Raw genomic sequence first — 72,089 nt, forward strand, 5'->3', positions numbered from 1 at the left:
CTCCCTTGCTATGTCCTTCTTGGCTTCGTCAAGATGGGATACACTACCCATAGTCATATGACTTAGGGCATCCGCAACTACAATAGCCTTGCCAGGGTAATAAACGACACTCATATCATAATCGTTCAACAACTCCAGCAACCTTATTTGTCGGAGATTCAACTCCTTTTGGGTAAACACATATTGGAGACTCTTATGATTGGTAAAGACGTCAACATGAACCCCATACATGTAACGCCTCACAAATTTTCAAAGCAAACACCATGGCAGCTAACTCAAGGTCATGAGTGGGACACTCATGTACCTTAAGTTGCCTAGAGGCATAGGCTATCACTTTCCTGTGTTGCATAAACACATAACCCAAACCCACTCGGGATGCGTCACAATACACAAGAAAACCCTTTGTACCATCCGATAAAGTCAACCTCGGAGCGGAAGGGAGCCTATCTTTCAACAATTGAAAACTTTTCTCACATGCCTCTGACCACTCAAACTTTTTACTCTTTGGGGTCAAAGTAGTCAAAGGAGATGCAATAGACGCAAAACCATCTATAATCCTCCGATAATAACCTGCTAGACCAAAGAAACTCCTAATGTCGGTCGGAGACCATGGTCTAGGCCAATTTTTCACCGCTTTCATTTTACTTGGGTCTACCTCAACTACCTCACTAGAGATGATATGCCCAAGAAATTTCACCGACCTCAACCAAAACTCACACTTACTATATTTGGCATACAATTGAAGTTCTTTAAGGGTTTAAAATGCCACCCTTAAATTAGCCATATGATCACCCTCATACTTCGAATATACCAAGATATCATCAATGAACACAATAACAAATGAATCTATGAAATCTCAAAACACTATATTCATTAGGTCCATAAACGCCGCCGTAGAATTAGAGAGACCGAAAGACATGCCAAGAACTCATATTTCCAAAACCTAGTCCAAAAGGCTGTCTTTGGCATGTCCTCACCTCTCACCCTATCTTCGTGATACCCCGACCTCAAGTCTATTTATGAAAAGTAGCTCACCCTTGGAGTTGATCAAACAAGACGTCAATCCGAGGAAGAGGGTACTTATTCTTAATAGTTACCTTGTTGAGTTTGCGGTAATCAATACACATTCTCAAGGACCCATCTTTCTTCTTCACATACAAAACCGGAGCACCCCAAGGAGATATATTAGGCCTCATAAAAAGATTATCTAGTAAATCCTTGAGGTGAGCCTTCAACTCCTTTAACTCGGTCGGAGCCATCCGATAAGGAGAGATTGATATGGGATTTGTATCTTGTAGTTAATTAATGCCAAAGTCAATTTCCCGTTCGGGAGGAATACTGGGAAGGTCATTAAGAAAGACCTCCGGAAATTAACTCACAATGGGTACCGACTCAATGGGAGGTACTTCGGAGTCTAGATCTTGGAATCTTACTATATGATATAGACAACCTTTTGAGATCATTTTGCATGTTTAAGATAAAAAATAATAAGACCTCTAAGAATTGAATATCCCCCCTTCCACTCAACAAAGGGTTCATTTTGAAAGTTAAACCTCACAACTCTTGTCCTACAATTAATGGAGGCAAAACATGCATGCAAAAAATTCATGCCCAATATAATCTAAAAATCAATCATATACACACTTTTTGCAACAACCGACTTACCTACCAGAGTAGACAATTTCTATACACACTTTTTGCAACAACCGACTCACCCACCAGAGTAGACACTATAAAAGGTTCATGCAAAGTATCGGGAAAAATATCAAACCTTTTCGCTACTAGAGATGTCACAAATGATAAAGTAGCACCGAGATCAAGTAATGCATATACATCAATAAAGAAGACTTTCAACATACCGGTCACCACGTTGGGAGAAGTCTCTTGTTCACCCCTAGAATAGAGAGCATAAAAGCGGTTCTTTTTTTGGAACATCACTAGAACCACTTGCTTGGGCTTGACCGCTACCCTTGTCTTGACTATTCAACTTTGGACAATCTCTCATCTTGTGAACACTCTTGCCACAACTAAAGCAATTATCCGTCCCCTTAAGACAATCACCTTAGTGCTTTTTACCACACTTTCCATAAGTTGGCTTCCCATTTGGTGAATTAGTACCTTTTCCCTTCTTTAATTTAGGGTTAGACACCCTATCACCACTAGCTTTTGGGAATTTGGAAGGGACTTGATTAGAAACCCGCTTATTAAATCTATGCTTGTCTTGTATTTAAAGCCTATTCTTTGAAGATCCTCAATCATATGACCTTTCTCTCTTAGCATCTCTACTCTTTCACTTAGCCCTTGCCTCCTCAACCTTTCATGCATGCACCATAAGACGGAAAATGTTCATGTTGTCGTGTAGAATTGCCGAATGACACTCCTCTTATAAGACCTCCGACACCCCCATCAAAAAACGACTCATTTGGTCTATAGGAGCAGAGACCAAAAAAGGATCATATTTGGATAACTTAATGAATTTCAAAGAGTACTCATGGACACTCCTTCCTCCTTGGCAAAGATTAATGAACTCCGCCACTTTTTCCTCTGTCATGTCCCTAGGGAAGAAACGGTCTAGCAAAGCCGCCATAAAGATCTCCCAAATCACCGGACCACCCCTAAATTGCCTATTATCCCTGCATTGCACATACCATGCTTGCACCACGTTCTTGAGTTGATAAGTGACAAACTCGAACTGCTCAGTTGTGGAAAACCCCATAGACAAAAGATAATTAGTGATCTCATCGATGAATTCTTGGGGGTCTTCATCAACCTTAGACCCATAGAAAGTAGGAGGGTTCATTTGAGTGAAGTCCCTTAGACTGGAGGCTATAGTAGTGACTTGTTGATGAGGACGGGGCATACCCTCCCGATTTGCTTGAGCCATCATAGTTTTGGCCATTTAAAGAAGAGCGGTCTTTATGTACTCATCTTTCAAAGGAGGAGGATTGGCTGATGCTTGCTCCATATAAGCCTCTTCTTCATGTGGAGGAACTTGCTCACCACGGGGTGGAGCTCATGCATTGGCAATTTTTTCTTCAAGTCTTCGCGCTGCATTTCTTCGAGTGTTCATTCTTCCTATAAGCACAACAATAGGATTAGATATAAAAGAACACCGTAACTATACTTTATTGGCACGATATAAGATTTCCTAGAAAGAGAGTGATTCATAAGCATCATATAGATTCCTACTCATAATTGTGGCGCACTTCATGATTATGAATACAAACCTACATAGACGTGGTAGAGAGAGAGACATAACTCAACGGTGTTTAACCTCATGCTCTGATACCAAATTTGTCAAATCTGGGTTTACCCTTTGGACGTAATCGACGTCGTCGTCCTTTTTAAGGACTAAGACTAGCTTCTTAGTCTAATGTCATTACATTCATAGGTTAAAAAATGCGGGAAAAAATTTGAACTTTCATTATCACTACTTGTAGGTTTACATAGACCTCTACATACACATAATATGTATTCATATCGAGTATGCATAGACTCTTAATATAGGAAGGTTACATAGCCTTCTACTTTTATTGCACATACATATATATAAAACATAGAAATAGTCTCAACGATTGTATCATCTCATACAATCTAAATGATTATCACAATATGGGCATAGACTTTAAATCTATCAAACAAGACCACATATAGGTCATACAAAATTATAGTACTCAATTGAAAAGGAAAGGAATGAAAGAGTCATTAAGCTCATAACTGGTTCGTAAGCTAGATGATGGAATTGCCTTCGGAAGTTGAGGACCTACCCCACTTGTATGAAAGGAAGATCCAAGCCTTCATCAATGTCGCCTTCCAAACTCTTCATCGACCGGAACGTAAAATGTTTGGGAAAAGGGAAGAAAATGGGGTTAGTACTCCACATGTACTAAGAATAAGACCTTATACACACAAACAAGCAAAACATGCTCAAAAGGGACTTTTGTAAAAACATGGCATTTTAACCTTTAAGGGACCCAGTGCAAAGTCAAGCCAATCATATCAACAATCCTAACATGTTTACAATCTCAACAAGTAATACTTTTCTCAACATACTTGAAACAAGGATTTATTACAACCCTATCATAATGGAATAATATCATAATAATAAATAATAGTCGATCATATCATAATAAGCAAGACAACTACTCATGAGTCCTTATCAAGTCAACAAGTTAAATGACCAAGCAAAGCCCCATAACCTTCCTAAATCAAGTATCCCCAACAAGAAACCATGACCAATGTCCAACTTTACATAACATAACAATTAGGTATACATTTCATCATATATGTGCCATAGTCATCATATATACATCATATATAATCGTAGCATAAGCATATATAAGAAACTCCTCCTAAAAATCCCCTTAAGGATAACTAGTGGAATGTTTAGGTAGAGTCGCATACCCCTTACTAGACCAAGATAGACCTCTTAAGTTATCTAAGTTAGAGTTCAAGTCTTTTAATTCGTTTTACCTTTTGGGAACATCATGATCTACACCGAAAGAAGGTGGACTACTTTCAAAGGTAGTACAAAACATGAAACATAGCAACTACGTGGATCCACTTGCTAGTATTTTTATAGGGGAAACATAGTTCAAGAAAATAAGAGATTTTGTTGGGACCCTTTTTATGCGCCTTGCATTATAGTCTCCACTCTCAAAAGTAATATAGTGTTCCTACCTTCCCTACGTGGGAAAGGACACTCCTCAATCTACTTCACTCAGTGATATGATAGAGTCCCTTTTTGAAATGTCTTTAAGCCTTTAATTATCAATTATAGCTAAGTTTAGGTTATAGGGTCTATGCTTCGTATAATCACCATTATCAATAGCTCAATAAGAATTGTGTGAGTATAATTCCTTTCATCTTAATCTATATACGTAAATGTTAACACATTAGCATTTCATAGCATATCAAGGCACGTTAATAATTTTCACCATCCTTATATCACATACACCTTAATCAACCTCACAACATAGTCAATTCATAGCAATTCAACATCATACCACCCTATAATCATAATATAAAACATACTCAAATTTAATATCATGGCTTAACAACAATTAATCACAGTTGGAATTAAACATAGAGCTTATAAGACTTACCAAGTCTTCCTCATAGTCTATCATCAAGGTCTTACCATTAACTCATAACTCAACCCAAATTTTGGGGAGTAACATCATCACACAATGATTACCAATAATATAACAAGGCCAATTGCATCTCTATAACACAATTGAACACTAGATCACAACATAAGACAAGTATATAGGCTAATTTCACATTACAATTCATAACCTACATCACATCTCAAGAACTAGCATGATAGGCCAATAATTTATTTTAATTTAATCATAATAACACCATAGGATAGTAATCTAATCAATAACCATGTCAATTGAATGATCACAATACAATATAGGTCAAGATCACAACCTAGGGTTAGAGATTGAGTATCATGTTCTTCAATTTAGAAAAAACCATCAAAAATTAATAGAAACCAGTTAAAATTCGTGTTAATCTATTCAACAACTCAATTCATAACTTCTATTTCGTAATTGGATGAAACCCATAAGAAAACTCAAATATTTAAATATATTTTGAAGGAACCCTTTGAGGAAAGAGTCCCAAAGGTAAATTAGAACCATACCTTAACGTTTGACAAAAATTTGATGGTGAATTTGTCCCTTTCCACCCCCCAAATCCTAATCCTTGGTAGTCTTCAACGGTGAGTTCAAGTAGAGAGAGAAAGAAGATAAAAGGAAGAGAGTTTATTTGTGAGTTGTCTTTTGATTAATGGGGGTTGAGGGAATTTTTATTAGGACTTAATAGACTTACTTAGACTCCATTAGTCCCCCAATTATTCACCTAACCCCCCAACTAATTAAATGAAACTAACTTACATAAATCAGAAACTCGACTCTCATAGACACGACCTCGATAGATGGGTCGTTTGTGAGTCGACGTTCCCTCACCCCTCCATCATGCACTCCATCGATGAGTTCAGAGACTGTGCAGGCGGAGACCTTCTTCAACTTGTCTAAGTATGGGACGACGGTGGCCTTGACGTCCCGCCAGTCCACACACGAACCGTAGGTGGTCACGTTGATGCCCACTATCCAGGCCCTGTTTCTTCAAACACAAGGGTCCTCCTTAAGGGCCCTTGGTTGGTCTTTGGTGAGTCGTACTCGGATGTTTCAACCATGAAACAACTCAACACCTGTTAGATACCCTTTCACCTATTTTAATACATTTCCGACTCCTAAAAGTTAGTCAAATAGGCTAAGGCACACAAATACCCCTTTGAACCAACTATCCGGACGTCATGGATGTTCTTGACCTTTTTGGTTGTTAAACATCCTAAATGACCTATATTCATTAAGATGGACTTAAAAAAAGTACTTAAACCTTATGACACCTACTTTAGGCTTTATGACATGTCTTGGATTTTCAAGGTGTTACAACAAGATGCTAAACATGTCGGTTCAACAGTCAAATAACCAATCTCTTAGGGCAAAAGAACACAGGCAAGAAAACCCCAATAGAGGATCGTGAGTAGGGCTACTAAGACTTCACCCTAGCACTCTTTTTACATTTACCCCACCCCCAACAAGAGGCATGCAATTGTCCCCAATGCATAAGAAATATAAAAATAATACCCTCGACGCATAGTGCCGAAGATCAATAAGTCGTCCGGTCCGATTTCTCGGAACCCACTCCATCAATAGTAGAGAAACCGTCAGTAGTGTCCACATCAATGTTAGTACCCTTAGTGGTGCTCCTCTCAATATCAACAAACTTGGAACTATATGACCCAACAGCTAACTCATAAGCCCTCATCTGTCGGGCCTCCTCATTGACCAGTGATGCTCCCTTCGCGGCCTGCATCTCAGTGCGCTCCTTCTTCCTAGCCCGAGCCTCCTCATTCTTTCTAAACCATTGCATCATGGAACGCTCACATTGTGGGGGCGGTGGTGCAGTAGAGGTAGTGAACAGTGCAACGAGCACCGTATCCTCAATAAGCTCCTCAGGTGCGGCCTAAGGCTCGGGCACCCTCATGTCTAAGATGGCATCAACATCCGCCCTCAGACATGCCACATCTTGCTGGAGAGATGCCATATAAATAGAGGGGGCTGGGCGTGTGAGGACTCTCAACTCAAAAGCATTGAGGCGCTGGTGGACCTCCTGAATCATCCTCTCCGTCTGCTGATCTACCTTCTTCTCAATCCGGTCGTCACCCTAAGCAAAGGATCTTTGCATCCAAGGATGGATATAGTGCAGCAACATAGACATTTGGGCCTCTAACTTCTCGACCCTAGCAAGCGGGACTAGTGTTGCTGATGGAGGTGTAGACCGGGAGGAACTCGGTATCCTCCCATGGACTCGACTGGGGTGGTATCAGTAGGATCTGAAGTAGCATGATCAACCCCTTTTGCTTGCTCTATCGTATCTGCAGAGTTTTCACAAAGCGGCTGCACCTCTGATCTGGGACCTCTCTGTGGTACCGCCTCATTGGCGTCATCCCTAATGAGACCAATATACAATGACTGGTAGGAGTGCAGATGACATTTATATGAAAAATGGGAACTCCAGCAGTCCTGCACAACTGAAAGATCATGCAGGAAGATGGGTAAATGGTAGAGGCTTTGAAATCCCTCTCATGAATAACATAGATCAAATATTTGGCAATGTCAATCTCTAACACGGCCACCATCGCTACTACCAAGACCGCTCCATCCCATGTAAGTATGTTATCTGCAGCTGTGGGGGATACGTGGTGGCGGACGAAAAGCCAGATGAACTTGGCTGCAAATTGGAGGTTGGCTTTATTAATAAGGCCTCTGTGATCGGTCACCCAGTCTGCGCCCTCACCATATATAGATATATGCTGGGCAATCCACCTCTTGGTGGACTCTGTCAAATCTCTATACCGCTTAAAATGTTCACACTTTACCACGTTCCACCTGTAGTCAAACTCAGCTGTGAGGGGGGCCCTCCCTGCATCAGTGGCGTCACCGTAAAGGAAGCGGCGAATGGCGGGAGACGAAATATCCACCCGGCGGCCTCAAACCTGGACAAATGTAAGTGATTCTTGTTTGGATGAGTTTTCTCGCCTGTCTAAAGGCCCTCAGAGAGCTACTATGTAAGAGGCATAGAACTCTTTAACCATGTACTCACTGTAGGGTCCAATGCTCCTGGCCATCCACTCGAGCTCGTGGTAGTGAATAAGGTGTGTATCGTAGGGACTGCGTGTACACTTCGTAAGATTGCGCCTCTCAACTAGCAGATTCATAGTCATCACCCCCTTATAATTGAGTAGCTCGGCGTCCCTGTATATCCGGTACTGCCCCTCTATGCACCACCAGTCAAGCTGGTCAGCAACCCGTGCAGGGTCCTCATGTCGGGGTGCCGGAATGGAGTCCGATCTCTGGGCCTCATCAGACGAGGCGTGTTGTGCAGGGGCATTTGGGACAGTGTCTCCCTGTGAACTTAAACCTGATGCAGTGGCCTCATTCGACCCTGTAGAGTGGGCCGAATCAGCATCGGAAGACTCATTGGAGCCAGAAGCTCCTTAAGAAACTGAGGCAGACGTAGACGGTGTGCTGATCAGTGTGCGCTCCTTATCAGACTAGGAGGCAGTGACTACGCCAGACGCCATCTTTTTGGGCGTACTTCGAGTTGTCCTAGCAGCAGGTGTCATGTTTGGGTGCCTGGTGGCACGTATTTTGGATCATGCTCATTGTCCGACGAGCCAATCAAACCGTCCTTTAGAATAGACAAGATGAGGTTTGGGGGACACTGGTACCTGCAAAGGAGAGTTATTAGATTTGTTATATTGATCCTACACACACAAAAGAAGCAAAATTTTTTTGAATAAAAGACATAGTAGAAGTGCAGAATTGGTCGACGTGCTTTATCGACTGTCCGTCAATGAAACAACGGTCTGTCGATAGGGTACATCTGTGGACACTTAGCACACTTCAGATGTTACAGGTTACAGAAGTTGCAGTTAGAAATGAAGGACGTATAGAACGGACCGTCGATGAATCGACGGACCGTTGTCCACTTCCGTCGTCCCAGAGTTAAGCAAATACCTGGTGCAGCTATTTGGCGGACCCCATCGACAATCTGTCAATTAACAAATGGTCCGTAGATGCGGTCTCGTACTGTCATCAGAGATAGATTTTTAAAACATCCATTGTACCCCACAAATAGACAATTTCAAGCACATCAAGACACACAATTTTAAATGGCAATCATCAAACAACTTTGATCCTAGTTTCCAAGAGATTATTAATCCCTAAGTTGGAAAACCACAAATCAAACAACATCCAGAGTTCACTTAGACATTTAGCACCATGAACCCATTCACTTTCCATCATTCTAAGGGACAAGGAACCAAATTTTAACAAGTTAATCATTAAAATTTGTCCCTAAGTCAAGACCCACATTCAATCTAATCATTGTCTCTTACAAATGAACGAGAATTCATTGAGTAGATGAGAATGACATACCTGTAAGCTGTAGTGGAGTGAATATGAGGGTAAACTTTGTAAAAACCACCACTGAGCATGACTTCTAACACTGACTGGAAAATGGAAGAGATGGATGGCGAATTTGGGAGATTAGGGTTTTGGGAATTTGGGGAAGGTCAGATAGTGAGAAATTAGAGAGAAGTTTAGAGTGAATGAATGTAGGAGTTAGTGGGGGGATAAGGGAATAAGGGGAGGGAAAATGAAAGGATGATTTTAATATATAGCTGGTTGGGTATGGTCGCGTCATGGGTTCTAGGGAACTAACAATTCCACATTGGTGGACCGTAAGTCAATCGACAGTCAGTCGAATGCTCCATCAATTGTGACCTAACTAAGACTACATTGAAAATCATACCTGAGATCCATGGACACCATCGACGGTCCGTCAATGGGACGACAGTCCATCGGTTGGTGCGTAGATCAGTGCACCAGATCAATTTCTGCAGATTTTGTTTTGTTGGTCCCTGCACATTGAGCACCCAATAAGCCATTCTTTTTGTGTTTTCTGGAAACTTTTTAGACACGAAACCTACTCTCTAGACAACAGTCTAAATGGAGTAAAGGAAAATGCACACTTGATATTGAGTAAAAACCGAAAGAACGCAACTATTCCTACAAAGACACAAAAAAATATATTGCTGGCTAGAGGAAACATATTGGGTTGCCTCCCAATCAACGCTTTATTTAACATCGTGGCACGATGCAAGCCTCTTGATTACTCAAACTTCATCAAGTTGGTATGCCTCAACCAGTTCATTCATATTTTCCGCATGCCCCAGGTAGATTTTTATTCTTTGCCCGTTTACCGTGAACCTTGGACCCTCCTTGTTCTCCAATTCAACCGCACCATGAGGGAACACTTTAGTGATCAAGAATGGCACAGTCCATTTGGACTTGAGTTTGCCCAAAACAAGTGCAATCTAGAGTTGAATAAAAGAACCAAGTCCCCAACCGCAAATTTGCGCTTCTCAATATTTTGGGCATGGTACTTCTCTATCTTTTCTTTGTAGAGGGATGAACTTTCATATGCCTTCAAGAGAAACTCATCAAGCTCATTTAGTCCATTTAATCTCAGTTCTGCTTCTTCGTTCAAATCCATCTTCAGTTTCTTCATCGCCCACATGGCCTTATGCTCTTACTCAAACGGCAAGTGACAAGCCTTTCCATATATAATTTTTTATGGAGACATACATATAGAAGTCATATATGCGGTCCGGTAGGCCCAAAGAGCATCATCAAGCCTCCTTGACCAATACGTTCTACTAGCATCCACCATTTTCTTGAGAATTTGGTTGATTTCTCTATTTGACAACTCAACTTGACCACAAGTCTGTGGATGGTAAGGAGTGTATACATTGTGGTGAACCCCATATTTATCCAGTAACCCTTTGAAAAACTTGTCGCAAAAGTTGGTTCCCCATCAATATTAACGGCCCTAGGGATGCCAAATCTTGAAAATGTGTTCTTTTTAAAGAACGCGGTGGCACTCTTCCCTTCATTATTTGCATGTTCTATGGCTTCCACCCATTTTGACACATAATCAATCACCACAAGAATATACTTCATCCCATGAGAAATCACAAAAGAGCCCATAAATACAATGCCCCATACATCAAACAATTCAATTACAAGAATGGGACAAAGGGAACTCTTGCCTTCTAGAAATACCTCCATCTCTTTGGCACCTATCACATGCCTTGACGAACTCATGAGTATCTTGGTGTATGGTTGGCCAGTAGTAGCCACATTGCAAAATTTTATGGGTATTCCGGTTACCACTATGATGGCCACCCACATGCAAGGAGTGGTATGCCTCCAAGACACTTAGCATCTGAACTTCCGTCACACAACGGTGAATAACACCATCAGCACAACTCCTATATACATATGGCTTATCCCAAAAGAAATTTTTCACATCATGAATGAACTTTTTCATTTGATGAAAGGTCAAGTCTGATGGAACTATATCACAAGCCAAATGATTCGCAAAATCGGTGAACCATGGAATCACGTCATGAAAGTATCATCAATTTTAGCCTTTTCACCCAACTATCACATAACTTTATCCTCTAATCTAGACAAGTGATTGGCAACTTGATTTTCGGTCCCTTTTCTATATTTCACTTCAAAATCAAATTCTTGCAACAGTAATGTCACGATCAGAGTCTAGACACTTGACGAGACCAGCGTCGTTGACCTCTCAAAGGTCGAAGACAAGCCTACAAACGTCATTCTTACATCATCCAAATTAATTTTAGCGGAAAATTTGAAAACTTTTTGTTTCCTAACATGCTTACTAACATTCTATTACATATATAATTGTTCACCATCAACCATCTAACATTAATATCATCAAATGAAAGAAATGGTTCATAGATGCATTAAATTTGTACTTGCCAAAACGACGCCCATACCAAGTCTGAAATGAAATGAGAAATGAAACATTAGTGGAACATGATCCACTAGCGAAAGCCTACATCTAATCTAGATAATAACAGTAGACAGCCTCGAAAGCATGAGGGCCTACCAAGTCCGGATGAAAGCTCCACATCTGGAGAGTTGCAACGTGAACCTGTAAGCTCTAGCGTCCACCTGTGCCTGCACCTAAAAATTTAGAGTTGTATGGAATTAGTACAAACTTGTACTATGTAGGGGTATATGCAAGCACACATAAATGACATGCATGAGAAAAAATAGCGCTTTCCTAACAACATGATTATGGAGAGTCAAGTAAATGGACTTGCCAAGTTGAGATTAGGAAAGTTAGTGAACTTTCCAAATTGGGATTACGAAAGTCAGTGAGCTTTCCAAATTTAGATTAGGAAAGTCATGCCATGAAAGTAACATGCATCATCATACTTATCATATTGCACACAACACATAACATCTTACACATAGTACATATCATATAGCATATAGCACAAAACATATTTTATAATACTTATTCATAAGCCATGATACCTTGGAATCATGGACTTGACATTAAGACTTCCCAAAATAAGGCTCAACATATGGGACCTCAACTAGGGAGTCTTCATTGGCAAACACAGAGTCTGCTTCATTCATTCATACGTACTTCATTACATTTCGTTCATAGGCTAGTGTGAACACCAGCTATACCTAGGATGTAGTTTCAGACTTTCATCGGGTTTGTTGTGGAATTATCAAGAATAACCTAGTGTAATTACATGAGTGTAGATCACCTCTCGATTATCCTATCCTTACACCTTTGGTATCGTTCATTTCATTATGTGCATCATTTGAGGCTGGCCTCATTTATCCATTGCAAAGTTTAACTTTAACCGACATAGATCATGTGAGCATCATGAAATCCAGTATTCCCCCCCCCCCACATCGAAAAGTGGTGGAATCACTGGCCAAAGTGACCCAAAACATGCTAGCGTACATGGGAATTTAACCCCGCCAGATCCCTATATTTGCAGTATAAGTTCGAAGATTAGGAGATATATAAGGAGACCCATACTCGGCATGCTGGAAAATCTTATCTCATGAGAGTTACGTGAACCTCCACCCCTCCAGAAAGAAGGCATCACCGCTCATAGCTAGTCTATCGGTGCTCAGTATAAAGTTCCATTACATTCAACTCATACGTCGTGGAAGCTGGCTTCTAGTATGAGGACATCATAGCTCAATAGATGATTTCTCATCTCATCATTAGTATTTAGTGTGCTAATCTCAATAATTTCATTAGAGTTTTCATAGAGACTGGTCTCTTCATTAACTTTACACTCTCATAGGTGAGTACGTTTTAGTAACATTTACTTAGGCTCATTTGAGATTGCTCTCATCTTTTACATTATCCTCATATCATGTTGTCACGACATTCATTAACATTAGCACATTTGCTCTTCATAATCACTCACCCCTTTTAGGTGAATGTTCATTTCATTAAATGCCAATGCACTTGGCCATTTAGTGTGTTTATAACTCTTACTTAACCGTTCTAGGGTTTCATTACTTCATTGTTCATTTCATCATTTCATTGTTCATTTCATCATTTCATTGTTCATTTTGTCATATGCCAATGCACTTGACCATTCATTGTATCTTACACCCGAACTTAAGCCTTCTAGGGTTTCATCATTTCATTACATACATCTTAGGTTCACTTATTTTTTAATCGTATGCTCGAATTATGGGTTTATACATACAAGACATGAGGCTTTATTCATAGTTTATTAAGTGACTCATATCTTCCTAACTTTATGTAGTACAAGACTTATATATCTTGTAAGTATTCCAAGATCTTTATTTCGATCTAAGTAGTTGGCATTATTCTTGAACATTTAATTCACGTATGATTTACGTATCAATACAGAAATTTGGACAAGGGAACCCAAGTTCGAAACCCCTGGACAATACTTACATTTTCCCTTTACTGAATTTTTAGTCTTCATTACATTGGGACCATAGATCGAGCCCTAACATCAATATTCTATCTTTATTTTTCTCCTTGGGTTTCCCTCTTATTTGGCCGAAGTGTTGTTGGATCGAACCCCCACAACCACTTTTTAATTTTCATTAAAAATTTGTATTGTCCAATTCACCTAGACCAAGAGGTTGTGGGATCAAACCCCCCACAGCCTCTTTTTATTTTATTCAGTATTTTGCTGGAAATTGGGAGGTTGTGGGTTCGAACCCCCATAGCCTCCTTGTTTTATTTTAAATTTCACTAGGGCTGTGAGGTTGTGGTTCGAACCCCCACAGCCTCCTTATTTTATTTTTAATTAAAATTGGCTTAGCTAGGCGTTTGGCAGTGAGGTTGTGGGATCGAGCCCCCACAGCCTCATTTTATTTTCTAATGTATGTCGCCATTTTCCTTTCCAGCCTTGAGGTCGTGGGTTCAATTCCCATGCCTCACATTTTATTTATTTAATGTTTTTCATTCTCCCTACTCACCTGTACACCCTTTTTCGAATCCTCCCAGCCCCATTTCTTTCTTTCTTGCGAGATTAAGGTTCCACACAGGTGAGGTCACATGTTTGAATCCTGGTGGCCTCACCCCTTTAAATTAATTCAATTTTCCAGGTTTCCCTTCTATATTTTAGCCTAAACTAAACTTATATTTTTGGATGCACACTTAATCATTTTCTTAACTTATTTTCATCAATATTTCAACTTGAAAACTTGGAAAGATTCATGGATCGTTTAACACTTTTGGGGGTGTATTTCATGGATTCGTTTGGCTAAATTATTGTCGCTCAAATCATCCCCGCTTCCATTTTTATGAACATCACGATTTACATAGGTTTATGTACCTAAAATGACATCCAAAACAATATTAAACTTGAAGCCTTAACTTGATCTCATTCACAGTAACCTTCACAGTGAATTTTTTGTACGTACACACATTTGCACAAACTTTCTAGTACATGGTTGCATTAGATAAGATTTCAAGTACACAACGTAATCATAGTCATCAGGAAAAAATCACATACACCTAAATCTACCAGCAATCATACCCAACCTACTATTCATTGGGAGCTAGTGACAGGGGCATGCAAAAGGGGAAACAATCCTAGTTTTCGAATGACTAATACGAACCTTAAGGGGTCTCTTGGGAAAGGGACCAAGAGAGAAGAAAACCCATACCTTATTTTTATGTTCAAACCTTGAAGTTTCTGCCCAAAAACTACACTCAAGAACACGTCTATGACTCCTCAATATTAACTCCAATCGAATGATAACCTCCCTTAGCCCAGTGTGCGATTAATGTTTGTTTTCTTGTGATTTAGTGTGAGTTCTTCAAGTGTGGAGAACGTGGTTTATTTTTCTACTTTTGTATGTTATTTTGGAAAAGAAATATCATGTGATAGAATGGATAGATTGAGCATGAGAGTTGAGAGATAGACGTGAGAGAGAGTTGGAGTCATAGGAGGTTTAGGAGTCTAGTTTTAGGACTTAGTCAATAGGGTTTTATTTATTTAATAAAAACCTGATTTTTATTTTATTTTGAATCATCTAATGAATAATAAATTATTAATTAATTACATTAATTCAATAGCTTAAATAAAAATCACATTAATTCATTGTTTCCACCTAGGTTCGAACCCGGATGAAGAAAGACTTCACTTTAAGAGCTCAATTTCCGCTCTCTCTCCCCAAATTGACCCTCCACCTTATTAAATAAATAATTAATTATATATTTAGGGTAATTATGATATTACCCTTAGCCTTGAAAGAGACCATTTTACCCCTAGACCCTCAAAACCTAAGACTTCCTCTTTTTAAGTCCGGTAAAGACTCATTCGAGTAAATGTTCGTGTTCGAGAGCCTTACATGGTTGGACCCAATCTTTCCAAGTTCAACAAAATCCCCAGGTTAGTTGTCTTTTCTGTAGCAAGGGTTCCGAGGTCTGGTTCTATGGACATCAATCCGTGTGAATCTGAGTCTAATCATAGACATTCTTTACACATTAAGAATCACTTAGTATATCCATTTTTAGGGTCGTTAAAAGTAATACCCATCTAATCAGTCTTGATTTCGAATCCTTCTTTGCAATCAAATATCTCAAAGAGGAATAATCAGTATGCATTATGACTCTCGTCCAACGCAAGTAGGAGCAAAATTTTTCGAAAGCAAAAACCACCGCAATGATCTCTTGTTCAGTTACAATAGAGTTTTTTTTGAGCTTCATTAAGGGACTTACTGGCGTAATAAATGGGGTAAAGGATTTTATTCCCTTCTTTGACAAAAAACTACACCAAGAGCAACCTCACTAGCATCACACATCACCTCAAATGGTTTACTCCAATCTGGGGAAATAATAATGGTCGCAGATACCAACTTCTCCTTCAACTCACCAAACGCCTAAAGAAAAGATTCATCAAAATAAAATTTACATTCTTTTTAAAGTAAGTTGCATAGAGGATGTGCAATTTTAGAAAAATCCTTAATAAACCTCCGGTAGAAGCCAGCATGCCCAAGAAAACTCCTCACACTTTTTAAAGAGATGGGTAGAGGAAGTCTCTCTATGACCTCAACTTTGGCTCGATCAACCTCTATCTCCTTCTCTGAGATGCGATGACCCAATTTAATACTCTATTTCACCATGAAGTGACATTTCTCCTAATTTAGCACAAGGTTGCAATCTTCACACCTTTTGAGAACCTCACCCATGTTACTCAAACAATGCTCAAAGGAGTCGCCAACCACTGAAAAATCATCCGTAAACACCTTAGTAGTGTCTTCCACCATATCGGAGAATATCGACATCATATATCTCTGAAAAGTAGTCGGTGCATTACACAATCGAAAAGGCATCCTCTTCAACGCGAAAGTTCCATAAGTGCAAGTAAAGGTGGTTTTCTCTTGGATCCTCCGGTTCAATAGAGATTTGGTTGTAACCAGAATAACCATCAAGAAAATAATACCACCCCTTTCCTGCAAGCCTATCCAACATATGATCCATGAAGGGAATCGGAAAATTATCCTTCTCAGTCCATGCATTCAACTTCCAGTAATCCATAAAAACTCTCCATCTGGTCACCATCCATATTTGAACAAGCTCATTCTTCTCATTGGGGACCACAATCATTCCCCCCCTTTTGGGCACACACTGAATAAGGTAAACCAACTATTATCGGCAATCGGATATATTACTCCATCATCCAACCACTTTATAATGTCCTTCTTATCTACCTCTTGCATAGGTGGATTTAACAGTATTTGATGCTCAATACTTGGCTTATAAATGGGCATGAGTTTGATTTTGTGTGAACAAATACCGGGTGGAATCAATAATGTCCGCAATAGTCCAACCAATGGCTCGTTTGGACCTTTTTAGTACTTTCGCAAGACACTCCATTTGGACCACATTCAAATCCAATGCAATGATTACTGGAAAAGTGTAATCTTTTCCCAACAAAACATACCTCAGATGGGGTGGTAGAGCCTTAAGCTCCGATTTCGGGGCCTCATAAATAGATGGTCTCACGGGTGGAGACTTGCGATGCTTCATATCTAATCCCAACTTCTTTGGTTTGAACCGCACATCAGCTCGATCAAGTTCCGCAACCAATGACCCATACTCTTCGATACCATCACTCTCAAAATTTATGATCAATGCCTCTAGTGCCTCAACACCAAGGCGCTCTTCTATTTGTACCTCAGACTAACTCTCAACCTGTAGGATATCGCAGATACCAATCGGAGCTCACCGCTCTGCCTCATGGACATACAAACCTTGAAAGTCGCTTCTTCATAATTTAACAGAAATTTAATCTGCCCTTTCTTTAAGTCAACCAAGGCGCGAACGATAGCAAGTAACAACTTCCCAAGAAGAATAGGCACCTCAAAGTCCACCACATAATCAAGAATCATAAAATCTACCGGAAATATAAATTACTCCAAACATATCGTGGAGTTTCCTAATTATCCTCTTTGCCATTTGATTGGCCATCAGTAACCACATCGCAGTGGGCTTTGAATCACACAAACCTAACCTCTTGTAAATAGAGAGAGGCATGAACTTTATTCTTACCCCAAGATCACATAATGCTTTAGCAAAATATAACAACCCAATTGTACATGGAATAGTGAAAGCGCCCGGATCTTCTTTCTTTTGCACAAGACACCTTGTAGCAATAGCACTAAAATGTTGCATCCAATCATAATCCTCAAAACTAACCGATATCTTCTTAGTGGCCATATCTTTCATAAACATGGCATAACCGGGAATTTGTTCAAGAGATTCTATCAAGCGGACATTGATGGAAAGATGTTTCAACATAGTAATAATACGTCGATATTTACAATCTTCGGTAGTTTTCAACAATCTTTGCAAGAATGGAGGTGGTGGTCTAGGAATGGGAGTCACCTTTCGGGGTATCTTAGCTTCATTCCCCGATTTGTCTACCAACTCACCACTGTCTTCTACTACCTCATCATCTCCTCTCATCTCATCATCTATGCCAGACGGCATAGGTGGAAAATGGTCTGCATACCCCCTCGAGTAGTGACTGCCATGCAATGTCCATCATTTTTTTGAGTTTGGACAGTGTTATTAGGAAGATTACCCGGTTGACGTGGGTTCACAGAAGAAGAGAATAAGTCCATTTGCAACTCAAGATGCTTGATTGATATTGCATGTGCATTAACATTTAGCCCAATATTATCTAAATTGTGTCTCAACTCTTTGGCGTGCTCATCGCTAGCATTAAACCTCCTCCTCATTTTTTGAAACATGTCCTCAACTTGGGCAATACTACCTCAACTATCCCTTGGAGCAACTTTGGGATTCTGAGGTAGAACATAGGTCCCACTCCAATCATTTCTGTTACAATAGTTACGCTTGTTGAAGTTGTTGTCGCGGTTGTAATTGCCATTTCGAACATAATGACCCTCTCAGTTGTAATTCCTATAGTTGTGACCTTTATTACTTGACCTTGGCACCAATTCTCCTGATTAGAGACTTGGGCATTTAGTAAAACCCCCCGTCTGCTCATTCACTGCATAAGAGTCTTCCTTATAGTAAAATTCATCTGCCGGCGATGGTGGCTTAGTCAAATAATTCACCGCATTCACATTCTCTTAACCGCTGGTGACATGTTTGAATACCAACCCAAGCTCAGTCCTCATTTGAGACAACTCTTCTCGATCTCATCTGTGGCTGAGTTGTGTATAGCTTGCACTGCAAAGGTGTTTCTCCCAGTGTCGAACTTCTAAGCGCTCCAAGCCGTGTTGTTTCGGGAAATTTTCTCCAATTTTTCTGCGATCAATGCATAAGTACACTCACCATAAGAACCACCCTCAATAGTATCAAGTAGTGCCTTATTGTTATCATCTTGCCCCCTGTAAAAGTACTCTTTCAACGATTCATCATCAGTGCGGTGGTTTGGGACACTTCTCAGAAATAAGGTGAACCTATCCTAAGAACTACTTACCGACTCCCCAGGCAATTCCACAAAGTTTTTCACGCTATTTTGTGGTTAATCTTTTTAGAAACCGGGTACTACTTTGCTAGGAACACATCCCTCACTGCTCCCAAGAATTGATCGAATTATAAGGAAACTACGTAAAACAAATTGAGGCCTTTCCCATTACTGAGAGAGGGAACACCCTTAGTCCGATGATATCCATGTATATTCCAAACCTCCTACAAAACTCTTGCACACCGACCTCAATTTGGAGATGTGAGCATGTGGATCCTCATATGGTAGCCTCGAAAATAAACCTATAGCGTTGAGCATCAGCATCAAGCTATTAGTTACCAAGAATGAATGAACTTGTGGTAGAGGAGGTAGGACAAGAGGTCCATACGAATCGGCGATGTTAACATTGCCCCTATAATATTCTTGAGGGCGTGGGGCAGGATGTTGTCTCCTCAGAGCACCCTTATTAGGGTTTTCCATGATTACTTCGTCATGAGCATCAACTGGTGCAGGAAGTTGACAGTTGATCCCATCACCAAGGTTAGCAAGATTGCATGGATCATTCATTAAACGTAGTGTACCATTAAGTTCTGGATCAAACGGAAGTGTTTGTTCTCCTAGACTCTTGTACTGGCATACAGTAGAGCTAGACCTGAACGACACAAAAACAAAGAAACAAAGTAAAATTAGGAAATTATTGACTAAAATTCAATAATTTCACTTAAAGTTTATCAAAAATTCACTTTTCCCGGCAGCAGCACAAAAATTTGATATGCTCAAATTATACATCCCTAAAGAAGTAGAGGCGGTCGTATCAAGTGGAGAATCCAATTGTTAGGTTGGGGTCGATCCCATGAGAAAAATGGTTTAGACTTAACTTTAGTCTACATTACATCTATTTAGTCAAGTCCTTTCCTAAAATAGTTAATTAAAGGGGGGGGGGGGTTGTGAAACAAAGGTGTTCAATTATTTCTATGTAAAACAAGTAGCAAAACTAAAACTTTGGTGTTTATCAAGTGATGAAAAAAACTAGGGTGTAAGTGTTCTCCATAGGTTTATCACGCGGTAATCCTTGCTATAACAATTCTTTTGTAGTGTCTTGCATGCAAAATTGTAAGTTAGGTATGTCTAATTCCTTGGTCCGACAACTAGAGAATTTCACCCTGCACCTTGGTCCGGCTACGTGTGTCTAATTTACTGACGCTTACCTTTACCTCCTATTAAGAATCATATTCAATGTTTGGTTAAGTTACTACATCGCACCAATTGAAACTAGCCTATTAGATAGTGTCCACTAAATCTATGTTGATAATTCTTTTCTTAATAACTATCCCCTTGGTACGGCAAGTAGAAATAGGGCATGTTCTAACTCGTGCACTCATTAAAAAGACTTCTAAACAAAAGAATAATCAATACATGCAAGAATCTATTCTAGAATTGCTAATTAGCTAATTTTACTTTGTTATTCACCCATGGTTCCCACAACCCTACTTGTGGATTTAGTTACTCATGCTTAGATACATAGTTCATGGTTGTTAAACAATAATCATGTACTTACTTTGACAATTTTGATGAAAATCCAGAAATTGCACTTGAAACAACAAAATTCAGTTGAGAATCGATTCCGGAAATTTGAATTACTTCCCAAAATCCAAAGTTATCCAATAACAAGACTATAAAATATAATAAAGATTCTAACCCCAAAAACGAGGTATTTTACCCGATTTATTATATCAAGTCCAACATTAAAAAAAGTTCAAAATAAGGAAAGTTTGTCCCAAAACGTATCTTCACTTGACGATTATAAATACTTTCTAACAATTCATATAGGTGAGGTTAGCACATTAAGATCTTTATATCATGATAAGACACATTGGTAAATGTTCACCCTTTTTATAACATTTAAATATTAAGACAACACCTCACATTCATAATCAAGACATTTGAATTCAACATCATACCACACTATCAATACTAATACAATTCATACTCCAATACAATACCATGAGCTAATCACAATTAACAACAATTAGATGTAAAGGATAGAGATCATAAGACTTACCAACTCTCCTTCATAGTTCAACATCAAGGTCTTACCATAAACCCACAATTCAACCCGGTTATACATAATCATAAGTCAATTATCAACATGATAACAAGTCTAGAAGAATCACTACATAATAATTCAATACTAAGTTATAGTTTAAGACATGTTACTTAAGTCAATTCACAAATTACTTCATAGCGTAGATCAACATCTCAAGAACTAGCTTGAAACACTACAAATCACCCTAATTGATTCATGATTAGTATAATGACATCATATAATAGTGATTCATCCAATAACCAAGTAAATTGAACCAATACAAGCTAATTCATATCAAGATCAAAACCTAGAATTAAGGGTTAATGGTCATCTTCTACAAACTAGATCAAACCCTCAAGATTTATCATTATTAGGTTAGAATACATGTAAATACATTTACATTATCAAAAAGAAAACATAAAAAAATCAATTCATAACATTAATTTGAGATTGGGAAAGACCCACATGAAAAGTAAACTTTTGATAATACTTTGAAGGAACCCCTTAAGGAAAGAGATCTCAAAGGTGAATTAGATCCCATACCTCAATGTTTGACTAAGAACTGATGGATAAATATTCCCTTTAAAGCCCCAAATACCATCCCCTAGCTTGGTCTTCAATGGTGTCTTCCAGAAGAGAGAAGGAAGAGAGTTTTGTTTTGTGAGTTGTAATTAATGTAATAGGGTCGGGGTCTTTATATGGTGGGTTAATTAAGTTAATTAGACTTACCTTGATTCATAACTAACTAAAAAAACCCTCAACTAAAGAGTTAATACTTATTTAAAAACGTGCAGCAAAATTGGACCCTCATAGACGAGACCCCGTCGATGCCTCGTGGCTCAATTGAACTAGCCCCCCTTCTATGCTGCACGTCCGTCAATGAGTTCAGAGAGTGTGAAAATTAGTCCCTTCCACGAATTGTCTAAGTTTTGTTCTACGGAATGCCTCGACGCCCCGTCGATCAACACACGCTCCGTCGTCTGCCTCTCGTTGGTGCACACTGCCAAGGCAGTGTTTGACCCCACTTGCAAGGGTCCTCCTCAAGGGATTTGGTTGATCCTTGGGGAGTATTACCCGGACGTTTAGACCATGAATCTAATTAAACACCTTTTACAAACCCCTCCACCAATTTTTATTATTTTCCAAGTCCTAAAAGCTAGTCAAATACGCTAAGGCACGCTAGTACCTCCTACACTAGTTTCCATACGTCATGGACGTTTTAGTTCCTAGACATCCTAAATGACCTATATTCATTAAAATAGACCTCAAAATAGTGTCTATACCTGATGAAACTTATGTTAGGTTATAGAACACATCTTGCAATTTCGAAGTGTTACATTTTGATCTGTGAAACTCTAGTCATCAAGGAGCCCAACTTTCAGAGAAGTTTTCTGAAGTTTTCAATGATGAATTGTCCAATTTTATGATCTATCCATGGGTTCTTGCATTTAAAAGTTTGAAAGCATTGTATATTGATGATTAGATTATTTTAACTCAATTAACCTATGAACCCATGAAATTGATGTACCCTAGTTTTTCACTACTTTATGGGTTAAGTGATTTGAACTTAATGCTAATGAATTTTAGTGTTGTTTTCTATGGCCTATTGATTGATGTAATAATTGTATTGATTTGATATCTAGGTTTTCTTAGGTTGATGAATATATATTGAATTGACCTAGTTTCATTAAATATCATAATTTATTATTGAATTATTGCTTTTGGCCAAGGAGTGGGCCTTATGGTCTTGAGTTGGATGATTTGGCATTGGATTGATGTTTTGATAATAGGTGGTGGTACACTGCCCTAATTCCCTTTATTTTATGTTGATTAGACTTCAATTATGTTTTGATTGGTGTGCTCCAACTATGGTGGCGGTGTTATGTACATAAGTTTCAATCGATGTGGCCTTGTCAGGGATACTTTATGTACTATGATGATCATGACCTTTTCGACAAATACTTGAAGTATTATGATGATTTTTATAGTTGATTTATTTGAAGTATGAGCATATCTATCTATATGTGAAGTAATGAGAAAGTATGTGTTCTTTGTATGTATGTTAGGATATCATGTAGACTATGAATATATCCTTATATGTGTAGTCTTAGAGTTGATGCATGACTGTTACTACTTGACTATATGAGTTCTTATGGTTATATTCATTATAATATAGTAATGTATAGGATGACATAAAGATGATATGGGTCTTTCTAAGTGATTAAAAGAATGATATGGTATACGGAATATGGTAAAGAATGGTGTGTCTTTTTTTGGTAGACTTGTGTGCATTACTTGATATATGTTAAATGATATGTGAATACGAGATATCTTGACTAGGTAGGCTTAGTGCACCCTTGTCAAGTATGAATGAATAATATGTGAGAACTTAAATGATTTTAAGAAGGTCATGTACGTGGAAAAGATTGTGTGATGAAGTTGAAGTCGAAGAGCCATAAAGGTATCCTTCATGTAAAGGATATGGACTTAGGGTTGGTTCGCTGAACGACATCATATCATCCTCAGGAAAGTCATAATGATCTATCTTAGTCTCCATTGAAAGGTAACCCTAGATGACCTCTTTGGTAGGGTGAATATGATTGACTTATGAAATAGATAAGGAAACCTCTTCATGTGATCCTTTAGTGTCAATTATTCTATGAGAACAAAGGCTAGCACCGAGTGATTATGTTATGGGAAGTAGCTCTACTTAAGACACAGACTACAGTACAGTGTATCTTTTCTTGAGAATGAGACTAGAATGCATAAAAGCCCCTCATATTCCATAATCATGTGCTTACATGGGATGTGTCCTAGTTCTACCCTTGGCAAGTATAACACCCAAATGAGAGTAGGTTAGAACTCCGGATTCCGTGTCTATATATCATGGTATATGTCGGTTATTGCACATTCTCATCATATGGGATACCTACTAGCATTAGAGAAGTTATGAAGTGTAGGTGCTGGTATGGAATGTTATCTAGAAATTGTACAATAGTATTTGAATGTGTTAGTTGGGGTCCCTAGGTATTTTTCAAGACCATTACATGAATGTCCATATGTGATGAATGAGTCTTAAATGAGAAAGCATTTTAAATGAATAAATACTTTTCTGTAGTAGTTAAGGGTTGTGTAGTTAATATTTGAAGGGGGTATAGGAATGGTCACTGCGTATCTTACCTAAATAAGTCATAAAAGTGACTCTATTAGCGAAGATGTTGATTATGTAAACATGATCTAAGTCGTAGCTAGTCTTCAGGATTATTTAGGTAATCTTGAAGAGTTCAATCATGGACATTATCTTATTGATTTACTTAAGTAACTCTATAGATAGCCTTTGGAAAGAGACTGTTATACTATCTATATGTTGTTGTCTTAAGTGAGAATGATTCTATTTTAGGTAGTCTATAGGATCTCTAAAGTGTGTCTGTAAGGTATATATGGACGATCACTTCACAACTCACTCAAGTGAAACTTAGAATCACCTTTGGTAGAAGGATCTCATGTTCATATGCATGATGTCTTGTAAGTGTGTGTTGATATCATTATAGGTGGTCTTAAGGAGCATTTAGGTGTTCCTAGGGAGTTTGTATGAGTTGTCTCTCTTTGTGTGAGTCTTAGGATATCTGTTAGTGGGAGTATTGCATGATAGAAAATGTCTAAGAAGAACTTATGAACTTCACTGTGACCTTCACTGTAACAGTGAAGTTAGTTCATTATAATGTTGCTAAAGATGTTCTAAATTGATTAAATGTTATCTTATGTGTTTCGAATTTTTTAAATTTTATTATTATTATTTTTATGATATTTTAATGAAAAGATGCATATTTCTAGTAAATGTCCCTTTTTATGATTTTATGCATTATGCCATATTTAATACATGTGTTTGTACTAATAACATGCTTTTATCTATCTCTATAGTGGTTGGTAGGTGATGAGCATTTGGGAAGCAAGACTTGGATGGTAGACTCATTCAAGTGAAGTTGAAGTATGTCCTCGTTTGACTCCAGGGCATAAGATGTCTTTTATTTCCTTTAACGAATTATTGTAATAGACTAAGTATTTCTATATTTTGAAGTATGGTTCATGTACCAAGTATTCTCGTTTCTAAGATTAGTATTTCCTATAATTTCTAATGAAAGATGTTATTAAAGATATTATAATTTTTTGTGAAAATGTTTAATTCCGCACTACTTTTGATTATTTATAAATTATGAACGATATGAAAAGGGCTTGAACAAGACCTCCAAGAGGTCAAGCACGCTGATTGCATTCCGATAATGCCATATCTTCTACATTGTAGTTTCGGGATGTGATGAGCATGGTATCAGAGCATAGGTTATGAAAGTAGTCTTACGAATCAAAATGTCTCATCAAGTCACTTCTAGTAGAGCCTTGACCATCGGGTGAGTCAGGATACATCTATGGGTGAGAGGCTATAGGTCGATAGAGTTTCCCTTCTTTTCTACTCATATATCGTGTTGTCGAGTTAAAGTTATGAGTACTTTTTTCTTATGGTTTTCCTTGTGTTTCCAGGAAGATGAATACGAGGAGGGAACCATCTAGGAGAGTTGAGGAGAATAATCTGAATGATGATATTACTCCTCAAGTTAAGCAAGTTCCTCAAGTTGATCAAGTCCCTATTGGAGGTCAAGGTAATTAGGTTCCATTGGTTCCACCGCAATGGACTAATAGAAAGATTAGAGAGGCTTTGCTTGCCTTAGCCCAAGCTGTGACTACTCAAGTGAATTTTAATATGGAGTGTAGGGTGAATTTTCATGAGAGCACTATCACATCTAGATTGAGAGTTTTTGTGAATCCTCCTATCTTCATGGCTCTAAGTTCGGAGAGGATCCCCAAGAGTTTATTGATGAGGTGTATACGATAGTGCATGCTATTGGAGTAACTTCTAGAGAGAAAGCGAAGTTGGCTTTATTTAAAATGAAATTGTTGCTCAAGTGTGGTACACACAATGTAAAGGCAATAGGACGGTGGAGTCGGGTCCTACTTAGTTGGAAGAATTAAAGGAAACTTTTCTTGGAAGGTACTTTCCCCGTGAGAGGATGGAGGTTAAGGTAGAGTATTTTATCAATCTTAAGCAAGAAAGTTGAGTGTTAAGGAATACTCTTTGAAGTTCATTATGTTGTCTAAACATACTCCGTTCCTTTTGTCTAACTCTAAGGATGATATGAGTTGGTTCGTGATGGGTGTCACCGATATAGGGAGGGAATAATGTTGTACGGCCATGCTACATGATGATATGACCCTAGCTAGACTCATGGTGTATGCCCAATCAATCGAAGACTCCGAACATAAGAGGATGTTTAAAAATTTTAAATGGAGTGGTTCTAGTGAACATGAACAAACTAGGTTCTAAAATAGAGCTCAAACTCTAAAAACCTAGTAGTGCTAAGGTGAAATTTTAGAGAGGAGGTGGTTCTCAAAATTAAAAGGCTACATATGTCACTTGTGGGAAAAGGCACTATGGGAAATGTCTAGCCGGTACTAGTTGTTGCTTTGGTCGTGGGAAGGACGATCATAATGTGAGAGATTGTCCTACATTGCGGCTAGAGGAAGAGATAGTAAGAAAGTTGCTCTTAATGTTGCAAAGGATGATGTTCCAAATATGAGGCGTTTCTATGCACTCAAGACTAGAGGAGCAAAGTCGAATGAGGATGATGAAGCTGGTAAGTCCTTGTACCTTTTTAGTGTTATGAGTTCTTTTTAAGTGGGGGAGTATGGTGAGTAAAAGAGTCTTAATTGATTGTCTCATCTCTTCTATTCAACTCAAGCTTGAGAGTAGAAAGTCATAGAAATAATTCGCATGTGCATTGTGTTTAGGGGTCTTGTGGAAATTGAATTTCATCGATTCCTTGCATTGTGCCTTTTATGAAGTTATGATTATGTTGTAAGATGTGTTTATGGGGTTCTACATTTCATATAGCATGTTTTCATCATGAATTTCCTTAAAGTTACATTTTTGAAAAAAAATGTTGAAAAAAGCACTGTAGCATTGCCTGCTCAGTGTGAAGATTTTGAAAAATTGACTATTTCATTCTTCGGACTAAAATTGTTGTAATGTAGTTAGAACTGATGTATATGAGCTTAATATTGAATATAAAATGAGGTTTTGCTATTTGGTATGAAGGATGTGAGTTTATAACATAATGAGTTATAGAATATATTCTAGTTCCTTGTTGTGTTGTGATTCTATTTATTATGTGAAATTGATGTTTTCTTAGATGTTTCTATTGTATAATGTGTTATATGATATGTCCATGAATTTCTAATTTTATCTCTATTATTGGAAATGCGAAATTAATGGTTTCTTAGATGTTTGTATTGTATAATGTGTTATATGGTATGGTCATGAATTGCTAAATGAATTTCTATTCTTGGAAATGTTCTGAGAGAGGCAAAGTGTCATTCGAGGACGAATGTTGTCCAAGTGAGGAGATTATAACACCCCTCAAATTACTTAGGTGAATCTAGAGGCTAACATGTTTTTCATGATGTTCTAAGGTCCTAAATGGTCTATAAGGTGATATTGAGTTAGTTTCTAAGAGTTTAGGTATTTTGAAAGTGAAATGTAAAGAAAAGACCAAGACATTCGACGACTAAGTCACCTATGTGCATCATGTGTGGTTATGTGCTGATACGTGTGTTTCATGAGTTTATGAGGTCATTATATGAGTTACTATAATGTTTATAGGCAGTGCGTTAAGTTTCGTTAAGTTATGAGGTTAAACATCCAAGAAGGTTCATGAAGTTCGAAAGGTTAGCCTTGAAACGACCTTGTCTTGTCTAGGCATGTTTCGTTGAGTTTTACATGTTCGTTTTGGATGAAATTTATGTGAGAGGTCCTAAGCTCTTATACGAACATATTCGGGTTGGAAATGTCCGGGAAAACATACCCAAGGACCATCCAAGGGTCCTTGAAGGAAGGACCTTTCATGAGTGCCGAAGCTGTCAAAACCAGCGCAAGGTACAGAGGCAATAGATGCCCAGTGGGTCAGTCGATGCCCCGTAGGTGAGGGACGTAGGTTGAAACATAGTCATAGGAGAAGGAGAAGCCAATGACCATCCTGAGTCCCAAAACACAGACCAACAGGACGGTCTGTTGGTCAAGGGACAAGCCGTCTATGGACAACCGTCTATGAAGACTGATTTCCTGCGCAGGCCACTGTTAAGTTAGTGGTGAGTTGTAAATTCCACTCAAGTGCAAATAATGGAAATGGTGGTAAATTAGGGGTATTATGGGTATTTTAAATGTGTTTATAAGCCTTTAAACCCTTAAAAGATGTCATTCTTAAAAATCAAAACCCGAATTCCCATAAAAATTCTCTACAACTATTTTGTAGTGAAAACTCAAGGAAGGGATTGATTGGACAACTCAGTGTAGATTTATCAACAAATTGGAGGATTAGCTTTATCAAGTTATGGTTTTTTTATTTTTGAAACACTATTCCTCAAGGGGCCCAACTTTCAAAAAAGTTTTCTAAAGTTTTCAAAGATGAATTGTGCAACATCATGATCTATCCATGGGTTGTTGAATTAATGGTTTCAAAGCATTTTATATTAATTGCATTTTTGTTAATTAGATAATTTTAATTCGATTAACATATTAACCCGTGAAATTTATGAACCCTAGCTTTTCACTACTTTATTGGTTAAGTGGTTTGGACTTAATGCTTATGAATTCTAGTGTAGTTTTCTATGGTCTATTCATTGATGTATCAATTGTATTGAATTGATATATAGGTTGTCTTAAGTTGATTAAATTATATTTTGTTGACCTAGTTTCATTGAAATTCGTAGTTTATGTATTGAATTATTGGTTATTGACTTGGGTAAAGGCTTTATGGTATTGAATTGCGATGATTTGGCAAAGGATTGAAGTGTTGAGAATAGAGTGGTGGTACTCTGATATAATTCCTTTTATTTTATATATATATTATACTTCAATTATGTTGTGATTGGTATGGTGCACTTATGGTTGCGGTTTTATGTGCTTTACTTGCAAATTTTGTGGCCTTGTCGGCGTTACTTTATGTATTATGATGATCACGACCTTTTTGCCATCTACTTGAAGTATTATAATGATTTGTGTAGTTTATTTATGTGAAATATGAGCATATATATCTACATGTGAAGTAATGTGAAAGTATGTGTTCTTTTTCTGTATATTAGGAGATCATGTAGACTATGACTATTTGCTTATATGTGTATTCTTAGAGTTAATGCGTGATTGTTCCTACTTGACTATATGAGTTATGATGGTTATATTGATGATGATATAGTAATGTATAGGATGACATAAAGATGAAAAAGGTCTTTTCTAAGTGATAAAAGAATGATATACTATATGGAATATGGTAGAGAATGTTTTGTCTAGTTTTGGTAGGCTTGTGTCCATTTCGTGATCATGTATGAATGATATGTGAATACGAGATGTATTGATTAGATAGGCTTAATGCACCCTTTTCATGTAATAATGAAGGATATGTAGACCTTAAGTGATGTTAAGAAGGTCATCTACGTGGAAGAGGTTATAATATGAAGTTGAAGTCGAAGAGTCTTAATGGTATCCTTCATGTAAAGGATGATGGACTTTGAATTTGTTGGCTGGAAAAACATCATATCATCCTTAGTAGAGTCATGAAGAGCTATCTTAGTCTCCATTGAAAGGTTGCCCTTGTGGACCTCTTCGGTAGGGTGAATGTGATTGGGTTATGAACTAGATAAGGAAACATCTTCATGTGATCCTTTAGTGTCAATTATTCTATGAGAACAAAGGCAAGCACCTAGTGATTATGTTATGGGAAATAACTATACTTGGTACGGAGTCTAGACTAAAATGTATCTCTACTTGAGAATTAGACTAGAGTGCATAAAAGCCCTTCATATTCATTAACCATGAGCCTACATGGGATGTGTCCTAGTTCTACCCTTGTCAAGTAGAACACCCTCATCGGAGTAGGTAGAAATCTAGATTCCATGTGTAGTGATCATGGTTTATGTCAGTTACTCCATATTCTCATCAAATGGGATACCTACTCGAATTAGAAAACTTCTATGAAGTTTAGGTGTGGTACAGGACGCTATTTAGACATTGTACAATATGCTTTGAAGGTTTTAGTTGGAGTTCCTAGGTCTTGTCCATGACCATTACTTGAATGTCCTAATGTGACGAATGAGTCTATAAATGAACTAATGAATGTAATGACTTAAGTTAAGAAAGCATATTAAATGAATAAGTACTCATCTAGAGTAGTTAAGGGTTATCTAGTTAAGGTGTGAAGGGGGAATAGGAATGGTCACTTCGTATCTTACCTAGATAATTCTTAAGAATGACTCTAGTTAGGAAAGATCTTTATTATGTGGACATGATATAAGCCTTAGGTAGTCTTAAGGATTATATAGGTAATCTTGAAGAGGTCAATCATGGACGTTATCTTCTTGATTTACTTAAGTAAGTCTTTTAATAGCCCTTTGAAGGAGAATGTCATACTATCTATATGTTGTTGTGTTAAGTTTGAATGATTGTATCTTAGGTAGTCTATAGGATCTCCTAAGTGTGTGTATAAAGGATTGTATGGGCGATCGCTTCACAAATCACTCAACTGAGACTTAGAATCGCCTTTGGTAGAAAGATCTCATGTTGATGTGTATGATGTCTTGTAAGTTTGTGTTTATCTCATTATAGGTTGTCTTAAGGAGAATTTTGGTGTGCCTAGAGACATTGTATAGCCGACCTCTCTTTGTCTTACTTAAGTGAGCCTTAGGATAACTTTTACTGGGAGGATTTCATGCTAGAAAGTATCTGAGAAAAAGTTGATAAGTTTACTGGTGACCTTCATTGTAATAGTGAAGTTAGTTCACTGTAATGTTGCTAAAGATGTACTAAATTGCTTAAATGTTATCTTATGTGTTTCTAAGGTTTTAAATGTTATTTTTATGATTATTATATGATGTTTTAAGGAAAAAGATGCATATTTCTAATTATTGTCCGTTTTCATGATTTTATGCATTATGTCATACTTAGTACATGTGTTTGTACTAATTCCATGCTTTTATCTATCTCTATAGTGGTTAATAGGTGAAGAGAATTAAGGAAGCAAGGATTGGATCATAGCATCATTAATGTGAAGTTGAAGTTTTCCCTCATTTGACTCGAGGGCATAATATGTATTTTATTTCCTTTATCGAAGTATTGTAATAGACTATGTATTTCTATATTTTGAAAAATGGGCCATATCCCAAGTATTCTCGTGTCGAAGCTTTGATGAGATTGAGACTTAGTATTTATTATGATTTCAAATTAAATATATTATAAAGATATTCTAATGTTTTGTGAAAAGTTTTAATAACGCACTTATTCTCATTATGTATATGAGATGAACTATATGAAAAAGGCTTGTACAAGACCTCTGAGAGGTCAACTACGCTTGTTGTATTCCGAGAATGCCATATCTTCTATGGTGTGGTTTTTGAATGTGACACATATCAAGTTCTACTAGTTAAACATGAGTAACTCTTTTGGGCAACATTATAAGACAATTCCTAGATACTCTTTTTGCAACAATCAACTCTTCCACCGGGGTAGACACTATAAAAGGTTCATTCAGAATGTCGGGTGAGATTTCAAAATTCTTACATATCAATAGAGTAACAAAAGATAATTTAGCGCCTGATAAAGTAAAGAATATACATCAATGGAAAAGACTTTCGACATACCGGTTACCACTTTGGGAGAAGTCTCTTGATCAACCCTAGAGCGGAGAGCATAGAAGCGATTCTTCTTCGAAGAATCATTAGAAATACTTGGTTGAGCTTGGCTCCTCACATTAGTGCAATCTCGAACCTTGTGCTCATTTTTACCACAACCAAAACAAATATCCGTTCCTTTAAGGCAATCGCCGTAGTGCTTCTTGCCACACTTTTCACAAGTCGGCTTCTCTGTTGGTGAACTAGCACCCTTTCTATTTTTAGGCTTAGGGTTAGGCACATCATCATAATGAGACTTAGGGAACTTGGAAGGAACTTGATTAGACACCCTCTTATTGAAACTAGGCTTTGAATGTTAAACCTACTCTTAGAAGAACCACCGTCAAAAGATCTTGCGCTCTTGGCATCTCTACTCTTCCTCTTTACCCTTGCCTCTTCCACTTGTTGAGCATTAATCATGAGACGATAAATGTTCACATTGTCATGTAATATAGCTGAATGACAATCCTCTTATAAATCATCCGACACCTCCGTCACAAAAATGACTCATTTCATCCCTAGTTTCGAAAACCAAAGAAAGAGCATACTTTGACAATTCAGTGAATTTCAAAGAGTATTCAAGAACACCCATACCTCCTTGAAGAAGTTTGATTAACTCCACCCCCTTGGCTTCCCTCTTCTCACTAGGAAACAACCTATCAAGAAAAACGTTCTGGAACACCTCCCAAGTCACCGATCCACCTTTAAAGGACTATTGTCCCTCCATTGGACATACCAAGTTTGGGCCACATCTTTGAGTTTATAAGTGACTAACTCAGCCTTCTCACTAGTAGACAAACTCATAGCATAGAGAATCTTAAAAACTTCATCAATGAACTCTTGGAGGTTTTCTTCTACCTTGGACCCATAGATAGTAGGGGGATTCATCCTAGTGAAATCCCTTAGACGGAAGTCCATCGTAGAAACTTGTTGATGAGCATGGGGTACAACCTCCCGATTAGCTTGGGCCGTCATGGCTTGGGATTGAGTAGCGGCGGCTTGTACTGAGGTAGTAATGGCTTGAGACATTTGGAAGAGTGCAGCCCTTGTGGCACCATCCGTCAAAGAGGATCGACCGGAGCTTGGTCATCATTCATGTATTCATCAAGAGGAGGGACTTGATCATTACAGGGAGGAGCTCCTGCATTAGCAATCTCTTACACAAGCCTTCGTGCCGCATTATTTAAAGTATTCATTGTGTATAATCTCAATAAAAGGATTAAATGCTAAAAACACATAGAGTTAAACTCTAGAGGCACGATATTGGACTTCAAAGAAAGTAAGAGTTTCCTATGCATCGCATAGGTTCCTATTCATAAGTGTGGCACGCTTCACAAGTATGAATACGAACTTACATAGACGTGGTTAAGAGAGACATTGACTCAAATGTATTCAACCTCATGCTCTGATACAAAGTTTATCACATCCACGAATATCCGCTAGACGTAATCGGCGTCGTCGTACTCCATTAGGACTAAGACTAGGCTTTTTGCTTACATCATTACATTTACAGCAAAAATTTTCATACTTATCATTACTTATATTTGGATGTTTACATAGACCTCTACACACACATAGTATATATATGTAGAGTATACATAGACACTTCGTATAAGAAGATTACTTAGTCTTCTACTTTTATTGCACATAGATATATCGAATATAACATAATATAGTCATAATAGTTGTCTCATCGCATAACCATCTAATAAGAGTGTATGAACTTCGGCGTAGACCATACATCAAAGTAAGAATGCCTCACATGGGCTATACAATGTTTCATGCTCAATGGAAATGAAAAAACATAGAAGTCTTAAACTTGAAATTACTCCATTAGCTAGATAGTGACATCACCTTCAGAAATTTAGGACCTACCCTACTTGGATGAATAAGAGATTCAAACCTTCTTCAAGTCGTCTTCAAAAGCACTTCAACTAATGGAACCTAAAATTTTGGGTAAATGGAAAAAATGGGGTTAGTGCACTACTTATACTTAGTATGAGACCATATGTACACATACTTTGAAATCATGCTATGAAAAAGGAAAATTTCATAAACATATGCAATCTACTTTCAAAACAATTATGCATATTCAACAAGACCATACCAAATCACTTAGGAAAATTCATTAAGTCATAGGCATGTATATCACAAGACCAGCAACATCAAAACTAGTCAATTCAACATGCATATCATGTAACTGAATACATTGTCAAGTAAATTTATCATCAAGTCATAATAGCAACAAGAATGAATAAGATTACATTAAAACATAATCAAAGCAAGACAATTGCTCATTAACCCCTATCAAGTCAACAAGTGCAATGACAAAGCAAAGCCCCATATTCTTTCTCAATCAAGTAACTCAACAAGAATCATGACCAACATCCTACTTCACATAGCATGACATTTAAGAGTACATTCCATCATAATTTAAGAATATAGACCAACACATATTCATAAGTGAAATATACCAACATATAGTATCAACATTGTGCAAGTTCATCATATACATATCATATACCATCATACACATATTCATACATAAGAACAGCCTCCTAAGACTTCGCTCAAGGCTAACTAGTGAAATGTTTAGGTAGTTTCTCATATCCCTACCTAGACTAAGATAAACCCCTTAGGTTATATTAGTTAGAGTTCATCCCTTTAATTCATTTTACATTTTGGGAACATCTTTCCTTAACCAACATAGACCACATGAGCTAATGTGGAATCTGGTGCCATGGAACCCTACACCGAAAGAAGGTGGACTACTTGCCAAGGTAGTGCCAAAACATGAACATAGCAACTACGTGGATCCACTAGCTAGTGTTCATATAGGGGAAACATAGTTCAAGAACTAGGAGATATAGTAGGGACACTCTTTATGCTATATACTTTATAGTCTCCAATCTCAATAGTACATTAGTGGTCCTACCTTCTCTATGTGGGAAAGGACACTTCTCACTCTAGTTCACTCGGTGCTAAGTTAGAGTCCCTTTTTAAAATTTCTTTATTGCCTTCATTATTCATCATAGCTTATTGCAGGTCATAGGGTCTAACCCTTGTATATTCATCATCATCATAGCTCAAAAATAATTGCATTAGTATAATCCTTTCATTAAAATTCATATAAATGAGGTTAGCACCTTTACATATGACTTCATATTAAGGCACATTGATAAATCATTCACCAACCTTATAACATTTATATCTTAAGCAACACCTCACAAAAAATAGTCAAGACATTTCAATTCAACATCATACCAACCCTATAGATCCTAATAGAAGGAATACTCCAATACAATATCATGAATTTTAGATTATTTACCATAATTGGAATAAAAAATAGGGATCACAAGACTTACAAAGTCTTCTTCATAATACATCATCAAGGTTTTACCATAAACCCTTAATTCAACCCAATTAGGGTATAAAATCATCATAATTAAACAATAAACATGATATCAAGGCTAAAAGAATAACTACATCACAATTAAATTCTAGCTCATAGCTTAAGACAAGATAGTTAGGTCAATTCACAACATACTTCATAACCTAGATCACTTCTGAAGAACCAGAATCAAAAGGAATATAATTCACCCGAATTAATTCTTGATTAGTATAAAAACATATTCTAGTAGTAATTCAACCAATAACCAAGTCAATTGCACCAATACAATATAATTCATATCAAGATCATCACCTAGGTTAAGGGGTAAAGTTCATTTTCTACAAACTAGACCAAACCATCAATACATATAATAATTAAGTTAGAATACATGTTAATATATTAATATTATCCAAAATAAATCTTAAACAAATCAAATCATAACATAATTTTCGAGATTGAATGAAACCCAATTGATAACCTAATTTTTGAAATAAATTTGATGGAACCCTTTGAGAAAAGAGTTCTCAAAGGTGAAATAGATCCCATACCTTGCTAATTGATGAAGATTCATTGTGAAACTTGACTATTTGCAACCCTTAAACCCTCCCCTATGTTGGTCTTCAATGGAGTTTTTCACTGGGGAGAGAAAGAAGAGAGAAGGAACAGAGTTTGGGTTTGGGAATTATGTGAGTTTAAGTTAGTCTTAATAAGGTTAGGACTTTAAATATGAGGTTAAATTACTTAATTATACCTCCCTAAAATCCTAATTAATTAACTAACAACCTAATTAATTTATTTATTTTACCCAATTTAAAATGTGCAGGAAATCATAGCCCTAACGGATGAGACCCTGATCGACGGTCCGCCTGTGAGTCGACGCTCCTCCCCTTTCGTGCTGCACACCCATCTCTAAGTTCACAGACATGTCCAAATGGACCCTTAGCCAAAATGTATAAGTGTTTGTCAATGGATAGCGTCGACGCCCCATCGATCAACCCACGCCTCATCGATTCCCCTCGTGGGTACACGCTACCCAGGCAGTGCTTTTGACTCCAAACAAAAGGGTCCACCTCAAGGACCCTTGGTTTGTCCTTGGGGAGTCGTACCAAGACGTTTCGACTATGAATCAACTTAAAGACAAGTTAGACACCCTTCGACCAATCCTCATCATTTTCGGAATTCTAAAAGCTAGTCAAAAGGGTTAAGGCACGCTAGCACCTCATTGAAATAGTTTTCGAACATCATGGACGTTCTTGGACGTTTTGGTTTCTACACATCCTCAATTACTTATATTCACTAAAATAGACTTTAAAACAGTTTCTACACATTATTACACTTATCATAGACGCTAGAACACGTCTTGGAATTTTTAAGTGTTACACTAAGTCATTTGAAAGTCGTTATTGCACATCCACATAATCCAATAATCACATATTCACTAAGACAAGATCATATATATCCCAAGACAAACATCATCAAGCATAATCAAGCAATTTTTGTAGAATCATTCTTAAGTACATTACCGAATAACTCCAACATCATGTTATGACAACAAAGCATGTAAATGATTTCATAACATTACAACATATACAAGACCCTTATTCATAACCCCTCATCTAGTCAACAGGTGCAATGTCCAACTAAAGCCCCATAACCTTACTCAACCAAGTTAAACAAACAAAAGATCACAACGAATGTCTAACCTTATATAACATAGCATCATGAGAAGTTATCGTCATATCTAGCAATATAGAGCAATAGCATGTTCATAAATTAAACTAACATCATATAGGATCATTAAAATTTAAAGTCCACATGTGCATAACATGTTCTTTATATAACATAACAACAATTCCTAGGACTTTCTTCAAGGTTAACTAGTGCAATATATAGGTAGAGTCTCATACCCCTACCTACACAAAGTCAAACCCCTTAGGTCACCCTAGTTAGTTTTTACTTCATTCCTTCATTTTACTTTCGGGAGCACTTGTGTTAGCCGACATATAACACATGAGCTATATGTGGAATCCGGTGTCATGAAACCCTACTCCGAAAGAATGCGGACTACTTGCCAAGGTAGTATAAAAACATAAACATAGCATTCTAGTTGGATCCACTAGATAGTATTATTATGGGGGCAACATAGTTCAAGAACTACGAGTTACGCTTGGGACTCTCTTTATGCACATTGAATTATAGTCTCAAATCTCATGAGTAACATAGTGACCATCTTCCTTACCTTGGGAAGGGACACTCTTCACTATTATTTCACTCGGTGCTAAGCTATAGTCCCTTTTTGAAAAGTCTTTAAGGCTTTATTAATCATCATAACTTCATATAGGTCATAGGAGACTAACCTTGAATATTCATAATCATTATCTCATTAGGAATTGTAGGAGAATATCCTTTCAATACAACCCCCATATGCGAGATCAACACATTATCATCATGTCATAATAAGGCACATAGGCAAATAACAACAACACTTATATCATTTCATCTTAAACATAATATCACACCATCACATAATCAAGACATTTGAATTACATCATCATATGAATACCTAATCAATATAATCACAAGGCATGCTTCAACTGAACATCCTTTAAGTAAAAGTCATCACAAGTGAAGTAGTATTTCAAGATCAGAATATCTTACTAATTCTCCTCCAACTAGCAATCATCATTCGTCTTACCCTCAACCAATAAAATTTCATCAACTCAATAGGTGTAATAACCTCATACAATAGTAATTAACACAAGTACTAAGTCAATTGCATCACGACTATCCCAATTAATATAAATTCATACCCTGTGGTTAGGGGGTATAGGGTTGATCATGAATTTATCAAGAATTATATCAAATCCAAATAATACGTTTCCCTAGGCAGTCCATAAATTAATTTTAGTAGAAAACACAAGTCTAACAATCAATACATTCTTCAATTCCAATCAATTGATGAAAGATCCAAGATTTGGGGAAATTGGGGAAAGGGACATGATCTACACGAAATTCCCCTAATTACCAGAAATTACTCAACAATATATATTCAATATCCATAGGTTATCATAATCAATCATCAATTCCAAGGGTAGAAGAAAACCCATTTGTAGAGGAAAACCCTTGGAATTGAGTGATTTAGAAATCATCTTTTAAAGCACTTCTTGGGGAAAGGAATCCCAAGAGTGAATAACCCATACCTTAATGAATCTTAATCCACGAAATTCAATTGAAATCCGAGAGAAATTGGCCTTCTTCTTCAAGCTTCCTTCTTTCTTCAATGGAGGTTGAATAGAAAGAGAAAGTAGAGAGAGGTGAGAGCTTTTGGATTTTTATTTGAGCAAGTGAATATTAGGGATAAGTGATTTATAATCAATATATAGACCTCGTATGAAATACCAAACAGACCCCTCACTTAATTTGACCCTTTAATGTAGTCAAAATTGAATTCCAAATTTCAAATTTTCGTCAGGGAAAAAGTTCGCGACGCTGAGCTTTTCCAAGATTTTCTAAATTATTTTTGAGACAGTAGAGTCCGCTTCCTTCCCGCAACACATGCTTGATTTTTTACAAAATACCCACAAATTCCATGACATGGACACACTATACCTATATACATTTTGGATGCTGCTTTGGCAACTTGCTTGGCTAAGTTTGGGGTCTTTTCGTGGACCCCTACGCCGAGCTTTGGAGGGTTGGACCTGGATGTTTTCACTCAATAGAAATATGTTTGACTTATTTAGAATCATTCTACAAGTTTTATAACTCATACAACACCTCCAAACCTTCACACAACCTAAGGATGTTTTACTAGTTTCAAGTGCACTAGTTTCCGGATGTCTTGGACGTTTCTTAACATCTTTACTCTAAAACTTCCTAAATGGTTTATAATAATTATTTTTGTCTTAGAAACAGTGTTACCAACCTTAGTTCAATATGTGAGGCCCTAGATTAGTTCTTAGACTTTTAGAATGTTACAATGAGGTTATATAATCTTTAGATTGATGTCTCACTAAACCACATCAAGTATAGTATTTTTCATACTTGTGAAGCGTGCCACAATAATGAATGAGAGGCTAGGTGAAGCTTAGGAAAGTGTCACTTTGTTCGTATTATTTAATTCATACCTCTAGAGTCTAACTCTAAATGTCCTTATCTTGTAATATCTTTATTGTGCTTATGGGCAGTGAATACAAGAAGAAACAATGCTCGAAGTGTAAAGAGGAGAATGTGAATGAGGCAGTTCCCCCTCCGGCTCATCAAAACCCTCAAGTTCCTATTGAATAAGGAGCTATGTCTAATGTAGAGATAAGGGAAGTCATTCATAGCTTGACCCAAGTCTTTGCTGCAGAAGTTGCTAGAGATACCAGGGTTCAAGTGGTTCTCAATGCTAGCACTACAGCATAAAGGATAAGGGAATTCACAAGGATGAATCCCCCTACTTTCTTTGGCTCTAAGGTAGAAAAGGACACTCAAGGGTACATTGATAAAGTTATAATGTTACAAGATATTATGGGGGTGTCTTCTTATAATGAGGTGGAACTAGCCACCTACAAACTCAAAGATGTAGTTAATATTTGGTATGAGCAATGGAGGATTGAGAGGCCGGTTATAGAGGCACTACACCATTTAAGGCCTAAGGTAACACTAAATCTGGACAACACTTGTAAAGTGTTGCCTAAAATATTTTTGGGTACGCTTTTAAAGCATAGCCTTAGTTTTTAGTTTTTCGCAACGGTGTCATTAGCAACAATTTTAAAGCATGCTCTTAAGTGGTATACACTATACTTATAAGCGTTGCCATATCATGATATAATTGGTACTACTTATTTTCACATATGACTACACTTTTAAAGTGTGCTATTTTTATAATTCTATAAACAACACTTTATAAGTGTAGCCTTATAGTTTCTTTTAAAATTATCACTAAAATATAGTACTCCCTCCAATTTCTTATTGGCTAGAAATAATATTCATAAATAAATGAAAAAGGTCTGGCTGAAAAGTACTAAACTCTAAAAAATATTTTGCCCCAAATAAAAAATAGGAGCTGCTCAACGAATGAAATATTCATAAATAAATGAAAAAGATCTGTCTGAAAAGAACTAAACTGTAAAAAATGTATTGCCCAAAATAAAAAATTGGAGCTGCTCAACGAATAGACTCATACACTATATTGAAGAACATGTTTTCTCTGAATTTCGAAGAGAGAAAGAAGGAAAGAAGCAATGATCGATGTAATCAAATCTGAACCTATATCTTCTAGGACAATTGGGAAGGTCATAGTTCACTCGCTTGTGCTTTTGAGCATTGCAGACCACTACAATAGAGTTGCAAGAGACACAAGAATGTTGTTGGGGTTTTGTCTGGAACTTAATTTAAAGGTAGTGTTGATGTTACTAATAGCTATGAAGATATCATTGTTGCAAACCCTTTTATGATCAATTCAAATTTCTGTTTCATGGTATTTTTGATTTTTTTTGATTGAATATGTAGTTTTTTAGGGGTTCTATGACGTGAATTTATGATTTGAAAAGTGAACTGGAATGTAACAGAAGGTAAGGAACGTTTCTTATGAGCTAAATGTGAGATTGACACTAGGAATAAGTATCTAATGTAATGGGAAATTGTAAAATAGCAGTCAGTTTGGCTTTATTTTTGGAATTAATAGAGTTGCTTTGTTGTTATTGTTATTGCATCTTGATGGACTTATTAGTATGTTAGGTTTTTAAGAACTAAATTTAAGATTCGAACACTGAGTATAGGAATGTAATGTGCTAGAAATCCTTATAATGCAGTCAGGTAGTCTTTATTTATGAGTTTATATGCGTTGCTTTTGATCCTGCATTTTGATCGAATTAAAAGTTACTTTTATTTTTTATGAGCTAAATTTTTATATTGGACCTAGGAATAGGTATCTAATGTGCTGGAATATTGTAAGAAATCATTCACTTTACCTTTATTTACATGGATTAATTGGGTTAGTTTTATTCTTTCCTTTTTATTTTGATGGATTTAACATGAAGATCATATAGGTGTTTTCAACTAGTTTGAGATTCAGTATAATTGATTACTATGGTCTTTTTCTTCCAATGGATATAAAAGTTAGTTGGGTTTAATCTGAGGCAATTTACTGATAGAAAATGGATAAAGTTATCTTCTTGAAATAAGGTAATTGCTGAACTTCTTGCCTCAAAGTAGGTATAAATTTATGTTATTTTAATTTTAGTTAGATTTTGAAGCAGCTATTGCAGCCGTGGCGAAAGAAGTAGAAGCCTTCACATGAGCTTCAGAGACATTCTCAAAGTCAAACATTAATAACAGCATTAAGGAGAACTTGTTAGACATCGAGTTGTTACATCTGCTACCACAAAACTTGCAATACCTATTCCCAAGTAATGAAAGATCTTTTACTTGAGTACAAGTCTAAGTTAGTTCCATGTTGTCTTAAGTACTGAAGTAGGTTATGCAAATTGGACATGCGTTTTTTGTTGACATATTTTTATATTGAAGGAATAGGTTTTTGTATTCTGTTATCACTGCGAGTTTGAATCATTGTCTTCTGGCAAATATATTGAAGCGAGTAAGCTAATTGGACTCGGTTATTTAACTTTGATTTTCTTAGTCTAGTCAAATAATGAAATGATGATGACTTCAATATTTTTTTAGGCGAAAGAAAGATTAGAAATATTTGTTTAATTTTCTTCGGGTTTAATGTTGCCGCTTGTAACATTTATGTTTTACCATCATACGTGGTACAATATTAAATAAGATATTTCAATTCTCAGCAGGTATATATCCTTTGCTATTGGGTGCCCAGTTGAAGGAGCGATTTCACCTCCAAAAGTGGCATATGTAGCAAAGGAACTTCATGACATGGTATGTTTCAAAATTTCCCTATGAGACACAATAGGAATCGCTACTCGAGCTAATATTTTAAAAATTCTGTTAATTCACTTCCCTAATGTTCTTTAAATACTCTTTTTTAGTTAACAAGCTATACTTGCTGGATATAATTACAAAATTCACTAGATTTTACTGCTTGGTCTTTTCTATTTTCTTGATTTCCTACATTTGATCAGTTCATGCTAGGTCAAATCATTTCTCCAAAGTGTCGAGTTTTCATGCATTATCTCAAATATCAATGCCACCTTCCCCTGGTCCTGCTCTTGCTTCTACCCCTTCCTCCGAACCTAAGGGTTATCCAAAAATTGACAATGTAAAGAGTATAAAAGTTTATAGATCTCTTACTGCTCGTTCTCCTTTAAATTTTTATATCTTCACTATTCATGAATTTTGGTTCTCGGAATATTACGAATTATTACAGTCGATTTGTTTTTAACATTAAGAAATAAGGAAACATTCTACTTCTTTTCTTAACTCTTCAAGATTGATGAATTCCTATTCTCTTAAGATTTTAAAGTATTACCGTAATTATTGTTGTTCGTCTGCACTTGCTTAGGACGTTAGTCATAATATGATAAAAAAATGTAGTATCATTTTGGGTCGAGTTTGTTATTAAAGTGTGGCTCTGTATTCAGTCTTAGAGGCTATTTTGAATTAAAGTAGCATAGCAATTGAATGGGTAAAATAATTGATTTCGTGCAATTTCAAACTTCAGCTTCTGATTTCAGCACTATGAAGGGCCCTTTTCGTATTTTTGATTAGTTTTTACTAATGATATAGGTCTATATTATACTTTTTTATTGTAATTTTTTTCTCTAATATTCGATCCTACTTGCACATGTTTTGGGAATTGGGAGGACTGTTCATAGTCCTTTGTTCTGTAGCATCTTTACTCTGGCCTAACCTCACACCACTATGGGGAGGGGTGCTATCACGCCCCGACCTACCCCCGAGACGCGGACACGGAACTTAGAACCACAAGTGATCCCAAGCTTACCCTGCTGGAGTGGAATCAGAAGGAAAGAGGTGAGGATTCTCGTCTTTCATTGCTGCTTCTGCTTCCCATGTAGCTCCCTCCACGGACTGACTCCTCCACAAATCATTGACTGAAGTGACTTCTTTGTCTTAAACTTCTGACCTGATGGTCAAGAATCTGAACTGGTTCACCCGTATAAGAAAGACTATATTTCACCGCCACACTCTCCAATGGCACTATAGAGGCTCATGACCCTCACAATTCTTCAAGAGTGAGATGTGGAGACCGGATGCATTGCTGCTAATTCTGCTGGTACCTCTAACTCATATGCCACCTTAACAACCCTTTCAATTATGTTGTAAGGGCCTACATATCTATAACCGAGCTTCCCTTTCTTTCAAATCTCATCACCCCTTTCATAGGTGAGACTTTAAGAAAAATCCAATAATCAAATTAGAATTCTAGTTCCCTTCTCCGTACATTTTCATAAGATTTCTGACTACTTTGGGCTATGTTATGTCTATAACTAATGAGTTGCACTTTCTCCATAGCATAAACGACTGAATCTGGCTCTATCAAAGCTGCTTCACCTACTTCAAACCAACTACAGGAGATCTACATCTACGACCACATAAAGCCTCATAAGGGTCCATATGAATGCTTGAATGGTAGCTATTATTGTAGGCAAACTTAATAAGAGGAAGGTGATCATCCCAACTACCTTTGAAATCGATCACACAAGCTCACAACATATCCTCTAAGGTCTTAACGGTACGCTCTGCCTGCCCATCAGACTGTGGATGAAATAATGTACTAAGGTTAGCTTGAGTACCAATACCTTTCTGAAATGACTTCCTGAAATGAGAGTTAAACTAAGGACCTCTATCTGAGATGATAAAATAAGAAACCCCATGAAACCTCACAATTTCATTGATGTAAAGCTTGGCATAGTCCTCCGCCGAATCTATTGTCTTGACCGCTAAAAAGCGAGAAGACTTAGTCATCCTATCAACTATCACCAAAATGGAGTCATGTGGTCTGCGAGTACGAGGTAACCCTGTGATGAAATCCATATTGACCACATCCCACTTCCAAGTAGGAACATCGATCACTTGAGTCATGCCTCCTTGTTTCTGATGTTCTACCATTACTTGCTAGTAATTGGGGCACTTACTCACAAAATCTTCTATATCCCTCTTCATGCCATTCCACCAATAGACTGCTCGCAGATAGCGATACATATTAGTAGCACCTGGATGAATAGAATACCTAGATTTATGGGCTTCTGCATGAATATGATGTCTCAACTCGCCCATATCAGGAACACACAATATACCCTAATAGTGAAGTACACCATCTCCCTCTTGGGAGATAACCTCCACTCTTTTATTATGGACTGCACCCTTAAGTTCAAGCAAGATTGGGTCACTGTCTTGCTTTTCCTTAACCTCTACTACCAAAGACGATTCTTCCCCATTCTTAACTATGACACCGTTGTCTGATATGCTCATAAGGCGAACTCCCAAACGAGCAAGCCTGTGAACATCCTTCAGTAGCTTCTTCCTTTCTTCCTCAACATGGGCTACAGTACCCATAAATAATCTAATAAGAGCATCTACTACTACATTCGCCTTACAAGGATGGTAATGCACACTCATATCATAATCCTTAAAGAACTCAATCCATCTCCTCTAGTAAACATTCAACTCCTTCTGGGTGAACACATACTGAAGGCTCTTATGGTCAGTGAACACAACCACGTGAACACCATACGAGTAGTGTCTCAAGATCATGAGTGCAAACACCACTGCTGCAAGATCGAGGGGGTCATGAGTTGGATAGTTCTTCTCATGACCTTTAAGTTGTATTGAGGCATAAGCTATCACCTTACCTCGCTGCATCAACACACAACCGAGGACAACTCTGGATTCATCACAATAGATCACATAACCATATGAACCCTCTGGTAGAGTCAAGACAGAAGCTGTAGTCAATCTATTTTTCAATTGTGCAAAGCTTTTCTCACAATCATCTGACCCTTGGAATTTGACCATCTTCAGAGTTAACCTAGTCAATGGTGAGGCTATGGATGAAAATCCTTCCACAAACCATGTGTAATAACCCTTTAGACTTACGAAACTTCATATATCTGCAGTAGAGGTAGGTCTTGGCCATTGTTTCACTTCTTCTATCTTATGTGAATCCGCTCAGATCCCTTCGCTAGATACAATGTGACCAAGAAGAGCAACATATTGCAACCACAAGTCACATTTACTAAACATAGTGAATAGCTGGCGATCCTTAAGAGTCTGTAGAACGACTCTCAAATGACTTGCATTTTCTTCCTCACTCCTAGAGTAAATGAGGTTATCATCAATAAAGACAATAACGAAAAAGTCGAAGTACTGTTTGAACACTCTGTTCATCAAATCAACGAAAGATGAAGGAGCATTAGTTAGTCCAAACGATATAACTACAAATGCATAATAACCATACCGAGTTCTGAAGGCTGTTTTCAGAATGTCACTATTTCTGACTCTAAGCTGATGATAACCCGATCTGAGGTCTATCTTTGAGAAAAGGCTAGCACCCTAAAGTTGGTCAAACAAGTCATCAATCTTGGGGTTGGGATACTTATTCTTGATTATGACCTTGTTCAACTGTCTATAATCAATGCACGTTCTGAGAGAACACTTCTTTCCTCCTTACGAACAACAGTGGTGCACCCCATTATGAAATACTATGTCTTATGAGGCCCTTATCTAGAAGATTTTTCAACTGCTCTTTCCATTCCTTAAGCTCTGCTGGAGCATTCTGTAAGGAGGAATTGAAATCGGCTGGGTATCTTGAAGGAGATCAATTCCATAGTCGATTTCCCTTTCGGGAGAGACTCCGTGAAGATCTTCTAGAAACACTTTAGGAAATTCAAAGACTACTCGTACTGACTCAAGAGTTCGGGCTTCAAGGCTAGAATCCTTAACCCGAACTAGATGATAAAGATAACCCTTAGAGATCATCTTTATGGACTTAAGGTATGAAATAAATTTACCCATAGGCGCTAAGCTACTACCCTTCCATTCCAAGATTGGTTCGTCTGTAAACTGAAAATGAACTATCCTAGTTCCACAATCGAATGAGGTATAACATTAGTGTAACCAATCCATGCCTACAATAACGTCAAATTCTACTATTTCTAACTCTACTAGATCTTCTGAGGTGACTTTTGAGATACTGTGACAGGGCGATTTCTGTATACCAGTCAAGCTATGACTGGGTCACCGATTGGAGTAGAGATCGAGAAAAGTTCTGAGAGAGTTTCTAGACTGACATTTAATTGGACTACTATGTAAGGAGTTACAAAAGAAAGTGTAGCCCCTGGATCTAACAATGCATAAACATCAAGGTCAAAGAAACATAACGTACAAGTGACGACATCAGGACAACCTTCCTAATCCTGGCGAGCCTGAAGAGCATACAACCTATGCTGGCACTGACCGCCACCTGTATTAGATGAGTTACCCTACTGAGTTGGGCGCCTTGCTAGTGCTGCTGAAGTTGTAGATTTAGCTCTACCATTACCCCCTCCTTGACCTTGTCTAGAAGGACAATCCCTCATCCTGTGACAAGACTGACCGCACCCAAAACGTCTCTCTTTTCCTGCAAGACACTCACTCGGATGGTTCTTACCACACTTAAGGAAAGTGGGGTAAGTCTTGGTGCCTAAAACACTTCCCTGAGATTTAGATCCTGGCGTTGTACCCTTCTTGTCATAATTGTTATTGGATAATGGAACAGTAGCTGATGAAGGGGTTGGAGCCGAAAAATTCTACTGACCCTGCGAGCGATTTCCACAACCCAATTTCTGCTGAGAATAGTCATAGTTCCCAGTCCTAGCCTTCATATTTTCCTTAGACTCTTCCCTAAACTTATCACCCTCAACCTGCTAAGCATGAGCCATAAGCTTATATATGTTCATATCTTCAAGTAACATCGCATTTTTGCGCTCAGTTTTCACAAAATTTGACACTCCATACAAAAACTTATTCATCTTAGCCTTGGAGTCAGCAACCATGTGAGGAGCATACCAGGAAAGTTGGTTAAACAAGACTTCATACTCTTGTACTATCATGTTACCCTGCCTTAAGTTCATGAATTCTTGGGATTTTTCTTCTCTCAACTCTATTGGGAAAAACCTATCAAGAAAAGACTCACTAAAGCAATCCCAAGTGATAGGATCCGCATTTGCACCCCTATTCTCCTTCTACTGAGTGTTCCAGATACGAGAAACATCCTTCAACTAGTATGATGCTACCTCAACCCGATCATTCCTAGTGACTTGTATTACCTCAAAGATCTTCTTGACCTCATCCATGAATTTATGAGGATCCTCATTAGCCTGCGATCCTAAGAACTAAGGAGGATTTATCCTAACAAAGTCACGGACCCTTGCTACCACTGAACCACCGTTTTCATTCACATGAGGATGAACCCAATTGTTATGGGTAGTCATACTCTGAGCCAACATCTGTATGGCGTTTTTGAACTTAACATTAGAGACTTTCTGATTTGTAACTACGGGAACTGCGTTTGCATTCCTGGCGTTCGCATTCCTAGCATTAGCTCTACGAGGAGGCATGATCTGAAAAGTAGAACGTCAAGTTAAAATCGAATAAAATCATGCCTCACGCATGATGAGAATACCAAGAAAGTGCTGTTTTTCCTAAAACACTTCATAGACTCCATCTCATTAGATGTGGTGTACTAAACACCCATGAAAGGACTCGACTTAGTGCGGCGTTTTCAGACATCCTAGGACCCTTGAACCTAGTGCTCCGATATTAAGTTTTGTCACGCCCCGAGCTACCCCCGTGACGCGGACACGAAAATTAGAATCAAAACTGATCCCAAGCTAACTCTGCTGGCATAATCATGAGAATGCTAAAGAATATAAACTGATGCGGAAGGTAAATCATAACTTATAATGAAAAGATGGGGAATACCCATATTGTAAAACTGATATAATATGAAGACTTATGAGTTTAATAAAATGAAGTTATTAACTCAACACTAAGCTGAAATTACTATGCCTAAAAATGCCTCTAAACTGGACTAGAAATACTGACAAGCCCCAACTAAATATAGCAAAAATTAAAACTAAATGACTAAAGACTGAAATGAAACTCATAACTGTTGTCCTCGGAGAATGAGGACTCACCACTAAATCTACTTAACTGGAGATTGGAAATCGATCTATGTGTGATCTAGATGCTGAGAACCTGAACCTACATCACGAGGAAATGTAGCGCACGTATGCTTCAGTACTTGAAAGGTACTGAACATGTAGGATAAAGTAAAGCTGAAATAAAACGTAACTGAACAAGAAAAATAGCAAGTATAATAGTATGACATGATAAACTGAATTCTGAGCTAACTAGATGCAATGACAAATTTATAACATGCTGAAACTGAATACTGAATATATTGATAAATGGTCAATGTAGAGATCCTGACTGATATGTGGGAGCTACTAATAACCGATAATAAAACCACATAAGCTAAATGTGGAGTCCGTTGTATACGCCCAATCAAGAGAACCCAATATACCTTGATAAATGTATAAAGGGTTGCTGGCGTGATCATTAAACTGATTGCCCAAAGAGGGGACTTACAACCTACTTGGTTAGTAGTTCTAGGACTACTGGGTAAGCTAAACCCTATTCCGACTCTGTATTATGCTACTCCTAATGATTTCTTTAAATTTACTATTTATGTCTTAATTTCTGTAAATACTGGATAGGTCGAAACTGAACATGCAAACTGAGAATTGAACAATTAATCTTGTAGTTATGCATTTATAAGTAAGGGATGTATATCTGAAGTGTCTGAAATATCTTACCTAGCATGTGTAATTCAAGAATAAATAAATACAAAGCTAGGGTTCTGAAATTAATGCGATAATCTCATTATTAACATGATAATCATATTTGGAACATATATTTAACCAAATCATGAAGTTCTCTCAAAGTTCTAAAAACCCTAGGTTTAATCATTATAAGAGATTCAAGAATCTGACTTTAAAATAGGGACCCAATGGGTGAAAGGAATCCACTAGTGAAATCCCACATATCTGGCGATGAAATACATGGAAAAATACTTAAGTTTCAGGGATGGAACTGCTGGAACTTGTGATGTTCTTGAACTAGGGGCCTTGAGCTTTTTCTCCTTTCTTGCTTCTAATTTTCTAGGTTTTGATTTAATGATTTGACTTAGATATGTTTTAGGTGTGTTTCTAGGCTTAAATTTAATAAAATATGATGATTTAGGTTTAAAATGACGTAACTAAGGGTTTAAACGGAGTGGGAAAGGTCAAAAAGACATTTGGGAAAGTTGCTGTCGGGCCAAATGACGGCCAGGACTGACGGTCCGTCGTCTGCCCGAAGCCCCATCGTTGGGTCCGTCGTCAGGGCCTATTCGACAGGCCTTTACTAAAATGGGCATAACGTTTTAGTCGGAGGTCTGATTTTAGCAAGGTCAGTGGCTATGGAAAGATAATTTAATTATATATTTGTAGGTAGGTCATGGGACACCTAATTAGTTTTGTGCTAAGAGTTATTATCATTTGAATTTTACCCTACTGTATTTCCCCTTAACTGTCTGTAAATTTTCCACCTACGGACCATGCTGGTCATCGGTATCTCTTGTCAAAGAGTTGCTGAATGGGTTTCTTTATCTACGGTCACCGACTACGGACCGTTGGTCCGTTCGTCGGTCAAGACTTAGCAAATTTTTCCCGGCTGAGTTTTTGGGAGTTTTTGATCCCATCAACGGTTGTGCAGGACGGAGCGCCGTCTTTCCCACGGACCGTCGATGCAAACGTTGGTGGCACCTGCATATTATTCTAAAAAAGACTGATTTTTTGTCTTTTTTTAGCTACGGGGTGTTACAAGTATGTGATAAATGACTTGTAAATTTTCTTTTGTGTTGCTGGACTGTTCTTCTATTTGATATTATTTTGTACATCTTTTGTCTAGACAGAATCGAAGGCTCTTACTATTGATGATTTATACATTTTCCTTTAGGGGATCTGTTGGTCGTCTTACCAAATATATATTTGAAATGCATCAAAAGTAAGACTCAAAAGATGCGAAAGATTGTTTAGATATCTTATCTTGACGTTTTATATTGTTGTTTTTATTGCTTTCTTTTCATATTATATTATCAGGAAACTGATTTTTGTAGTCTTTAATTGTGTTAAGAGGAAGGTTTTTTCTTGATTAGTATGTATACTTGTGGATCTGATAGCTAAGTTAAACCATCCATATATTGTGAAGTACATGGCTGCTTGGGTCGAGAACGTATTATGTTATTCATTTTCTAGAGAGAGATTTGAACTGAAATTATTATCCTTTAATTGAGAAAAATAGTATATCCAGTTGCCTAAAAACCGGAGTGAATTTGTTTTCCTTAAAAGGGAACATGATATGCTAGCCTTGCTAACAATTTAATACTTATTGAAAATATTGGGAAGGTGGAGATGTCTGAGTGGTTATCCTAACATTTCTAGCATTTTTGTACTTGTTGACATATGAAATTTACGTATCCTCCAAAAGACAGTCAAAACATATTTGTAGACTGAACTACCCTATGATGCTTTATATGAAGAATATATAGACATCTTTTCCTCGATTAGGAGATTGAAAGCGGTGAGCGCATGGGAATGTTTTATGGTGTAATATGAAGATAGTGACTTTTGTTTTGGTTATCAGGGCAATGAGCATAAGGAAGTCTAGAGGAGATCTTTTCCCAAAAAAGGTAGTTTAGATACAACTTCCATCATAATGGGTTCTCATACTAGAGTGGTTTACTTAAAGTTTATGTCTTCACTATCTTTTTCCTCTATAGAAACTCAGTATATGACTGACAGAGTAATCAGTGGCGTAGAATATTTGCACTTTAACCGTTTTCTACACAGAGACGTAAGGATTAAACAGACACTGATTTATTAATGAGCTTTCCTTGTATGACCTCTTATAATATGGAGTACTTCGATTTATTAATGATCTTTCCTTGTATGAAGATATTAATGCGAATTGAGCTTAAACAAAGAAGTGGGGGTTCACATAGTGGACGATAACTTGTTTAGCATAGTAGTTGCTATTTTTTATTTAAGAAAGCATTAGTAAGCTCTATTCGTTCCCTCTTATGTTGCACTGTCACAAAATTTTAATCCAGCAGACACAACTCTAATTGGCTATGTCATCAGTCATAACTTCTTAAGGATCTTCCAATTTCAATTCATCTACGTTACAGTAAGTTTATCAAACATATATCCCAAAGATGAAGATGCTCATGCGGTTAGAGTTGATGACATGACCAAGTTATTATATTTGCATGCGCCTGGCGTCTTGCAGAATTTGGCTTTAAGATATGAAATAAACGAAATATATGTAAGTTTATGGTTAAATTTCTGTAGATTAGTGAGAGGAAGAAATGAATTGTTATATCTATGGGTTGTTCTATCGTGATATGAGATTTTGACGGACTTATAATGGAAGTGTTACATTCCATCAATCCATGCCAAAAGTTTCCGCGTCTATATGATCTCCACATGGTGGAACAATACAAGTGAGCACCGCTTGGTGAGTTAAGTCCTCATGTCTCCATTATTGTTGATTCTACTTACAGGTACTCCTGTTTCAAATTCCACTACCCATGATTTACCCCCAAACACTATACAATTGTCACTAAGATTAGAATAAGTTCAATAAGGCAGATGATAAATGAAGGTAAAAGTAATTTAATATTGTTCAGCAGTGAAAGTGGGCTAGTCAAACTGAAACTAATAAAATGTTTATGAAATACCTTGCTTACATTGGTATCCATAGAAGCACTGGAGGTCGAACTAAGGGGAAGAAATTTATAGATTTAACTGTATGATGTTGATGAGTCGAGCATGTTTAAACTCATTTTCCCCTTTAACTTTCAAGGGTAGGTAAGCCATTGGCAAAATTTTGTTTTGAGGCTTTAATACTGTATAACATACATTATTTTTACATACTGAAGCTTTGTGGCACAAATGCTGCATTTGGTATGGTGCTTTCTACATGTTGAAAATCTGAAGTACATGACCGGAGACCATTTCTTGATAAAATATATTAAGTAAATATGGTACTTCAACTCTATTAGCTCTACAGAGGAAGAAATAAATATGCTAATTTTGTAGCACATCTCTGATTTAAATGTGTGGATTGAATGAAACATGAGATACATTAAAAGACAAAGTTTAAGACAAAATGAAAGAAATGAAACTAATTGAAGTGAGAATCTTATTGTAATGTACGAAATTTTTGAGAAAGGTAACCTATTACTGTTATTATGTTAAGTATAATGATTTTTATTACTTTTATAGATACCTATGACAAAATAATGGTATAGAGTAGATGTCTGTGAATGTTCTGAAAAAATGGCGTAGTAATATCAACATAGATTTTCTGAAGTGCATTCAAAAGAGACAATTCTTGTTTCTAATTGATTCGCTAGCATTTTTCTATGTTATAGACTTACAAAAATCTTGTGAAGGTGTCACCATGCTATATGATAGCATATCATTGTACTTTCTTTCTCATTTACTTGAATATAATAATCTTGAAATAACTGATTTCATGTTTAATAAGTATAATTCATTAGGGATGAGGGAGCTTCAATCTAAAGGATCATCAGTCATTTTCTTCTACCTTCTTACTTGTTTTGTTATTCATTTAAACTTGATTCATGTCTAGTCAAATCCAGTACTTGAAGCATTTGGGAAGGCCAAAACAATAAGAAATAACAATTCAAGGTGAGATATTGTTCCACTTATGCATCCAATTAAGAAGTGAGTCATTTAGTTGTTTTGGACAATGTTTTCTTCTGAATGCTTATACTTGTGTTGTTAAAGTCATTTTGGTAAATTTATGGAGATTCAGTTTGATAAAAATTGAAGAATGTCGGGTGCAGCTTGTAGAACTTACCTCCTAGAAAGGTCTCGAGTTTGCCAGGTTTCAGATCCGTAATGCACCAATCATTGTTTCTACCATCTATATGCAGCACCCAAGGAGGTCATTGGATTTCAAACCTTCTCTCTTTTTTTAAAATATTTTTCATCTCTTACTATAAACTTATTTTAAAGTCTTGATGTCCCTCTTAATAGTTTCTCTAATCTTAACAGGAGCTTTAAAAGTATAAGTTTGGAGATCCTAAAAATTTAACTATCTTAATCAATAGAGTTGTTTTGAACTTGTAGTTGTCACTAATGCTCAAGATTATCGGGCAAAAAGGAGGTCCATGGATGTTGTTGGCTTTAGTGAGAAAGAGCAGGCAATGCTCTGTTTGCTTTAGTTTGTGCTGCAGATTTTATTTTGATTAAGAGTCTAAGATGTCACTACTCACTTATTTTTGAAGAAGCAATTTTTAGAGTAGTGGTTTCTGTTCTTCATCTTGGAAATCTTCAGTTTACAGAGGGCAAAGAAACTGATTCATAAATGCTAAAGATGACAAGTCTAAGTTCCATCTTCAGACTATTGCAGAGCTTTTGATGTATGTTCTTGGCTTGTAAAATTTTAATTCTCTCTTAATTTTTTCTTTGTTGATGAGTGTTTGATGTGATTCAATCGTTATATCAGGTGTGATCTTAAGGATTTGGAAGATGCACTATTAAAACGTGTAATGGTCACACTTGAAGAAGTAATAAACATAAGTCTTTATCATGATGCTTCAACAGTCTGTAGAGATGGGATTTGTAGAACATTATATTCTCGCTTTTTGACTGATATGATTCTATTGTCTCAACCAGCTTGTTTGACGTGGTTTTTTTACATATTATTTGACACTAATATTTTCAGTTTTCAACTGTTTATAGTTTGGTAGACAAAGTAAATAACTCAATTGGTTAAGATCCGAGCTAAAAATTTCTTATTGGTGTTATTAACGTTTATAGTTTTAAAACTAATAGGTAGAAGTCAAATAATTGCCAGACACACAAAATATTGTTGAATGTTGTTTTTGAACATTTGTCTTTTATGACTTGTTGTGTACCAGATTTTAACAATTCTGCAATAATTTACAAATGAGAAGGTGCAGCAATACATTAACCATGTATTTGTAGTTGAAATTTAGAGATTTCATGTCCATATCATCTAAGACAAATCTGAACTAGAACATGGTCAAGATTGAGAAGGAGAAATAAACTAGATAAGAGATCGATAAAGCTATATAGAATTTACTTATAATTCACTTTTCAATGTGAATGAAAATGCCGCTGATTGAACTTGATGAATAGATGATAGAAGTAGAATAAATTTGTAGTGAATGATAAAAAGTTTTTGTATGATTATCATAAATTTTCTTTGAATACATTTGGTTTTGTGAAATTTATTTCTATTATAGATCTTTAAGTAATTGCTTTCTATATGTATGCATGGGACATGTTCTCGAAATTTATTTACTATGAAATATATACTTTCAAATTATTTATAAGTTAATTTTATACTTTATATCACACACACACACACACACACACACACACACACACACACACACATATATATATATATATAATTTTTATTTATATATGCTAATATTCTAACAAACATAGCAACACTTCGAAACTGTGGGCTGTACCTCTTTGGCCACGCTTTTTAAGTGTTGTTGTAGGTTAGATATAAAAAGCTACACTGTTAAAGTGTAACCATAATGACATAAAGGTCACACTTTTAAGTGTAGTATAATATGATATAAGTGTTGCTAATGAAGTACTCCAAAGCGTGGCCTTTATACAACTTTGGCCACGCTTTCTAAGTGTTGATCATTTAGCAACACTTCAAAAGTGTTGTCTAATGTCAAATGTTATGCTTCTTTTAGGACACCCCTTAATAAGTGTTGCTTAAATTTATAAAGTTTGGCCTTTGATAAAAGGCCACACTTTTTGCTAGTTTAGGCTACACTTTAATGGGGTAGTCGTAGGCCTAACATGGTGTAGTGAAGTTTGGATTAATTGGTGAAGTTTTAAGAAGACCTTACTTGATAGGTTCTTCCCCTTTGAACTACGATTGAGGAAAATGCAAAAGTTCATCAACTTATGCTAACGGAGTATGAGTGTGAGGGAGTACAGTCTCAAGTTCACACAAATATCAAAATATGCTCCTACTATTATGGCGTATTCTAGAGCCAAGATGAATTTTTTTTATAGGGGTATCCGATCTTATGGTGAATGAATGTAGGTCGGCTATGTTGATCCTGAGCATGGAAATCTCTCGTCCCATGGTTCATGTCAATCAGATTGACGAGCAAAAGCTTAAACATAGTAATAATAGATTAAAGTTAAGTCTGAACTATTTTCCTCGGGGAACGATCCCAACCTCATTAGTTGGGTTCTTTACTTGATACAACCGCTTCTTATTTGAGAAGTAAGTTTGAGCGTATCAAATTTTGGTGCCGCTTCCGGGAAAAGTAGCTTTTAGATTAACTTAAACTTATTTCTAAAGGTTAGTCAATATTTTCTTAATTTTACTTTTTTTTTTATCGTTTTTGATTCTTGCAGAACTATCTTCCTTGTATGCCAAATAAACGGAGAGGAAGAGAACCTTGTTTCCCTACGATCACGAATTAGAGCGTACACTACGCAATATGAATCAAAACTTGGGTATTAATGATGATGATCCAAACTAGAATATCCCAGCTCCAGATGATGTTCATGGTCAGTTATTACCCAATGATCCGGGCGAAAATCAACAAAGGGGACAAAATCCTGCTCCACGTCCTCAAGAATACTACAGAGGCTATGATAATATTGCAGACTCTGTTGGGCCACTTGTCTTTCCCCCTCTAACACAAGGACACACCTTTGTGGTAACTAGTAGTCTAATGCAAATGGTCACTTCGAGAGTTTTATTTTCAGGGCTACCTTATGAGCCCCACATGCCCATATAGCTAAGGTAAGGGGAGTGTGTAAAAGCTGTGTAGGGAGGCCTAATTTTGATTTGGATCTAATAGGGCTAAGAGTCTTTCCTCTCTCACGGACGGGAGAGGCTGCTATTTGGTTAACTGATCTCCCTTATAACTCAATTTTCACTTGGAACCAACTAAGGGACGTTTTCTTAGCACGTTACTACCCGATCTACAAGAAACTAAACCACAAAGACAGATTGAATAACTTTATAGCACTACCAGGAGAGTCAGTTAGTAGTTCTTGGGATAGATTCACTTCATTTTTGAGAAATGTCCCCATAGATGATGATTCACTGAAGGAATACTTCTATCGGGGACAAGATGATAATAATAAAGCGGTATTGGATACTATAGTGGTGGTTCTTACCGGGAGTGTCCTTATGCTGAGATTGCCGAGAAGTTAGAGAAAATCTCCCGGAATAATAAAGCTTGGAGTACTAGGAAGTCAGATACTAGGAGAAATACCTTCGCAGTGCAATCCACTGACAACCCAGCCACAGATAAGATTCGTGAAGAGATGGCTCAGATGAGAACTGAACTTGGGTTGGTATTAAAATATGTCACTGGGGGTGCAGAAAAGATAAATGCAGTTAACTACTTGTCTAAACCACCACCACCAAATGATGAATGTTATTATGTAGAGAATTCCTATTCGGTAAATGAGCAGATGGGGGGTTTCCGACCGAGTGCCCAAGGCTCAAATCAGGAGAATTAGTGCCAAGGTCGGATCTATGGTAACTATAACCATGAGGGTCATTATGTATGAGATGGAAACTACAACCGCGACAACAACTTCAACGGGGGTAACTACGGTACCAGAAATGACAGGAATGGGACCTATGTCCCTCCTCAAAATTGTGAAGTTACTCCTAGGATTGCTGGAGATAGTATGGTGTGAGTTGAGGATATGTTGCACAAAATGATGAGGAGGTTTGATACTAGTGATGAGCACATTAAAGAGTTAAGGAGTGATTTAGAAGATATTGGGCAGAAAGTTGATATAGATGCAATATCGATTGAGCAGCTTGAGTTGCAAATGGCCCAATTATCTGCGACCGTGAATACACGGCAACCGGGCACTCTTTCTAGCAACACTGTCCCAAATCCGAAAAATGATGGACACTGTATGACAATAACTACTCGGGGTGGTAAGCAAACCATTGACCCACTTATGCCGTCTAATGAGGAAAAGGTGATAAAAGATAACGATAAAGTGGTAGAGGTTAGTGGTGGAGTAGAAGATAACACTGGAAAAGATGTTGAAGTGCCTACAAAGGTAATTCCCATGCCTAGACAACCGCCCCCCTTTCCTCAAAGATTAGTGAAAAAGACTGAGGATGGTAAATATCGGCGTTTTATAATAATGTTGAGGCAGCTTTCTATCAATGTCCCTTTTGTATAAGCTTTAGAACAAATGCCCGGCTATGCCAAGTTTATGAAAGATCTGGTTACAAAGAAAATATCGGTCACTTTCGAGGATGATGATATAATGTAGCATTGTAATGCTGTTGCTACAAGATCTCTCGTACAAAAGAAAGAAGATCCGGGTGTGTTCACTATTCCTTGTACAGTCAGGTCAATACATTTTGCGAAAGCATTATGTGATCTGGGGGCAAGCATAAATCACATGCCCCTCTCGATTTACAAGAAGTTGGGTTTGGTTAACCCAAAGCCCACTGCTATGCGGCTACTGATGGACGATCGAACAGTGAAAAGGCCTATAGGGATACTCCACGATGTGCTAGTAAAAGTGGAGTCGTTCATATTTCCAGCAGATTTTGTTATTCTTGATTGTGAAGTCGATTTTGAAGTGCGTGTTATTCTTGGAAGGCCATTCCTCGGTACGGTTAGAACCTTAGTTGATATGGAAAATGGGCAGATGAAATTTAGGTTGAACAATGAAGAAGTGACCTTCAACATTTGTAGGTCCATGAGACAGAGGGGTGAGATCCAATCGGTATCTACTATATCCTACAAAGAAAAGATGAAAAAGCACCATGACCTAAAAATTGAAGAACGAGAGATTATGGTTGGGGATTTGGTGCTTTTATACAACTCTATCTTGCGTTTGTTTCCGAGCAAGATCAAGTCCAAATGGAGTGACTCTTACTTGATTACCCAACTATTCCCTCATGGAGCAGTTGAGTTAGAAACCAAGGAGGGTGTGCGGTTTAAGGTGAATGGACAACGAATAAAACTCTATCTTGGGCATGCTGAATTGGCGAATAAATTGATCGAGGCATACCATCTTGATGAAGTCTGAGTAATCAAGTGTCTTCAGTCGTGCCGCGACGTTAAATCAGGCGCTGGTTGGGAGGAAACCCAATACCTATAGTTTTCTTTCTAGTAATGGCAGCATTTTCTACTAATGGGTTTTTAATTTGCAGATAGCACATCACAAGGAAATTCTGCAGAAAATCACTCTGCAATAGTCACTGACGGATACATCGACAGACATTCACGCATGCGATAGACCGTTGCATGAATCCGTCATTCCAGGTACGTCTTTCAGTTATTTTCAAAACTAGGGCACACGTGAAGGAACTAATGACATACCATCGCATCTGCGATTGGCCGTCGTCGGGGACTCGTTGCGTCAGTAATGAGCGTAGCCGACCCGGTTTGGGGTATTTTATAAATTGTTAACATTTAAAAACCCCACCCCTTCATTTCACTCATTTCCCTCTCTTTTTCTCCCATTTCCCTCCCTTTCAAACTTCCAACTTCCTACCTCTCTTGTCTATCAACTAATCGCTTCCCCAAATTCCCCGATTCCGGATATCTCCTGTCTACTGGTTGGAGTCGGTTGCAGTGGTTCTGTTCTTGATCACCAAGTACCTCCCTTGCTTGTTTTTCTCCTCTTCTCAGGTATGTGTCTCTAATATCTACCAATTTACATTGCATTTTTGTTTTTTTAATTCATATTAGCCTATTTCTTTTTGATGGGTCTTCATTCTTTGATCCAATTTTGTCTGACCTAGGTTAAGAATCCTCAAATTGCATTGTTAAAACTCTAGAAATAGGTGCTTTAGCATTGATAGTTTGCTAGGTATTTGGGTTAGAAACATGTAGGTTAATACAAACAATTCCATTTGAGTCATAGGGGATTATTGTGGCATCCCCAGTTCTGTCACTGAATGACAGAACGAGACCCCGATGACTGACCGTCCTACCCACAACGGACCGTCATAGGGTCTGTTCCAACACCCACTGTACATTTTCTCTAAGTGTCCACCAACGGATACATGCGATGGAGCGTCATTCCCCCGACAGTCCATCCTACACAACCATTCTAGTTGTCAGAGACCCTTTTCCTAAGAGTCTCCAACTTTTTCTAAGTGTCCTCTGACGGGCATCTACGACGGACTGTCATATCCTTAACGGTCCATCCTGCACAACCGTCATGATGGTTAGACACCCATCTCCTTAGGTTCTCCATATTTTTTCTAAGTGACCTTTGACGGACATCTACGATGGACTGTCGTTGCCACGACGGTCCGTCCTACACAACCGTCATGGTTGTCAAAGACCCTTGTCCTAAGGGTCTCCCACTTTTTCTAAGTGTCCTCTGACGGACATCTATGACGGACCATCATACCCTCGACGGTCCATCCTGCACAACCGTCGTGACGGTCAGAGACCCCTCTCGTAACTGTCTCTATATTTTTTCTAAGTACCCCATGATGGACATCAACGACGGACAGTCAATGTCACGACGGTCCATCCTGCGTAGCCATCATAACTGTCAGAGACTTTCCTTCAGGGGTCTCCACATAAACATAGTTTAAGTAAGACATCACGGACCCCATGACAGTCCGTTGTACTCACAATGAGCCGTCACCTGGTCCGTCATTTTTTACTATTACTATGGAGATGTCATTACATCTTTACTCTTATATTTATTTTGTGTCATTTTTTTTCTTGTCTTGTTTGCTCCTTCTAGTACTAATATTGATTCTTTACAAGTACTATATCTAATGGCACAAAAACCAGATCGAGTTTACGCACATGGGCGTTCAACGTTTGTCGCCCCGTCTGCCCGACTGGTTATAGGATCTGATGATGAGCATGTTCCCGAGTACGTGACCCAGGCACTGCCACTCCATCACGAGCTGCACACACAACCAGAGCTACGCCTAAAAAGGTGGCGTCCTGCGTAGTCACTACCTCCCACTCTGATGAGGAGCGCACACTGATCGGCACACCTTCTGGGGCAGCTACACATAAAGAAGGAGCGTCTGGCTCGTTAGGAGTTTCGTCGGAGGAGGAAGCCTCTGGATCCGCAGAAGTCCCTGGACCCGCCACAACTGCACTGTCTGCCTCGTCTGATAAGGCTGACAGTTCTGATTCCACTCCAGGATCACCCACTGGTGCTCTCACCTCGGTTATCGACCAGCCCAATCGGTCGTGTGTCGACGGGCAATACCAAGTGTATTCCGACGCCAAGTTTCTAAATGATAAAGGCGTCATGACATGGACCCTTGCACTGGAGAGGCGGGTCCTATTCGAAGTCTCCCCACCATGGCAGAGATCCACAATCTCCTCACCAGACACCGGCTTGAGTGGACAGCTCATTCTTTGGGCCATTACAGTGAGGAGTTGGTCCGAGAGTTCTACGCCTCTAATGTGACTACTCCGATCATAGATAGATAGACGGGCTGCCCCCGCCAAACAATCCCCACTTTAGCATGTCCGAGTACGCGACATACAAGTTGACATCTCCTTGCCCGCCATCCGTCGGTATCTGTACGGCGAGAATGTTGCTCCCAACAAGATCCCTCTCACCGATGAGTTCGACTATCGATGGCAAATAGTAAATGATGGCCAATTCTTGCGAGAGCCATCGCTGAGAGAGACCACCAAGAGGTGGATGGCCCTGCACTTGTATATCACTAGAGAGGGTGCCGACTAGGTAACGGAGCCGAAGGGAGAAATCAAGAAGGATAACTTGACCTTCACTGCTAAGTTCTTATGGTTGATTGTCAGCCACTGCCTTTCCCCCTTATCTGCTAATAATATTGTAACATGGGATCGCGCAGCTCTGATGGCGGCGATGATTACCGTGTTTGAGGTAGATTTTGCTTGGCTTCTACAGGCGCTCATGCATGAGAGGGTTTTCAAGGTCACAACTACTTACCCTTTTCCGTGCATGATATTTTCCTTATGCAGGTCTGCAGGTGTGACCATCTTGCACATTGATCAGCTAAAGACTCCGCTGGGCACTATTTATATCAGTCTCATCCGGGATGAGGGAAATGAGTTGAATCCACGTAGAGGACCCCGTCGAGAGTTTCCTCCACTTGGTGAAAATATGGTTGATACGGTAGAACATGCTCAGACGGCTACGCACGCTGCTTCCGAAACCACAGACACTACCCCGGTCGAGTCTATCCCGGATAGTAGCACTGCCCCTAGCTCCTCTCGTTCATCCCCTTTCGCCGTTCTGTTCCCGCTTGCTAGGGTCCAGAAACTAGAGGCACAGATGGCTACACTTCTACATCACATCCAGCCTTGGATGCAGAGGTCTATTGCTGAGGCATAGGAGCTTTTGGAGCATAAAATGTTCCAACACACAGAGCGGAAGATCGCTGAGGTTCATCAGCGCTTGGACGCTTTTGAGTTGCGGGTTCTAACCCGGTCAGCCCCTCAGGTGGATGTGTCGACCCTTCAGGCTGCGGTTGAGGGTCTGCGAACGGACAATGATATGATTCTAGAGGCTAGGGTGCCTGAGTCTGAGGCCCCTTCATCAGAGCCTGCTGAGGACACAGTGGTAGCGCCCTTATTCGCCACTTCTGAGATTCCACAACCTCCCCCTCGAGAGCATGCTAAGAGGCGCAAGGGTCGAGAGGAGGATAAGGCTAGAGCACGGAAGAAGGAGCGCCGTGAGATGGAGGCTGCGAGGAAGCCTCGCTTGCAGATGAGGAGGCGCATCAGATCAGGGCTGTAGAGTCAGCTGCTGGGGCATCTAGCTCCAGAGATGTGGAGACAGCTGGAGGCACTACTGATAGTGTTGTTGCTGATGAGGACACTACTGAGGGTGCCCAGACTACAGAGTTAGTGGGTTTTGGCAACCGGACCCACAAGCTTGCTGATTGTCGGCGCTTTGCGCCCCAGGTTTTCTTCACCTACCACTCTCGTATTCCAGTTTTTTTTATGCATTGGGGATAATTGCATATCTTTTTGTTGGGGGTGGGGTAAAAGGAAAGTGAGTGCTAGGGTGAAGTCTGAGTAGCCCAATTCACGATCTTCTTTTGGGGTTTTCTTGCCTGTGTTCTTTTTCCCCAAGAGACTAATTATTTTATTGTGGAACCAGCATGTCTATATCTTGTGTACATAGTATAACTCTGAAGCATGATGGCTAAAACAAAAATGATATCCTGATATAATGAAAATGATGCATGACTAGGCATAGTAATTGATAAATATGTGGCTCTAAGAATAACATAGAGATACACCACTGCATGACCCTAAGTCTAAAATTTGAACTAGATGTCTGATAATCTGGTAGAGTAATGAGATATCAAGTTAGTGTGAGGAAGATTTGAATAGTCCACTATTTGTACTAAGCTGGAACTTGCCTGGTTAGTCCTGCTAAAAGTAAGTTGTAATAGACAATTAGGAAAGGATCATAGGCCCTTGTTCAATATAGATAATTTTTAGACTTAAAAAATGAATGAAATTAATCCCTCTTTGATCCAAATGAATTGAGCTTAAACTAGACCTTTGTTTTTCACCCCAACTGATCTTTTCTGGGAATAATGTGTTGGCCCTGGTCCCTCCTTGGACATGTGCACCTCAGCTTATGCCAAAAGCATAAGTTGAGGGTGGCTGATGCAGTAAACAACCTTTTCATGGCCCTGACCCAACTTTGGGTATTGTGTACTTTGCCTCATGGCAAAGCCATGAGTTGAGGGTGGCTAATATGAGGAATGCTCTGGAAAGTGGGGTTGAAAGAACAAAGAGAGAGAAAGAACAAAAGTAAAGTGACTCAAGAAGCAGTTGAAAGAAAAGTGAAAAAAAGTACAATAAATACAAGCAAGAAAAGAAGAGAGTCACTTACACAAATGAAGAAAGTAGGGAAAATAGCAAGGTTAAATCCTATGAGAAATTGGGCAAAATAAAATGATAAAAAGTGGTAGTTTTAGCCGATATGTCAAGGAGGGCAAAAAGTCACTAAAGTATACCTAAATATACCCTACCTGACCCTAATCCTATGTTTCAAGCTAAGAAAGTCCTATCGTGATCTTAAGAGTTGTATGGCGAACTTAAAGCAGGGAAAATAAGGGCAAGCTTATGGCAATATGTATAATTGAGTTGTGAATTTGTTCTGAGAGTGAGTGTTGAAATGTAATCCTTATACTCAAACTTAAATCATTGTGTGAAAAATGAGGATGTTGTTTTGAAGTGAAGACACTAGTTGCAATACTTGAAGTATTAGCACCTCGGTGAGAAATTGAAGAGGATAGTTGTTAGTGCGTGGTGAGTCTGTTTCATGGTCTGATTCCACATAATTCAAGACTAATAGTGATAACATGCATAAATATGATGAGACTGATTGGGATTGATAGCCAAATGATGGAAAAGCTAAAATATGGATACTATTGTACAAAGATTTTGAAGTGAGTCATAGTGCGTCGCTAGAGGACAAACAACGAATTTAAGTTGAGGGTGTTGATATGCTGTGATTTCACGATATTTTTAATGCTTTTTCCTTAACTTTAGTGTGTGTACAAAATCCTTTTTTATTGATTTTTATGTAAGTTTCTCTTTATTTGCAGGAAATCTGTCTAAAGATGAACGCGGAAGTTTTTGAGCAAGAAATACAAAAAAGTTACCAACTACGAAGATTGTGACGGTCCGTCGAGCTTGTGACAGTCCGTAGGTGGCATCATAGTGAAGAAGCTGAAGGAAGATCAAGAAGCATGACCTAAGTGTGGGATTACGAAGTTCATGATGGACCGTCATAGCCACGACAGTCCGTCCTGCTGGTTCGTCGCAATGATCAGACAGTAGTCCCAGTATGCAATTTCCAAGAAGTTTAAGTGTTATGGAACGGAGACCCTCGACGGACCGTCGTACTTGGAATGGTCCGTCATACCTGTTCATCAAGGGTAATGAAGAAAGCAGCAGAAGGATTGAGTATAGGATGACGGAGGCCATGACGGCCCGTCGTGACCACGACGGCCCGTCACGAGGTCCGTCGACTCGGATGCGTTTTGACAGATTTTCAGCACTTAGAGTCCTTCTTTTATTAGGTTTATGTTTTTTATAAAAAGTTGGAAAAACCTTATTTTTGGGGTTAGACTCTTTGTTAGTAGACTTTTTGTTATTATACTTTGTGATTGTTATACTTTTGGAGAATCTTGAGTCCTCGATTAATTTCAGTAATTGATACACTTTTTCTGGAATTGATTGTTGGTGTGTTTGTTGATTATTCAAGTGAAATTCTGGATTTTATTCTTTCTTATTGAAGTTACTGCATGAATTCTTATATTACGTATATGAATATTGTGATTATGACTATGGGTAACTAAACTCCATAACTACGGTTGTGTGAACCATGGGTGAATAATGAGGTAAAATCTAACTAAAATAACAATTCTAGAATATTGTCTTGCATGTATTGATAATTCTTTCATTTAGAAGTTTTTTTAACGGATGGACAACGTTAGAACTCGCCTTAATGCAACTTGCAAGAACAAGATAATAGGAAAAGAATTATCAACATAGATTTAGTGTACACTATCTAATAGGCTAGTACTGATTGGTACGAGGTAATAACTTTGTCAAATATCGAATACAATGCTTTATATGAGGTAAAGGTAAAGGTTAGTATAGCGAGACACATAGCCGGACAAAGGTGCGGAGTGAAATTTTCTACATGCCGGACCAAGGATTTAGAAATACATAACTTATCACTTTGCATGCAAGATACTAGGAAAGAATTGTTATACTTAGAATTATCAAGTTAGGAACCTGTGGGGAACACTTAAACCCTAGTTACATTTATTAATTGATTAAACTCCAATATTTGAATCTGTTAGTTGTTAACTTCAATTTAGTTAGTTATTTTCATTCATTTAGAAATAAAAAAACCCCTTTTATCGTCTTTTGTTTTCTAAGGAAATAATTGACAAAATATTAGTAATAATAGATTAAAGTTAAGTCTGAACTATTTTCCTCGTGGGAACGATCCCAACCTCATTACTTGGGTTCTTTACTTGATACGGCCGCTTTACTTCTTATTTGAGAAGTAAGTTTGAGCGTATCAAGAGGCCACATTGTTTCACAATTCATAAACTATTGCCGAGGAGTCCACATTATTTCACAATTCATAAAGTAATGTCAACGAGGCCATATTATTCACAAGTAAAGCCCAGAAGCCCGCCATCATAAGTGGATCATAACAATGATAATCACAAATTCAAGACCTATACTAAAAAATATGGAAATGGTTATTTCAACATACCACCATTCCAATCTCACAATTCCAATCCATAGCCTATTAAACCAACTCAATACACAAAGGCTCTTACACAAAAGTCATATGTAACACTTCGAAAATCTAAGACGTGTTCTAGATCCTAACATAAGTTTCAAAATGCTATGACACTGTATTAAGTTCTATTTTAATGAATATAAGTCATTTAGGAAGTAAAAAAACAAAAACACCAAAGAACATCCATGACATCCTGAAACTAGTTCAATGAGGTACTACCGTGCCTTAGCTTATTTAACTAGCTTTTAGGAGTCGGAAAAAGATGAAAATTGGTGGAAGGGTTCATAAAAAATATTTGAGTTAATTTATGGTTGAAACGTCCTGGAAATACTCCCGAAATACCAACCAAGGTCCCTTGTGAAGGACCCTTTCAAAACTGACCAAAACCTGTCAAGAGACAGTGTCATCAACAAATGCCGCCAATGGGCCAGTGGTGAATCGATGAGGCATCGATGCCTTCATAGATGGTAACTTAGCAAAAAACTTGGAAGGCCTCTTTTTCATAGAGTCTCTGAACACATCGACGGATGTGCAACACAAAAGGATAAATTGGTCGTTGATTAACACATAATTCTTTGATCGTGGTGTCATCTGTGATGGGTCTATTTTGCTGCACGTTATTATTTAAGTCGATTAATTAGTTAAATTTTTTAGGAGGTTAATTAGGATTTATGTGAGGTCTAATTAAGTTATATAATGACCTATATAAATCCCCTAAGATAATTAGACTAACCTAAGCTCTTATAATTGCCTAACCCAAAACTCTCTTCGTTCTCTATTCCTTCTCTCTCTAGTTGAAGAACTCCATTGTCTACAAAGCTAGGGGTGGGTTCAAGGGCTGAAAAGGACGGAACTTCTCCATAAATATTCATTAATTAGTAACATATGGTATTCTTTTCACCTTTGAGACCCCTTTCCTCAAAAGGATCCATCAAATTGATTTCAAAAAGTGTTTTTAAGTGGGTCTTTTCCAATTTCGAAATTGATCTTGTGAATTGATTTGTTTATGATTTATTTTTTATATAATGAATATATTTACATGTATTTTAATTCAATTATTTTATATATTTATGGATTGTTCTAGTTTGTTAAAGGTGAGATATTGCCCTTAACCCTAGGTTATGATCTTAATATGAATTGGGTAATATTCGTTAAATTGAATTGATTATTGGTTGAATTACTACTTGAAGATGTTATTTAATAAATTATTAATATATTAATGAACATGAGTCATATCATGCTATTTCTTGAGTAATTTATCAAGGTTATCAAGTGTATTATGGAATTGACCAAAGCCTCTTATCTTTAACTATGAACTAGTAATGGATTTTGTGATTTAGTGACTCAATTGAATTTTTTTATCATGTTGAATATTGATATGTGATGATACTATACCGTTGTTGGGGGTGAATTACGGGTTGATGGTAAGACCTTGATAATGAATTATGAAGGAGACTTGGTAAGTCTTGTGATCCAACTTCTTTACTTCAGCTATGGTTACTTTTTGTTAAGTGATGATGTTGTATTGAAGTATGCCTTGTATTAGGATTGATAGGAATGATATGATGTTTAATTTAAAGGTATTTACTATGGTTTGTGAGGCGTTGGCTAAGATGTAAATGTTATAAGGATGGTGATAATTTACCAATGTGCCTTATCATGATGTGAATATGTTAATGTGCTAACCTCACCTATATGAATTTTAATGAAAGGAAAATACTCATGAAATTCTTATTGAGATATGATGATGATGATTTTTATACAAGGGTTAGACCCTATGACATACATTAAGCTATGATGATTAATAAATATATTAATGACATTTCAAAAGGGACTCTATCTTAGAACCGAGTGAACTAGATTGAGGAGTGTCCCTTCGAATATAGGGAGGGTTGGATGACTAATGTACTCTTGAGATGGAGACTCCAATGAATGCAACATACATATGGTCCCAACTATATCTCCTTGTTCTTGATCTATGTTGCCCCTATGGGAATACTAGCTAGTGGATCCACGTAATTTCTATGGTCATGTTTTGGTACTGCCTTTGCAAGTAGTCCTGCTTCCTTATGTGTAGGGTTTCGTGACACCGGAATCAACATTACTTATGTGGGCTATTTCGGTTAAGGCAATATGTTCGCAAAAAGTAAAATTAACTAAAGGATTAAACTCTTACTAAGATGACCTATGGGGTTTAACTTAGTCTAGGTATGATTATGGGACTCTACCTAAACGTTGCACTAGTTAGCTTTTAAGGGAGTCTTAGGAGGCTGTTTTTTATGTATGTATATAATTATAAATTAAAATGATGTGTATTTGACGATCTTACATGTTAATGACACTATATGATGTTGATTACTCTTATGAAAATTTATTTGGTGTCTATTGCTAAAGTATGATATTATGTTATTTTAATGATATGTTATGTGAAGTTGGACATTGGTTATGATTCTAGGTAGGTTAACTTGATTAAGTAATGTTATGGGGCTTTTCTTAGTCATTGCACAAGTGGACTTAAAGATAGTTATGAGCAATGGTCTTACTTTGGTTATGTTGAAATGCACTCTTATCCATGCTTGCTGCTATTTTAACTCAATGATAAAGTTACTTTGATTATGTCCTCAATTATAGTATATGCATGTTGACTTGACTATACTTGGTATTGTTGATCTTGTGATGTACATACCTATTACTTAACGAATATGTCTTATTGATTGGTATGATCTTGTTGAATATGCATAAGCTTTTCAAAGTAAATTGCATACCTTTATGAAATGTCCCTTTTCTTAGCATGATTTTACGATATGTGTGCATATGGTCTCATACATAGTACAAGTGGTGTATTAACCCCATTTCTTAATTTTCCCCAACATTTTAGGTTAAGGTTATTGAAGGGCTTTTAGAGACGACTTTGAAGCAGACTTACAATTCTTACTCATCCAAGTTGAGTAGGTCACCATTTTTCGAGGGAAATGCCATATCAAGATTATGAAGTCTTCTTAGTATTAAGACTCCTATGTTCTTTCCTTTTCATTTAGATACTAAACATTGTATGATTTATATGTTGTCTTGTTATTGATGTATGAGCTAGGCGCAAATTATTACACTCTTGTTAGATGGTTATGAGATGAGATGACTATTTGAGACTATGTTATATTCTATATATCTATGTGCAATAAAAGTAGAAGTCTAAGTAATCTTCCTATAGGAAGGTTCTATGTATACTCGATGTATATTATATACTATGTGTATGTAGAGGTCTATCTAAACCTCAATGTAGAAGTAATGAAATGTTTTAAATTTCCAATAAGTTTAACCTATTAATGTAATGATGTTAGGTAAGAGGCTAGTCTTAGTCCTCAAAGAGGAAGACGTCGCCGGTTAGGTTTAGGGGATGCTTCCCAGAAGTGACTAACTTTGTAATAGAGCATGAAGCTAAATATTTTTGAGTCGATATCTCTATCAACCACGCCTATGTAGATTCATATTCATAATTGTGAAGCGTGCCACATTTATGTATAGGAATCTTATGATGCTTAGGAAACTCTCACCTTTTTTGAAGTTCAATATCGTGCCTCTAGAGTGTTTACTCTATATGCTTTTAGCATCTAATCCTGTTTTTTGTTATCATACACAATGAATACTCTAAGGAACGCGACATGAAAACTTGAAAAAGAGATTGTTAATGTTGGAGTTCCTCCCAATGGTGATAAAGTTTGTTCTGTTGAAGAAGAAATTAATGATGACCAAGATCCGGTCCAAACTCCACCTTTGACGGATGGTTCCATAAGGGCTGCTCTTTTAAAAAGTTCCCAAGCCATTACTAATCAAGCACAAACCGCCACTACTCAAGCTCAAGCCATGACGTCCAAAGCTAATCGGGAGGTTGTACCCCTAGCAAACTAACAAGTTGCTACCATGGCCTCCCGTCTAAGGTATTTCACTAGAATTAATCCCCCTTCTTTCAATGGGTCCAAGATTGAAGAATACCCCGATGAGTTCATTGATGAAATTTACAAGATCCTATATGCTATGGGGTTTACTACTAGTGAGAAGGCCGAGTTAGCCACTTTCAAACTAAAAGGTGTGGACCAAACTTGGTATGTCCAATGGATGGACAATAGGTCGTTAAAGGGTATATTGGTTGGTGACTTAGGAAGTGTTGAAGAAGAATTTTTTTGATAGATTCTTTCCTAGGGAGAAGAGGGAAGCGTAGATGTTGGAGTTCATCAACCTTCACCAAGGAGGAATGAATGTGCTTTAATATTCCTAGAAATTCAGTCAATTGTCAAAATATGCTCTTTTTGGGGTTTCCAATCCTTGGGATGAAATGAACAGCTTTGTGACGGGAGTGTGGGATGAATTGCAAGAGGAATATGATTCGGCTATGCTATATTACAACATGAACATTTCTTATCTCATGGTTCACTCGAAACAAGTGGAAAAGGCAAGGGTTAAAAGGAAGAGTAGAGATTCAAAAAGGGCAACATCTTCTGATGGTGGTTCTTCCAAGGGTGGGCTTGAGATTCAAGACATTTTTAGGTTTAAGAAAAAGGTTTCTAGTCAAGTCCCTTCCAAATTACCTAATGCTAGGGATGGTAGGGTGTCTAAACCTATTACTCAAAAGGGAAGGGGTACTAGCTCACCAAACAAAAATCCAACTTGTGAAAAGTGTGGCGAGAAGCATTTTTGTGAATGCCTTAAGGGAACGGAAAATTAGTTTTGGTTGTGGTAAAAAGGGGGAAGAAGGTTCGAGATTTCAAAAATTTGAAGGTTCAAGACAAGGGTAGTGTTCAATCTTAAGCAAGTGGTTCTAATTATTCTCCATAGAAGAGTCACTTTTATGCACTTCGCTCAACTGGTGGGTAAGAGACTTCTCACGATTTGGTGACCGATATATTGAAAGTCTATTCCACTGATTTATTTTCTTTACTTGATACGGGCGCTACATTATATTTTGTTACTCCCTTGATAGATAAGAAGTTTCAGATTTTACCCGATATCCTTAATGAACCTTTCATAGTGACTACACCGGTGGGTGAGTTGGTGGTTCCAAAGAGGGTATATGAAAATTGTCCTTTATTGTTACCCAATAGAGTTACTTATGTTGAACTAGTAGAAATTGATATGTTTTATTTTTATGTAATATTATGTATGGATTGGTTGCATGCTCTCTTTGCCTCTATCGGTTGTAGAACAACGGTGGTGAAGTTTAACTTTCAAAATGAGCCCATTTTTGAGTGGAAGGGGGGATATTCCATATCTAGAAGTCGTATTATTTCTTGTCTGAAAGCGTGTAAGATGATATCTAAAGGTTGTTTATAGCATATACTAAGAATCCAAGATTTAGATTCCAAAATTCCTCCCATTGAGTCGCTCCCCGCAGTAAGGGAATTTAATGAGGTATATCCTAATGATCTTCCCGGTATTGCTCCCGAACGGGAAATTAGTTTTTGTATTGACTTGCTATCGGATACCAACCCCATTTCAATTCCTCCTTATCGGATGGCTCCAACCTAATTGAAAGATTAGAAGGGTCAACTCAAAGATTTACTATGAAATGGCTTCATTAGGCACAAGATTTTTCCATGGGTTGCACTGGTGTTGTTTGTGAAAAAGAAGGATGGGTCACTTAGAAAGTGCATTTATTATCGCCAAATCAATAAAGTCAGTACTAACTACGAGTATTCTCTCCTCGAATTGAAGACTTGTTTGATTAGCTCCAAGGGCAAAGCTACTTTTTAAGATGACCTGAGATTGGGTGTATCACAAACTTAGGGTGAGTGGTGAAAATATACCGAAAATGTAATTTTTGACTAGACATGGTCCCTATGAGTTCTTAATAATTTCCTTTGGATTCACTAATGCCCCCGGCGACGTTTATGGATCTGATGAATAGGGTGTTTTGAAGGTATAAAGATTCCTTTTTCATTATCTTCATTGACGACATCTTGGTATATTTGAAAAATGATGGTGAACACATGGAGCATTTAAGGGTGGTGTTGCAAGTGCTTAAAGAGAATCAACTATTTGCCACGTATAGAAAATGTC

General features: G+C 37.6%; 1 long non-coding RNA gene across 6 annotated transcripts; it reads left to right on the plus strand.

Annotated features, from left to right (window-relative positions):
• The first annotated feature begins 40,757 nt into the window (after positions 1–40,757).
• Positions 40,758–54,395, plus strand: LOC107021114. Of its 6 annotated transcripts, XR_003578934.1 has the most exons (6): positions 40,758–41,057; positions 41,919–42,068; positions 42,462–42,552; positions 51,322–53,652; positions 53,838–54,130; positions 54,217–54,395. It is a non-coding gene; the product is annotated as an uncharacterized LOC107021114 (long non-coding RNA). The 6 variants fall into 6 exon arrangements; XR_003578935.1 differs by having other exon boundaries at positions 41,907–42,068; positions 51,322–54,130; XR_003578931.1 differs by having other exon boundaries at positions 51,322–54,130.
• The last annotated feature ends 17,694 nt before the right edge of the window (positions 54,396–72,089 follow it).

Source organism: Solanum pennellii, chromosome 6 (genome assembly GCF_001406875.1).
Source record: "Solanum pennellii chromosome 6, SPENNV200".
Lineage (NCBI taxonomy): Eukaryota > Viridiplantae > Streptophyta > Magnoliopsida > Solanales > Solanaceae > Solanum > Solanum pennellii.